The following is a 72,089-nucleotide window of genomic DNA, read 5'->3' on the forward strand; positions in this document are numbered from 1 at the left end:
TCCTTTTTCATTTTTATTTTCTCCATAACCTAAGCCCTCTTTCCAGTTTCCACTGCTCAGCAAATTTTGAGTTGTTTTGCCAGAGTTAGTCCAAGTCCTAATAATCTCTCTCTCCTTTTCTAACTCAATTTTTAGAGATTCATTCATTTTTAGCACTTCATCCCTAACATAAAAAGCATCATCTCTATCCTTCTGAGTTTGATGGAACATGACTAACTCTTTTTCTAAGAAATCATTTCTTTTCCTAAAAGCAAGATTTTCAGAAGTTAATCTTTCACATGTTAAAGTTTGATCTCTATAACTAACAAACATGGTTTTAAGATATCTTCTCAACTCATTAATATCATCAGTATGAAAAGCATAAGTAGTTTGAGGTACCTTTGTTTCAGCAGCTTCAGAACTGCTCTCAGAACTTGATTTATCAGCATTTGCCATCAATGCATAGTTCTCCTCACTTTCAGAGTCTGAGGTGTCTGTCCAGCTTTTCTGCTTTGTGACAAGAGCTTTGCCTTTGTCACTCTTGGTCTTCTTGCAATCAGGAGATATGTGGCCTTTCTCACCACAATTATAACATTTAACATTGGTGTAATCTCCTCTGTCAGTCTTTCCTCCTCTTCCTTCAGATCTTCTGAAATTCTTCTTATCAGAACTTATGCCTTTCCTGGAAAACTTCTTTCCCTTCCTGAACTTCCTGTATGCAATCTTTGTGATTCCTTTCACCATAAGAGCACACAGCTTCATCATCTCCTTATCAGCATCAGTCTCAGGCAAGCTTTCAGAATCTGAGTCATCATCACTCTCAGAACTTGATGACTCAGTATCAGACTTTATGAAAAGAGCTTTACCCTTGTCTTTCTTTGAGGAAGGTGCTTTGGGGGATTCCTCTTCAGCCTTGAGAGCAACTGTCCTTGACTTTCCTCCTTTCCTCTTGCTTCTTTGTTCCATCTCAAGTTCATGAGTCTTGAGCATTCCATAGATTTCATCAAGAGTTGTTTCATCAAGATTGTAGTTGTCTCTTATTGTTGTTGCCTTCAAATCCCAGCATTCAGGAAGAGCTAACAGGAATTTTAGGTTGGTATCTTCAAGATCATACTCTTTATCAACCAATGACAAATCATTCAAAAGTTTGACAAATCTATCATATAAATCATTCAATGACTCATTAGATTTTGAGTCAAAATGTTCATACTCTTGAGTGAGTATTGTCTTCCTGTTCTTCTTAACTGTTTCAGTTCCTTGACACCTTGTCTCCAGTGCATCCCATATCTCCTTGGCAGTCTTGCAGTTGATTACCCTGTTTGACATTACATTATCAATGGCACTATGCAGTAAGTGTCGTACCTTGGCATCCTTAGCAATAGATGCTATATCTTCAGCAGTGTAATCACTCTTTTCCTTTGGTACAGTCATTGCTGCTTCACCTGCAACTACAACAGCGAGCTTGGTAGGTTTGTGAGGCCCTTCCTTGATTCTATCAAGATATTCTGGATCTGTTGCTTCCAGAAACATGGTCATCCTTACCTTCCATATGGGATATTCAGATGGTCTCAATATGGGAACTCTAATAGTCTCATATCGACTCTGAATTGATGTCTTTGATGATTCCTCAGTTTTGGTAGGCTTAGTTGGAGTTTCTGTGTCAGACATGATTGTGTTTGGATCTTTAACTGTATGTGTGTTTACAGAAAGCTCTGATACCACTTGTTAGGTCACACTATCACTGTAGAGGGGGTGAATACAATGTTTATTACAATCAAATCGAACTTCAAGAACTTAAGTAACAGAAAACAAACTTTATTGAAACAATAAACTCTGTTACAATCTGGAACTGTTATCTCTCAGTGATGAACAAAATATCACGAGAGCTGCTAGGGTTAAGTAAATAATATTCTCGATTATGATAACACTTATAGTGTAAACCCTATGTCTGTGTTTATATATTACACAGTTACAAGATAATCGCTAATTGATATGGAATATAATTCTGCTTCCTAATATATATCAATCAGATATCTTTTCTTCCAAGTATTCCATTCTTTATGGAATTCCTTCTTCATGCATATCTCTTCTTATGTTTATCTTGATCTTCTTAACTTTAATCAGCTGCTGTCCTTATCTGATCGTCCTTCAGCACTTAAGTTCTGATATCTATCTCCTGATGTTTATCTCCTGATAACATAAGTACTGATATCCCTTAAGTCCTGACGTCCAGTATAAGTACTGATCAGTTAAGTACTGATTTGTCCTGTTCAAATAAGATCTGAAATCTAAACATAAAACATATTAGCCATGACATTATCAAATATATCTAACAAGTACAATTACCTAACAATTTTGAGGGAAAAGTAGGATTTGGTGAGTTTAATTGGAATTACCTTTTCAACTTTTTTTCACCTTTGACACTCGAGGTGTATCGTCGAACTCGCATTTAACCAAGATCTTGTTCTTGCGGCCTCTCATTCTATTTGACGACTTACCTGTTGGTGGACTCGTCAAATTGACTACAACTTGTGGTGAATCCTGATACTGTAATATTAATTCTTTTAGAAAACCAATATTTCAAGTGAACATATGTGGATTAGGTTATTATAAGGGGGACATCCATTACCTCGTTTCTTGTGTTGCTGGACAGTTCCTGAACTTGTGGACTTGCAGCATCATCTGGGTTATGACTACGTGTAACGGATGACTGATTAATTTGGCAACATAAACATTGGATTGCTCTTTAATATTATCTTCTGTTGGGCATAAAGTTATGAAGTATTCTTTACCCTGCAAGTCTCTAAGAATTTGTGGAAACTTCTTCTCATCACCAGACTGTGTCATGCAGCAAATGCAGAAAGCTAAGCGCAAATGGATTATATTTCATTGATACGAAACTTATTGTAGGGTGTTATTTTATTTTGTAGGAAGCCTGTATTAAAAAGTCGATAATATTATTAATCATGCCACCTAAAATTCCAGTGTTATTTTTTGACAATGAAAGTAAAGATATGAAAATTTTAATTAGCAATTGCGTGTACTAAATGTACCTCTCTCATCTGATTTTCCAACTCGTATACATCATTTCCTGTGATTTTCTGTACTTCTTCATCAGGGAGAATAATTGTGATAAAACCTGTATCGTCAGCACATATTGTACAAATCTTGTACATGATAGGAATGAAAAGCCAGATAACATTTTATTAATTTTCATTTACCACTTGAAATGTTTAGTTGTGTTATAGTTAGTAATTCAATATAACATATATGAAAAGGTAATTGCCTCTTATCTGGATATGGTAAGGTTCCTGGGCATTCAGTATATTTCCATCTCCCATCTCTTAACACAACTTCTTTGTCACATTTGACATGATAATTCTCATACCAACTACATTGGTCATCGACTTTTTTAATAGTTACACGACAGAGAACGTGCTTCTGCATAGTAGATTGACGAATGAGGAAAATATAACATTTCAGTAGTAATAAAAATTAGTGAGTTCGAAGAATAAGAAATTCAACCTGAAGAAAATCATCACTGAAACATTTAATTTGCTTAACCGTGTAAATAGTAGGGTCAATTTCCTCTTTGCTGGTAATAACCTTGAAACTTTATCATAGAGAAACAATATAAGGAAAAAATGTGATGTCAAACTATATAATAATTATATATTAGTCATACTTATAATTAACGCGATTTAAATTTACCTTTTCTGCAACATCTCAGTAACGTAATGTGTTGGATTAATGTAAAATCTGGTTGTCGGGTAATTAGTAAGGTAAATCTCTTTCGTTGCTATAATAGTATGAGTTCAACTGGGTTAGTTTGACAGTGCATTAATTTAAATTATGAACTTTGAGTAGATTTACCTTCATATTTATTCACTTTAGCACTTGCTAAAATGACGACAACATGTTCCTCTTCATAATTCTTTATTTGCGCTTCAAAATCTTTTCCAAATTTGTTAAAAAGAGTTACATTAACTTCGTCCCTGCTCCAAACAATATTTGATACATCTATAACAACATCAAAAAAAAATAAAAAGGGAAAATATTAATTCCTTTAGCAGATTACATTTCAAACCTGCCATCACACATAATAACTTTACATGGGATTTGGTGTTGTCATCCTTAGAAGATACACATCTGGGTGATGAAGTCTGTACAGTACCAGCAATATCTACGAAAACATTCATAACCTTCATTAACATTATCTAATTTTTATGCAATAAAAGGCAGGGGCATAAAGCAATATTTACATTAAATATACCTATGAGAAAGCTGTTTTCATCATTTATAAAACTTGGAACATCCTTCAGACTAAACAAATCAAAGGCATATGGTTTAAGCAGGGAAACATCATCACTTAAGGGTTTCATTTCAGTATGCGAGTCAAAAAAAATGTGTTTTCCATTCCTTACACATCTATTTTTTTCATCACCCTTGTAATTTAATACTTTAAAATTGGAAACGCAGTACACTTTTCCTTTTTCAAGAACAGAGGCAAAGTGGGCAACTATCTTCTCACTAATAAATGCATGAATTCGGCAACCCTGAAATGAAACTATGCTAATTATTAGAGAAATGTGGTTGAGGCCATTAATGATAAAACAGGTTTCATTATAATTTACCTACCTGGTCATCAATAAAGAGAATGTTGAATCCTCAAAACTCATTTGTTGACCTGTTTATTCCCTTCCATACAGCTTGTGCACGAACCTAGATTGACCAAACAATTTTCTCGGTAGTTAGCTCATACAAAGTATGGTAGGAAGGAGACATGACTTTGGAGCTTTCTTCCATCAGAGTTTGTTGTAGAAAAGTAGATAATAGTGGATATGATTTGTGGAAATTGAATAGTAAAAAATATCGCTCGGTGACTTAGTAGGCCTAATTGGTGATGTTATAAACAAGTCTCATTTTGTATTATTTATTTTAAATTAAAATTCTTAAATCCAAGTAAGTAATATATAAAAAGGCAACATCAAGTTTTAATCCGTGTAATGTGTTCACATGCTGCTGCCTTATAGCTCATAAAAAACCTAATAGCAGTAGGTGTCCTCAGTACTCCGGTTAGATCTACTGTCCACATATATTTTGCAGTTGAAGCCTATCATGTGTAAAACCCAACTAATGTTGTTTCTTTGGTTTATATTTTATTTAAAGTAACAGCAGTAAAGATAGGATAAGCAAGCTTCCTGAGCATGAAACAGTTGGGTTGTTGCTTTTGCAGGAAAGAGTTAGAAAAGGTGCGACTTTTGAGGGTTATGTATGGTTCCTTGTCAATCACTAAATAGTAACGTGTAAACATTGATGAGAGTACATCGGCACGCGGACCCTGGTTAAACATGCGATCTATGTCATAAAACCATATTTAAATTGGCCATTTTATAAAAAAACGCAACAAAATCTCTATATCGCTATATCGTCTATTATCTACTTTAGAAAATAAAAAATCTCGTCTCTTTCATCCAGAATAATCGCTATATCGCTTGGTGCACAAAATAATTTATAAAAAAACAAAAATAATTAACTCTTTAGAGTAAGTAGTGTTTTGTTATAATATTTTATATTATACAATTTATGCTTTAACTTATACGATTTGTACATGGATTTAATGGTCAATTACTTTATATCGGTTGCTACAACAAAACTACTTCAATTCAATCTCCTGATAGTGAAGGTCTTGGAATTGTATAAGTCAAAATTATAATGTTGATTTTATACTTTACAATCAGCTTTATACAATAAATTGTCCATTTTATAAAAAAATGACAATAATTAACTCTTTAGAAAATAAAAAATCTCGTCTCTTTCATCCAGAATAATCGCTAAATTGCTTGGTGCACAAAATAATTAATACAAAATTTGTCCAATAAACTGTAAATCGGCAACTCATAATAATAATAAAGTCATTCCAAAATTTGCCACAACTACAACCTAGCGAACCCTGATTAAACTTGTGATCTATGTCATAAAGCCATGTTTAAAAACCATAATTTTGAACACTTCAAATTTTTATTAAATGTTCTTGTTTTAGGATTAAAACATTTTTTTTTTAACTTTGTGTTTTTTGGGTTGTGGGAAGTAGTGTTTTGTTATAATAACTCAAAAAAAAGTACATTTTCGTCTCTTTCATCCAAAATACTCAATACATCGTTTGGTGGACAACATATTTATAAAAAAAATGTCCAATAAATTGTAAATCGGCAACTCGTAAGAATTATAAAGTCATTCAAAATTTTGAAACAACTAAAATCTATTCATTGTGGCTGAGACTACAACTGCACGCGAACCCCGGTGAAACATGTGTTCAATGTCATAATGCTATTTTTAAATACCTTAATTTACAATAATCAATTTTTTTATTAAATGTTCTTGTTTTAGTAACCATGAACATTGTATGATTATAGCAAGGAAAAGTAATTAAAAATTATGTAACTACAATAATAAAAATAATAATACTAAAAATTTAAGAAAACAACATTAGTTACACCAAAGTCCTTGGTTCTGAATTACAATACTAATTTGTGGAGCAAAACAACATTCAAATGTTAAGGAAACAACAACGTTCATTAAAAAGCAAGTCAAATATCATTTCAACTACAAAAAAATAACAAAAATAATAATAACTTGCTGCTTCACCATCAACCACAAATTGCTCTTCATTACCGAGATATCTGAAATGTCTAATTTAGGATTTAGTAAGGGTTATTTTCATGATAAATAAATATTAACCGAAGACAGTAGTTATAATGACCTTTCACGAAGCTCTTGAACTCTGGGTATGTCGTGATTGAAATATAATTTAGTGAAAGATGTGTCTGAAAGTATAATGACACCGCTGTAAATGTCTTGAACCATCCTGCAAGAATTAATTATAATGATGAATGGGTGAATATGTATGAATGCAGCATCGTTCAATGCCACGTTAGTGGAGATATCATGTTCATCCCATAAACAGACCTTTATATCATAGCTGCAGTTAAAAAAAGTTAAAAACCATAATTAAACATGTAATAATACTTGAAAAATCAAAACGCCAATAAAATAAATCTTTCATCATTCACTTACATACAGTCCGTTATCACCAGATCGAGGAGGCTATGAGTATCATTATGTTTGTCAGTTATGGAATGAAGGTGGTTGTTTTCCTTAATAACACCTACCACATCTACACATGGAATGCTTAATATGAGTGAAGATGACACAACTAAAATGCATACAATAATAAATATAGTCAATTCTAATATGTAATTGTTACCAATACAATGGCTCTGTTGATAGAGGTAAGAATTAATATTCCCGAAATAAAAAAAGTCGAAAACTTCTCCACGGGGAACAAATTCAGGTGTCGTGAGTTGCTTGACGGTAGTGTGCTGGTTAAAGTAGATGTGATACTCAGAAGCAAAGTATTTGTACTTCTTACTGTACGGAGTAACCGTGAATTTCGTTAGTTCATACATCTGTCCATCTTGAAGGTTATTACAGAACCTAGACATCAACAATGGCAGAATCCATATATGCATACGTTTTTCCTACATCAATTCACAGAAAACAAAGTCAGGTGGTAGTTATATTTGTACTTAGCTTAATTTTACATAGGAAAAAAATTAGGAAACTTACATTCTCATCAACGACGATAACATTAAGACCTGGTTCATGACCCTCATGAAGAACATAGTCTTTCCATTTTCTAAAGATCTGGATTTTGACTTTGCATTCCTGTAACCCAGTTGCCTTAAGGTCATCAAATGTTTGATAGTTTGGTAATGTCATGGTTTACTTAACTAGAGGTTAAAAGAAGATATTGGAAATGTGATGTACCACTTCCAACACTATATAGGCAACTGTGTCTCAAATGTATCTCATTTTTAATTTATTTTTTCTATCGAGTTTAAAATGTTATATCCTAAAGTGAAAATTACCATTCGATGACATTTCCATTATTAGCTATGGACTATAATTTTCAAAAAGACTAAATTTTGTAGTTAGAAGTATAAAATAAAATTTCTGAATGATGCAATACAAATTTAATGGATATGGAAAACAATCTGTAAAATATATTACAGAAATTTATACTTGTTTGACTACAATGGAAAATTTTAATAGATAACAAATGTTTCTGAAATAAGGCTATTAAATGTAGAACTACACCGGTATGTTGTAAAATATCTCTTTGTAGACCACATTCTTCGTGACGTTCGTTGACTCACCATTCTTAGAATAAATAAAAACTTGAAGACCGTTAGGGGATGTAACTCGACTAATGGCTACGTAGAATTGGCCATGTGTGAAAACATGATTAGGCAAATACAAACCAACTCGCTCAAGGGACTGGCCTTGTGACTTGTTGATAGTCATTGAATAACAAATTTGTAAAGGCATCTGTTTTCGAATCAACTTGAATGGAAGCTTCGTATCAGTTGGACAAAGTTCCATTCGGGGAATGAAGTGTTTCGTCCCAACAAATGCTCCACATATTACCTCACATTCAACACATTGGGGAAGACATTTGGTGATCATCATCCGTGTGCCGTTGCATAGTCCAATGGTTTGATTTAAATTACGCATTAGCATCACATCAGTACCTTCTTTTAACTTAAGCTCGTGAGGTGGAAAACCTGGAACGTTGATCGAATTTAGATATTCAGGAGGGAAAGCAAAGCTCAACTCAGTAGCAGTTCCACCAAAATCTTCTGCTTTGTCTACACTGTAGTCTCTGTTATAGAAATCGGCCGATTTTTTAAAAATTGCCGATAAATCGCTCAAAAATCGGTCAAAAATATTTGTCTGATTTCCGATAAATCACCGATTAATCATTCGATTTTTTAAAAATCGTCCGATAAATCGTAAATCGGTACCTCAACCGAATAGTTTCGATTTCCGAAAACTGTAACACTGACTGTAGTAAGTAAATTCAGCACCTGGGATTGTATCAACAATCAAAAAGTTAAGATGGCTGACAATTTGATTTGTTGGAGTGAGAATAGCCCTCTCGCTTATATATTTGGGGGTCTTGTACTGTTCCAAAAAATCAGGGTAAGTCCACTTTATCATATTTTCCACTGTGTTTTTCAACTCAGGATCACAAAATTGTCTGGGAACAACAATATCATCCTCTGCATATTCAATGTTTACATCATTTGCTTGTGGTATTTGACCATTACCTATTTGAAGAACCCATTCTATAAATAATTTCAATTCTTCAACTTCCGCGACAGTTTGTGCTTGGTTAAGCCTCATGTTCCTATACAAAAGCATAATCTTTGAATTACGCCATAAATGAGATCTCGTTATTGTGGCTGAGACTACATCACCACGCGAACCCTGGTTGATTACTGGCAAAATCTGACGGAAATCACCACCAAGAACTATTGTAATACCATCAAACGACATATTATATCTTTTAGGGTCAACAGCTTTCATAACATCTCGTAGGGAACGGTCTAAACATTCGAATGCGTATTGATGCTGCATAGGAGCTTCATCCCATATTATCAAATTGGTATGCTTGATAAGTGAAGCTCCGAAAAACAATCATCAAGCACGATAGAATTCCACACGAAGAACAATCATCAAGCACGATAGGAATTCGAAAACGTGAATGTGCTGTTCCGCCACCTGGCATTAGTGTTGCAGCAATACCAGAGGAGGCGACTGGAAGTACTATTAAACCCATGGAGCGTAACTTATAAATTATAGTTTTCCAAACAAACGTTTTTCCGCAACCACCGCTACCATACACAAAAAAACACCTCCAGAATTGGACTCAACAGACTGTAAAACCTTGTGGTAGATATCAAGTTGTTCAAGATTGCAATGTGCAAACAACTTATCAAACTCAGCTTTCATGTCTTCGAGATTATAACTTGTTTCTTCAACTACCAAATTATTTAAACCAATTTGAAGATACGTTGATGGAGGTTGTGGTAACTGTTTAAATTGTGCTAATGATCTTCCAATTGACTTCAGTAATTTATCAATTTATATAATAAAATGAATAAAAAATAGTGCATATTAAGACATAAAAATATTGGCATAAGGACTAATATAAATTAAAATATAAAATAAAGAATTAAGAATTGCAGGTAAATAGTGTTACCTGCAAGGGCAAAATACTGTAGTTGCAAATCAGAGAATACAGTGGCAGGAGATGTAATCAGTGTCTGCCTTTTACGCAAAATGTCGTTAACCATATGTTTCCAGTGCTACTGCCATAACCTCTTCAGATATGTAACTTGACAATTAACAATTATATGCACAAAAAGCTGCCTAATTTGTTCAGGAAAACCACCAACTGAACAATCTCTAAGGACTGAATGCCACTCATTATCATCAAGTAAACCTAATATTTTACAAGCATCTTTGAAAGTTCTGCAACAGACACCATTGATGGTCTTTAAAGACTGGAACGATGTGGGACCGCGAACGTTTGAAAACAACAAACGTAGGTACCATAACTCTCCTGCAGTGTGGTGCGTATACAACATTCTACCAATTTGCTTTCCTTTTTTTCGCATCGTCCAAATTCTATCAGTCTCATTCCATACATAATACTGTGGAATTTCATCGTATGTATAACGTCTTGAATTAGGATCTGTTTGATTAAGAAGAAAAAAGGCCTCCAACTGACTGTGTTTATACTGCTCTCTTCTTACAACTCTCTCCAAGTTATCACTCTCGGTAAAGGTACAACTCTTCTCCCCAAGTAGGTGAAAAGATAGGCGAAGAACGGAAATAGAGCGATAATGTATAGGAAAGCTTAAAATCCGGTAAGCGGCTTCAGAAGCACATATATACCTACCATCAAAATAAGCTTTTATCTCATCAACTACTTGTTCTTCATTTACAGACTGCGTTCTCTGACTGGATATCTCAACTGTAGCACGATTATGGCCCTTCAAGCAATATTTAAATAAGTACTTCAAGCTTCTTGCATGACAACATATCTCTACATTCATGTGACAATTATATTTGATCAATAAATCTCTATTATACGGTACAACCCACCGATTGTCAAGTTCACATCTACCTTTCATGACACTTATTCCAGTATTGCGACATTTATAAATTGGAAATCCAGACTGGTCAAAATATGTCTCTCTACAATATCTGGAATTTAATTCTGATCATTAGTAATAGTGTACAAAATCTATAAAAAAAATGTAGTATTGAGCCAAAACTACTTACTTCTTCGGAAAGTGCTTGATACACTTGAAATCCTTCATGCAAGGTGATTTCGGGTTCTGAAGGCCGCAAGGGACATGAATCATCAAACTTCTTACCGCATCGTAAGCAACTGGATCATTAATGGGATCAGGAATTTCAGCACTCACATACTTATCCACATTTGCAGTGAGGTTTCTTTTGGACTCAGCATCCAGCCATATTAACATATGAACATGCGGGAGACCACGTTTCTGAAACTCCACTTCGTACATCATTGTAGAGGAATAGAATAATCAAGAAAAGAATAAAATCTATATGAGGAGGAGTTATACTAACATGAGGCTATTCAAATTTAAATAGGTTTTATTACCTCCAATGCAGTTACCAAAATACCTTTTATTCTTTATGTCATCTATTAATTGCTCAAGTTTCAGATGGAAAACGCGAGCAATTATGTCAGGAGAATCATGAGCGGAGCAGCCGGGTAGAGATTTCATCATTTCATTTATCTCGTTCCATTGAGAATTAAATGTCATAGTAAGGAAAACATCTGGATGGCCAACAACTCGACAAACAGCAAGAGTGTCTTGAAAGTTCTGTTGCATATAGCGCTTAGAACCTAGGAAATTGGTGGGTAGTACAAATCCTTTACCGACATTTGCTGCATCAACTCCACCATTAACAACTTTCTTTGCAAGTGTGGTGTACAAATCACTTCTTAGATTAGTCTTGTGAGTACGCAACCACCACAATCTTGCTTGTTCTATACAGGAATATGCATCAACTACGTACTGTTGGTACAATCGGCCACCTAGACGAACGTGGAGTCCTGTCAAAAACATAAAAATAACTGTTAATATTAACACTTCATACATGAAAATGAATAAAAGTTTCAGAACCATTAATTCAAAGACAACACTTGATATGTTTATACCTTCGTTCTTACGGACTTGTAACCGATAGGAGTAGTATTCTTTCATGGTGATTCTCTTGCGTTTTTTTCGTCTCGGAATCAACATAGGGTATTTCATCATGGTAGCCATCCTCACCAAAAGGAAATAATATTGGATATTGAAGTGCCATGAGCGACGGATGAACATATGAGATCCTTTCAAGGTTTTTGTTAGATTTCTCCATAACAATATCCCTATCATTCTCATCAGCCTTCTTCTCAGCAATTATGTCCCGCTCTCCCATAGTGGTATCAATATCACCAACCATTACGCAAGCAACTTCATCCGAAGGCCCAATTATATTCTCCCGACCACTCTCCGAACGTGAAACTTTTAACTTAATTTTTAAATCTCTTATGGGTTGTTCTTTGAAACGATCACGGACATAATGAAATTTTTTGACCAACTGGTTAGTATCATCTAACATTAAAACTAACCCTTCAACAATTTCAGTATCAATAGCCTCACCATCATCTACTTTAACCCATTTCATCTGATTCTCAACTTCATGTTCAGTATCATAAATGTAAAGCTGACAAAACTTGAGATCATCTCCTTCATCTGGAATTAGTGTGCCAAAAACATGATGGTTCTGACCATTAAGCCGGTAGACATACGGAGCTCTCCCAACATTAATGGAATGATCTACCTTGCCACCCATTGACGTAAAAGCAAACATAGCGTTATATAAACGTATATTTCTCATAAAAGCATTCCTCTTTTTGGGATCATCATACAAATGCTTCAAGTAAGCGGGTGTCGACGGGGTAGGGTCTAGCTTTATCTTCCCTTGACAACAGCATAGAGTGAACTTTGGAGTTCACTTCTTAACATTTTTATTGGCCCTCTCCCCCTTCCACATTATGGCATCACATTTCCTACAATATTCAGTAAGAGGTCCCAAAGAGGCATAGCCCTTGCTTCCTGAACAGAAATAATTATTAGACCAAAGTTGTAGGTTAATAATCACAAATATAAAACAAATGGTTTAGAAAAAAAACACCACTTTCAATATTTGGTACCGGTCTTTCTTCAATTATGCAATCTGTATCTTCAATTTCATAGTCTGTTAAAAGAAAAGTGTATTTAGGGTCATACTTAATGTGATATAAGTATATATGAAAACATAATTAGGAGTGAAATCATACCATCATCCCAAAAAAATTCTGAGTCCTCGGATTGCAGTTCAGGTATAGTTGACATCTCTAAAAACATATATAACATAATGTTACTCAATAAGAATTTGAGGTAGCCATGCTAACTAATGTATTATGTTTGTCTACCTGGAGAATCATAGTCCACATGTCCATTGTTATCATCAAATAAGCGCGTAGAGGGGATATATGACGAATTTGTATGAGATCTAATCCTTGGTTCTTTATGATTTAATGGAATAGATGACCTTGAAAAAGTTAATGCATATATGGATTATAAATTTCATATTTCTATGTAATTTGGTTAGTAAACCATAACTATATAAACTTGCATAACGAAATCATATTGCTAGTGCAGAAGTTTTGTTTTTTTGCAGGGTGGATATTTCAGATAAAGGCAATGGAATAGGACTTGGTGTTGAAGAAGCCCTATTACTTTGTCGGTAATGTGATATAGTAGATTGTTGAGTATGTAAAGAACTTGTGGTTGTAGAATTAAGAGATGAAATGGGCACACCTGTGCAAAACAGAAATAAAAAATTACACAAATTCCATGCTATTATATATATAGATGAGGCAAATGTAAAATACTTGTTTAAGCACGTATCATACCAATTATAGGACTTGGTGTAAAAAATAACTTCTCCGCTTGTGCCATATGTGATGTATTAGAATTTGGAATATTATTTGAACTTGCTCGATTTTTAGGAGTTGAAAAGGGCAACCCTGTGCAAAGATTAACAAATTTAGTAAAATAAATTAAGAATAGATGAACCTGAAAAAGTTAATGCATATATGGATTTTTAATTACATATTTTTTTTAATTTGGTTAGTAAACCACAACTATATAAACTTGCATAAGGAAATCATATACCCTGGGCAGGAGTTTTGTTTTTTTGCAGGGTGGATAATTCAGATAAAGGCAATGAACTTGTGGTTGCAGAATTAAGAGATGAAATGGACACACCTGTGCAAATTAAGAATAGATGAACCTGAAAAAGTTAATGCATCTATGGATTTTTAATTACATTTTTTTTTAAATTGGTTAGTAAACCACAACTATATAAACTTGCATAAGGAAATCATATACCCTGGGCAGGAGTTTTGTTTTTTTGCAGGGTGGATAATTCAAATAAAGGCAATGAACTTGTGGTTGCAGAATTAAGAGATGAAATGGGCACACCTGTGCAAAACAGAAATAAAATATTACAAAAATTCCCTGCTATTATATATATAGATGAGGCAAATGTAAATTACTTGTTTAAGCACGTATCATACCAATTGTAGGACTTGGTGTAAAAAATAACTTCTCCGCTTGTGCCATATGTGATGTATTAGAATTTGGAATCTTATTTGAACTTGCTCGATTTTTAGGAGTTGAAAAGGGCAATCCTGTGCAAAGATTAACAAATTTAGTAAAATAAAGTAAGAATAGATGAGCCTGAAAAAGTTAATGCATATATGGATTATAAATTTCATATTTCTATATAATTAGGTTAGTAAACCACAACTATATAAACTTGCATAAGGAAATCATATACCCTGGGCAGGAGTTTTGTTTTTTTGCAGGGTGGATAATTCAGATAAAGGCAATGAACTTGTGGTTGCAGAATTAAGAGATGAAATGGGCACACCTGTGCAAAACAGAAATAAAATATTACACAAATTCCCTGCTATTATATATATAGATGAGGCAAATATAAAATACTTGTTTAAGCACATATCATACCAATTGTAGGACTTGGTGTAAAAGATGACCTCTTCGCTTGTGCCATATGTGATGTATTAGAATTTGGAATATTATTTGAACTTGCTGGATTATTTGTAGTTGAAAAAGGCAACCCTGCGCGAAGATTAAAAAATTTACAATATGTTGTGCTCATACGATTGGAGAATAACTGATGATACAACTGATGAACATAAAAAATAAAAAGTTCAGATTGTAGTATTACCCAAGTTTGAGATATCTGAGAATGGAATTCTAATAGGACTCAGAGTTAAATTGGAATTGTATAATAGTGGACTCATTTCTTCACCGGATTCCTGACAGCTATTCGAATATGTTGTGCTCATACGATTGGAGGATAACTCACCTATTAAACAACATTAAATAGTTGTAACATACACATTATTATTTGAACAATTGTGAAAGGCCTTGCCATTTTAGAGACTTAAAGACGTTTGAACCTGAGGTGGTACCCTTTCTAATACAGGGTTATGTCCTGATATATTAAGAGACAATGTCATATCACCTCAAGCTTTATAATTAAACAAAAAAAAATTATACTGACATTGACACGATATTTGGAACAATTGTGAAAGGCCTTACGAAGACAGTGACTTAAAGGTTCCATAACTTGATGTTGTGCCATTTCTGAAACAGGTTTATGTCCTCCATTTGGAATATTACTATCCAAAATTGTAAGAGGAGATTCTGCAAGGTCAAATACAACACAATTGTTAACAAATAATTATTCGTAAAAGATTATGAAAAATTAAGAAACAATGAATGATTACCTCGAACATTAAGATTAAACAACTTAGCTGATGGTAGACGGTTACAGTTCTCTTTGTTGCCTAAACTATTCTTCCGAAATTTTCGCGTGTGGGAAACTAATTCATGAAACATTCTTAACCAATCAGTGCTATACATAAAATTTAACATCTATATTACATACACATAGATATGAGCAATACCTCCTTCAGATTGAAGAGTAGGAAAATTCTTTAGCGACAAATGGTCGTACCTTGCCTTAAAATTGAAAAAGATATCAGGAAAAGATGATTAATGATCTTAAAGGTAAAACAAACAGAAATAAATTATACAAAAATAAATTAAACCTCTTTCATTTTCGGAGAGAGGCGGCATAAGAAGATGGAGAAGAAGACGGAGGAAAAGATGAAGATGTTCTTGCAGATTTGAATTGGGGATGAAAATTATGGTGTCCGAACAATTCTTATCAGAACTAACTTTAATTCAAATTTGACAATTGGTAAAGAATGGAAAAACTAAGACGCAGCAGAGCAGTTGGTATACAATGTCCTCTTGGACCAGCTTCTAAATAAGAGAGTGTAACACAATTGCTTAGGTGAAGAGTGGTATGATTGCTTTTTTTGGTGTGAAGTAGCAGAATATCACGTGGGAAGTAGATAAAAGTATTAGGTTTTGATGGCATTAGTAGTAAATATGTCTGAAGTCTTAGGTTATGGGGTGTAAAAAGCCATGAATATTGTGGATTCAGAATTTATTATATATATAGATTTGGGCCCAAAGCTCTTTGCAAAATAGAATGTTTTTTTTGGAGTCCGCATACGCCAGGGATCCTCTCTAAAGTGATAACATCTCTAAATTAATAAAATATCTCGGTCCCGATTCGGGATCGGTATTAAAAATTAATAACCCCTCTATCGTGATAATTAATATTTTTTTAAAAAAAATTAGTGTTAAATATCGGTCACAAATTTAGCATAAAGTGATAATTTCAATTAAATATATATATTTCATGTCCCCTATTAATCAAAAAAAATATTTCATGATAATAGCTTGCTTTAGATTTGATTATCCAATAACTTTTACATTATCTAATATCTTCCGAATTGTCTTCACCTCATCTTTGTGGTCGCCCTCTTGTTACAATAAAAATATCTCTATTGATTGTAACATTTGAATAACGCTAGATGTCGGAATTTTAGGTATCTCGTGACTAACATCTTCTTCTTCATCCGCCTCTCATTCATTTTTATTTAATTGACTTAGTAATGTCTCAACAATATCTTGTTCCGTTGGAGTGTAGCAAATCTCTTGCTCGGCCGGAAAATCAAGTAATTGATTAACATCCATTGGATTCTTATACTGCATGTTCAGTATTAGGTCTTTTAGCTCTTGAGTATAGAAACTACTAGTCTCTGATTAGTTGAATATAGAAATGTATTGAATAATCATTTTTTTTATAATTCTAGTTAGTTGAATAAGGACATATAAGAGGTACAATGTATATTAGTCATTAAAATTAAAATTAATTTTTTTTACAGTAGAAAATACAAACCTCTCTTATTGTATCGATATACAATAGACGTATTCAGATATTTCTATATTTTGAGAAAATTTATTATCTAACCGAAGGATATAAAAATATTTTCGGATATTTAAATAATAAAATTTTAATGACCAAAGAGGAAAAATCCATAAACCGAATTAACTCTTCTTCTCGTCTAATTCATGTTGTTTCTCGTAGTTCTCAACTTGAAAATAACAATGCGGTGAACATTTGATTAATCTTGATATTTCTCATAATGACTAACTATACATTGTTACTAATTTTTAAAGATTACCAAATTTATATCCAATTTTATAAAAAATATTTTTAATATAGAGATAGAATTACATAAATTATATGTAAAGAAGATTGAAATCTTCATTTAAAGGTAATTGGGCATGTTTGTCTTATAAGTCCTCTATCGATGGGTGTTTGTCCATTCAATTTATAAGTTAAATTTATAATTTATTAGCTGATAAGTTAAATGTTGGTAACGACCTATTATTCTCAAATTATTTTGATTTTTTGCTTTTTTATTAATTTTAATTTCAAAATATATGTTTTTAATGTTAATATAATTTGAAATTCATGACTTGAGATAATTATATTTAAAGATTATTTATTTTGGTTCATTTTAGTAAAAGAAAAATTATAACTCATAAGCAAAATGATCCAAACACTTATATAGTACGTATTTGACATTTCCTTTAAGTTAACTTAAATGGGCTTAAGCCCATAATCACTTATACTAGACTGTTTGGAAGACAACTCACTAGTAACTAGTTGATATGTGATAAGCCCATAAGTAAAAAATACGTGACCCGATACTTTTCTTTCTTCACTTATCCATTCTCTAACCCTAAGCGCCTATTTCTCACTTATCTCCCATATCTCCTCTCTGTTTATTTGGCGCTCAAATCCCATCTGATTTCTCTACACTTTCTACTTCGAATCTCGTCAAGGTACCTCTCTCATTTAGTTATGTATGTATGTGTGATTTTTAGTTTTTTAAATTTAGCAAATCTGATTGTTTTAGTCTTGTATTTATAATGTCAATGGTTTGTGTAGATGTCAAGGGCACAATCGAAGACACGACGACGGGAGCAACCACTAGGTGCGGGTCTTCCTATATGTGCGACTCCTTCTATATCATTTGCTGCTAAGTGGGGAGATAAAGAACACCGAACACGATTTATTTGTGAGGCTATGTTATGGTGAGGTTGTTAAAGATAACAGGCCTAACACCACTTTGAATAAAGAAGGTTGGAACGCTGTGTACCGGCAATTTGCTTTTCTTTCAGGAAAGGATCCCGTTTGGTATTTAAGAAAACTAAAAAATCATTGGGATGCGATGAAAGAAGATTACAAAAATGTTAGGAAATTGAAGTTTGGGCAAACTGGATTGGAATGGAATGAGTTGACAAAACAATTTGAAGCGTCCGATGAATGGTGGAAGGAGAAAATTAAGGTAAAGTGTGTAACTACTATTGCTGATAAAAAGTGTATAACTACCATTTCACTTGATCTTATGTGATTTACTGATTGCTGATATCTGTTTCTGAAAACTGTAGTTGTAATCCAGGGAAGGTTATATGTCAACAAAGACATATATACATGAAGGCATGAAAATAAGGTTATTAATATTGATTTTAATAACACAACACAACTTAGAATGTTGAAGTATACAATGTTGTCGGCGATTCCGCCCTTGGACTTGTTCCTTATGTATCTTGTTTTTACATAAACTTTGTAACAACCTCGAAAAATAGTGTCTCATTACAAAGGTCTAATATATTGTCTAACAATAATCATATAGGTAAGAGAATCATTCCTTTTTTTGCATTAACAAAAGGCCATCGTCCATATTGTAAAAACTTTTAATCCAGTCTATTTGTGAAGGCGCATCATTAGTAGTATACACGACCATACAACAATGAGGGGCTTGGGATTTTCCTATGATTTGACACAACTAACTCTAGTTTGGTTCATCCTCACAGCCGAGAAAAACCAAAATTAAGCAAGATAGTGAAGCAGGGCCTTTCCAATAGTCGCCATATGTATTACGCAGACTATGTCAACAACTCTTACGGTTTTCCCATCATAGTCGACAACTTTGCTTGTATATGACTGTTGATCTAATTACACTGACCAACTTTTTTTTACTTCTTTTTTCCCCTTTATTTTGTGTGGTTCATTTGATATGTGATAAGTGAATTTACATCAGCATAAGTAAAACTATTTGTTATAAATTGTCACTTCCTTGTAATAAACTGATAATGGCTACAATGACCACCCTTTTTAATTAAAATATTAACAGTTCATTGCTCTAACCTTGCTGACCCTACTTCTGAGTGAGCCCTGAAAACTTGGTTACCTACATATCTGTACATTTAAGACTTTAATTGCTAAGATTGTTTTTCTACTTTCCTGGGAAAAAATTGAACCCGTGTTCTTACTTTTTTAATACAATGATATCACATAAAAAAATTGAATCCATGTTGATTTATTCATACATTTTTTACAAATTCAGCAATTACTTGTTTTTGTAATTGCTTACTTGTTAATTCTCGCAGGAGAAATAAAAAATTTAACAAATTCATAATAAAAATATGACGTATTCATGAACTACTATGATACCTTGTTTGGTGATGTCATTGCAACTGGTGAACGGGCAAAAGTAGCGAATAATTACTCTGCAGTGAATTTAGAAGAGGGTGAAGATGTTCCATATTTCAGAGAAGACGATGGAATGAAGGCAGTGGTGACAACGATGATAATGACCATGAAACACCACAACCACCATCGCAAAATCTATTTCCAATAAATTCTTTTAAATCTGGTTCGAACAGTGGCAAAAAAAGAAATAAATTTGGATCATATTTCGTTCGGGAAGGGCTTGATGGTTTAATAGCGGCCATGTCTTGCAAGAGTACTGTTGGAACAGGTAATGAAAACCGCACCTTGAACGAAACAATCCTCGTACTTGACGTTATGCCAGAGGTTGATGCTGGTAGTGACTTGTATTTTTTTGCTCAGCAGTACATTCTCAACCCTGGAAACCAGACGCGTTTTTTAAAGTCGCGCAATAACAAACTCCAATATGGCCAATTACAGTATAACTTCAAGCACTTTAAAGGTCCAAGAGGTTCCTCTGATAGGCAGTGAAAGCTACTTTTACTGGTTATAATTTTATGTTGAATGATTTGTTTACTACAATATAGTGCTTGTGTCAAGTTGAGTGTATTATTGTAACATGTGTCTATAAAATAGTAGTCGACTGTTTTAGTGACTGACTTTTACAGGATAAGGATTTTCAAATCTACTCTTTTAAAAGTAGTGTGATTTATCCTGTTTGTACTGTATTCAAATGCGATTATTGTCTACTTTGTAACTATCAATCTGTACCGCAAAATGTTCAACTTGTATGTCTAATTATTTCCTCTTGTGTTCCTGTATGTTTATATATACCACCTTCATTTTCTTCATCTTCACATTCAGCATAAGCCATAAACGTACAAGCAAGTGTAACATCTCAAATGGATCCATATGGTTAAAACCCTTTTGGTTATAATAATTCTAAAGGCCAGTCTTCTAATACATTTGATCCTTTTGTTTATAATACTGAAGGTGCGTCTTCTTTCCAGACAAATGTAGAGTATTCTTATATATTTAATCCTTTCCCTCAATATTCCTAGAAAATAATTTTTCTATTGAGTCAAACAATGCATGTCAATACGATTTTGAAATTCTAAATGAAACTGATGAAGATAAGTCTAATTTGTTGAATTGGCAAATTGTTTGTAATGTTGTTGCTTACACATTGGTGTATTATTATGAAATTTTTGTGCACAAAGAGCTGTGTCATGATTCAATTAGAACGGGAGGTAAATTAATTGACAAAATAATGAAAGGGAATGAAATTCGTTGTTATCAAGATTTTTTGTATGTCTAAAGATATTTTTGTAAGTTTTTGTCGCACATTAGTAGATCGTTATGGATTGGTTCCCACATAAGGCATGTCTGAATATGAGGAAGTAGGTATATTAATTGCATGATGTTGGTACTCATATTAAATGTCGAGTAAAAGAAACAGAGCGTACACCCTATTTTGGTCGAAAGGGATACGTAACTCAAAATATTAGAGCAATCTGTGATTTTAACTTGTGTTTTACTTTTGTTTGGGCGGGGTGAGAATGTGGAGCACGCGATAGTCGTATTTTAAATATGGCTGTAACTCAAGGAAATTTGAATTTTCCACATCCAAATGAAAAAAATTATATCTTGTAGATGCAGGTTATGCACACAAAAAAGGCTACATGGCTCCGTACAAAGGATCAAGCATTAAATATCATTTTGTAGATTTTTGCCGGGGTGATGGCAGCGAACGTGTACCGCGAAATTCTAAAGAAAAAGTTAATCATCTTCATTCTTCTTGTACAATAGTTATTGAATGAACATTCAGTGTGTGGAAAGCTAGATTTGTTATTTTAGCAAATATGTCGATGTATAAGATAGATACACAAACTAATATCATTTTTTCTATAATGGCAATTCATAACTACATTAGAAAATAAAATTGTAGTGACAACGTATTTAGCAAAGCTTAAAGAGGAAGTTTCATTCCGCCGGATTCTACTACAACTAATGAGAGTCGAGATACCGAGATAGATGAAACTGACAATGACGGTAGGTGGATTGCGCTGCGTGATAGTATTGCTAGTAGTATTCATAATAGAGCATAAATGTTGTAATCTCTCGATCTATTTGTTTCGACATTGTAATAGTTAAATAAAAAAAATCATTTTAACTGAAGTATATATTTCTATACTCAATAAATTAGTATTAATTTTTTTTAAAAAAATTATAACTTATAAGCTATTTTACCAAACACCCCACTTTACTTATAAATGAAACATCCAAACACCAAAAAATAACTTATTTGTTAAAAACTACTTATTACATATATGTCACTTATTGCACTTAAGTCATAAATTACTTATTTTAAGATTTCACAAACGGGCTCTAATTTATAGATATTCATCTACTTATCACTTATAAGTCACTTATTCATTTTGAGTCAAAAGTTACTTATTTTAGTATTTTTCAAACGGGCACATTATTTTAAATTAATATAACTCGTTACTATAATGCTATTTTTTTTAAAAAGAAATTGTTGAATCTGTGATAAATTATTTAAACAAAATATTAAGTATCAGGGTTACTCATTTCGAAACTCAAAAAGATTTCAATCATGGATGATTTTCATTGGTAACCACGTACCTACGTAATTAAAGTTCAACATATTTATCACAAATCATGAACATTGCACATATTTCAATATCTCATAATTTTAAAATTTATACAGAAACATGATCAGTGTCTCGTACGGGTTTTAATGCTAGTTCTTACAAATGAGGAAATGTAACTTAAAAAGTAAGTAGTGAAGGGAAACTATTAGTTTTCATGAAAAGGTTTACAATTTATTTTATTTATGTTGTTTGTCTAAGATCTCATATCAAGTATATTCAACAAATTTTGAAATAGAATTTTAACGATAAGTTTTGATGTGTTCTCTTTTTTCCGACTTGCATTTTAAGTACTATTTATTATCTTATTTTAAGATTTAGCATATATTTGTTTTTGAATAACTCCCAAAATACCTAATACATATGAGTGATATTATTTGTTTTAGGCCGAATCGTCATGCAAATTTTGTACTCAATTTTTTATATGTAACACTATTTTATTCTAAAAACTCTTTATATAAGATGTGATGTCATAACAAACTTGTAAAACTAAAAAATTAAGTAGTTATTGTTATATAGATTAAATCCCATACGATTTACAGGTTCTTTTCAATATATAAATAATTTTAAAACTTTATTTGTCTAATCATTTAATAATTTTAACTTTAATATATTTACGTAAACAAACATATATAATTTTTATAAGTACATAAAAAAAGTAATAAAATTATTAGGAATAAGCTATGTAGTTTAGCGAGATAAGGTTAGCCGTAGTTAAAGAAAATAAGGCTAGTCGTGATTTAGGAAAATAAAGATACCGTATGTGCAGTAGTTTAGCAATTTGACCAACAAAAGAATCAAATACATCAATAATTTGAATTTAAAATTAGACTGGTATTATGTAAATGGGTTTGATAAGAGTTAATATTTTATAAACCCTGACCCAACCCAACATATCCGGGTTAATATAAAACGAACCCAACTATATTTTCGATTTCAGACGGCTCGGTTTATTTCGCAGGTTGATCAATTTTTTGTCCCTCTACAAAGGATGGTTTAAAAATTATATTTTCTAAAACATTTAATTCTATATTTATTTAACTATTATTTTTTGTTTTCCTTCCTCCATTGAATGATATGTTATGTGTTTTATTGGTTTCTTCTTTTTAAATTTCTGTTTTAGCCGAATGACAAAATTACTATTTTAGCCCTAACGATCAAATCATTTCTTTACATCAAGATATAATGTCAATATGAACAGTAAATTAATGTTAAAAATATTTTTTCCGTCCCTTTTTAGATTTCACATTTTAATTTTGTTTTTGTCAAATTGATGAAAATTTAGTAGTGTATGACACTACTTTTTTTTTAAATAACCCAAATAAGCGATTGAACCAAATTATATCTCATTTATATTATTGTAATTTAGTATATGAATTATTGTTATTATAGTTTAATACATATACTACACTTAAAATTATGAAACTTGTTCAAAATTTAAAAAGTTTAGTTGAAATCAGAGGCACAAAACTGAAACTGCAAATTATATTCAAAAAAAATTATTAATTGTATCATTGAATTTCTACTTGGGAAGGAATCATTGGAAAGCTTTAGTGGAAGCCAAAACAGCATAGACGCCTAAGATTGGGTTTTTGTTAGGCTACAAATGATCTGTTATTTAGTCCCACATCGCATAAAATAGAGAGAAGTGCAATAACAGAAGGGTATAAGTGAAGAGGAGGCTGCAGCGCTCAAATCACTTACCTGGACGGGGTCGATGGCTGATCAGAAAGGGCCATGGCCTAGGCTTGTGACTTCCATTGCACTCTGGAAGGGCGCCGGCCTAAGGTCTACCCAAGTGGTGGAGCCTACGTCATAATTTGTGTCAGGTGGAGCTTGCGTTCGCGCAGCTCCACGCCAATTCTCAGTTCAATTTTCTCAAGCTCTGCAGTTTAAAGATCAATCGTCCTTGATACTACTTGGCCTTTGACGTGAAGAGACATTTCTTTCCAAGTTAGATTATGCACAAAATTGGTATCTAGATGGTTGAAGACCGACCGTAGAACAAACTGAAAAATAAAGAGTGTGACTGACCAACCTAGTCTGATTCTCACCAGGCCAAGAACGATCATCTGCTACACGAGTTAAGACCGTAAAAAATGAGAGACAATATCTAACCACTCGAGCAAAATAAGGTATGCTTATTTGCAATTGCAAGTAAAGCTAATTTTACTAATATTGACTACTTCAAGTCTCAGTTGCATTCACAATGCCATATCAAAACAATAACGGGAAACGGTCTGATCTATTAAAGAATTATCTTTCTAAGCTCCCACATTGATTAAAACAACATATTAGTTGTTTTTTAATTTTATTGACAAAGAAACAGGAAAAAATTTCCCAAAGTACAGCTGAATCACAATATCCAAGTACGAGCTTGCACATTCTTACAGGTGGGCTACCTTTTTTGCACATACCAAAACTAATTTGTCACTTTGGTTTAAAGCACAAAAATAGAGCCTGTTTACTGCATTACATTTACAAATACTGCATTGGTGTTGTATTACACATCTGATTCAGTGCGCAAGCAAAAGAGCTGTTCAACACATTCGGATTCGGATTCTGCCAAGTAACTAGTTGGTACATATTTATTTAAAGAGGTGTTTACCAAATGTCCAACTTGATATACCAGTGCACAGATTGTTTACTTCCGACAAGTTGTCACAAAAAATCGGCGCGTCTACCTTAAATCCTGACGGCTCCAGTGGAAAGGTAGCAACCATCTGAACATTAAACTGTACGCGATACTTGTGTATCTATTACCCAGAGGATGTAACCATAAAGGCGATCCACATTATCTTAAATTTACAACTCGTTTGTCATTGTCAGGCTTACATAGTGAACTGAACTGAACTGTTAATCACCCCCTTCATATCATAACAACACGCCTACTACTTTGTTTACGATTAACACATAGTGCGCTTGTAAAAAAACTAAGCAACAAGACCAAATAACTCCCTTGAAAAAGACAAAGCACTCAAAAAACAATGCCCAATTTAAACTACAATGACGATCGTCAAGCAGTACTACAGGCAGTCGAAGGAAACTGTAAAATGAAACTGTTAAATATATGATTCTATTAGGGCCTTTCTCTAACACCTTAAGGTTTTAGATGATGAGCTGGTTACTCAACAGAAACGAAACTGTCAAATAAAAGGTTGAGACCATTAATAACAGCCCCATTCTACTTTAGTGACATTTCGATTCAAATACTGGAGAGAAGGCGGATTAACAACAACATTTGGAAAGTTGGGACCATCCAACTCCTCATCAGATGAAATTTCACAACTAAAATTGATAATTTCACTATCAGTAACGCTTCGTATCAACCTGTCAATATCTTCTTCTTCTCTCCGTTATTTCTTGCCTAAACTACCTCTACCTGGTTTCGTTTTGCCCATTACAGCCTGTAAACAAGGATCAAGTAATGGGACAGCAATAAAAACAAACTCTCCATTTCATTTATATGAAAATAATATAAATATGTGATATATAAGAATCATATAAAATTATAAGTCGTATAAGAATAAAAAATAATAATAATAATTATATATTTAGAGCTATAGTAAGATTTAAAAATGGGTGAAATTAAAAATCGTGAAATAAAAGAGGAGTGAAACCAAAATAAACCTTAAAAATGATGGATTCCCTTATTAATAACTATCTTAATATCCGTGTGCAGGGATCACATAAATTTTTTTAATATTATATACATTTATTTTTGAATTGAATTCTTGAATTTGTTCATTTTAAATTTTAAATTATATGATTTCATAATAATTATATTAATACACTATATGTTCATAATTCTTTAAGTACAGTCAAACTTATTTAAAGTTTGACTTATGGGATGATTTAAGGCTCCACAAACAAACCCGAAATACAATTGATGGGATGATTTTGTCTAGTATGAATTGAACAAATTGATGTAATTGATGAGATATATGAATTGCATTAATGATAAATAAATATGTGACGGTGATTTGTTCGAATAAAATGATTTAGTTTGATGAACACCGTCCAAAAATCGGTGAACCGTGAACTTGTTGGTCCCAATTGATGATGCATGTGTACTGTACATAATTGTTTGATTTGATAATAGTGTCTTAATATTATGTTTTTTTATAAAATATAATCCTCTCACTAATAATTAGTTATTTTATAAATTAATATAAATATAATTTATAAGTAAGGATATTTCGGTAAATATAGAATGTACCAAAAAACAGGTACTATACCAAAACTTTTAATGTTTCATCTTTTATATAATAGTAAAAAAATTATAAAGGATCTATTTTATTATTTTAATAAAAAAAAATCTACGAAAAATAGAAATATCGTAATTATAATATGATTGTAACAGTCTATATTTTTTTAAAAATCAACATATAACTCTACATGAAATATAAATTATGGGCGAAACTAAAATACAACGTAACCGACAAAACCAAGTACTCTATCAAAAAATAATTTAGAGTTATATGGAAATAGAATTATAATCATAATACAGTTTAAACAATTTTATTATTTTTTAGGGATAAAACCAAAATACAGTGTTTATAATATTCATATCATTTTATTAAAATGGAATTACAATAACAAATTAAAATATTCTAAATTAAAATATTCCAAATTTAAACACATGACATATTTATTTGACAGTGGTTTATTTTTTTCGGAACCTATCTAGTTGGCCTATTATATTAACCTATTTATTTTGGAACATAATTAAAAATATGATTCAAACCTATAAAATTAATAGAAAAAGCGTGGCTTATAAAATTCAAAAAACCGGGTAAAATAATACATATAAAATTATAAGTCATATGAAAATAAAAAAGGGATAAAAATAGAGTTGTAACACAAATCATAAAAGGTTAAACCAAAATGGGGTGGAACAAAAAATAAGTTAAACCTTATAGAAATAAAAAAAGGATAAAAATAGAGTTATAACATGAATCGGGTGGTGGAACCAAAAAATAAATGAAATAAAAGTACCGCTTAAAAAGAGGTTTCGCTTGAACATGACCTATTTACTTGATAGTATTTTATATTTTTCGGAATCTATTTCGTTGAGCCAAAATATAAAACTATTTATTTCAATACATAATTAAAAATATGATTCAAACCTATAAAAATAATAAAAAAACTTAACTTATAAAATTTAAAAAATGGGTAAAAATAAAACTTATAAAATTATAAGTCATATAGAAATAAAAAAGGGGTAAAAATAGAGTTATAACACCAATCATAAAAGGTGAAACCAAAATGGGGTGGAACAAAAAATAAGTTAAACCTTATAGAAATAAAAAAAAGGATAAAAATAGAGTTATAACATGAATTAGGTAGTGGAACGGAAAAATAAGTGAAATAAAAGTACCCGGGGTTTGCTTGAACATGACCTATTTACTTGGTAGTGTTTTATATTTTTAGGAATTTATTTCGTTGAGCCAAAATATGATACTATTTATTTCAATACATAATTAAAAATATGATTCAAACCTATACAAATAAAAAAAACATAACTTATAAAATTCAAAAAATGAGTAAAAATAGTATATATAGAATTAAATTATAAGTCTACAATAAAATGAAAAAAATAATACAAAATAATACACTTGGAGTTATAAAATATATAAAAGGTGAAACAAAAAAGGTGGAGGTGTCAAAAAACAAGGGAAATCAAAGTTTCACTTAAAAACTTAAAAAGAGGTTTCGATTATTAATTTGATCGTAGATGAAAAATATACACATTCAAATTAATATTCTCATAATAAGTTTATAATTATATGTTATTAATTTAATTTACAATGCCTATATTAAATTTTAAAATTAAAAATAATATAAATAAAAATTTATTTATCAAGACCCATGCATAGTAGAGATGGTAAAATTAGTATTATTAATTATAGTTTTAAGGCTACAGAAAATGTTAATACCTTTTCTAAAGATAAAAAAAATTGAGTATATGCTATATTTTCTGGTTTAATTTTTTAATCCCAGTCATCATTAGAAAACTTATTCCAAGTTATTCTTGATAAAAAAGAAAAGGGTGACAAACACTGTACATATTCGTGTTTTTGTTTGAAAATCATAAATTTCAATCAATGTAAATTAATGAGTGAGCTTGCTAGCAAATACGTAGAAAACATGGGTCCAATAACACTGGAGCCAATGGCCCAGTCTTCTGTTCTTGCTTTCTCTTCATTTTCATGTCTTAAACTAAAATCATCTAAACCACATTTTTCAACTGTATTCAAGTTGTCATAGCATAACTTACCATTAATTCATCATTAACAAAGATTGAGAGATGGTCACGACAATCGATTGGTGTGAGTATATGGTATCATATAAACATTCACTGGTACGTGTAAAGAGAGATGCTCACGATAATCGATTGACGTGGGTATATGGTATCATATAAATTTTCAGTGGTATGTGTAAAGGTGGTTAAGGAACGAGTAGAGGAAGATCATTTTGAGCAATATAAATTGTGAGTTTTATTTGGGATGACAGGGATTCCTGAGATCTTTGCCAGCCTCGAATCTGATATCATACCATATTAAAGAAACAATCACTATAAAATCTCAAGGTGTTGGTGTTAGAGGCAGGTTTTTTCAAGATCTTATATTATTCTAATAAAGATGACCCTCATGTATTTATACCAATAATCTAACAAATCGTTCGATATTAATCTTTTCCCTTTATAAATTCGAAATGTAGGAGTATAAAAATTATGAACTCGTCATTTTAATTAGTCTTCTACTAGAATTGAACTTTCACCAACTGAATGATTAAGAGAAATGGGTATTAGTTTATTTGGCATCTAGCTCATTATTTTTGTGCAGATAGGAAATTGAAGTATTGACCCAAGAGCATATTTCATAAGAGTTTGTAATAGCATATCTCATCAAACTGAGTTTGCTTCTGCGTAAATTATGCAGGTTAAGATATTAAGATAAGATATCTAATAAAAAAATTATAATATTATCTAGTAAGTTAACAATTGTCATGCTCTTTGACTAGAAGGAAGGTCCCTCAATAAAGTTATTAAAATCTTTAATACTATGATAAGTGATTATGGCAGAGACTGGAGATGAAAAATGCCAAAAATCCAATTATAAAATATTTGCAAGTAGCTCAATTTTACATGGGCCAATGTTTGGATGCTTGGTCTAGCCAATTTTCATGTATGTCATGTACATTGTACACTCCTACACTGTATTATTAATATCAAAGACAGCCAGCCTGGTTTTGGTATGGTCCCTTTCCTCAATTTCATTGTCAATGTCTGCTAGTAACCTTTTTGCCCATGAATTCTTTATTCATTACTCCATTATATAAATTATTTCTGGGCTCTGTTTGATTTTCTTAATTCCGAACCGAGTGGAAAATCGTAACACAACAAAATAACGCAGGGATACGAACCTCTATATTCAACTCGTTTTGAGTTGTACCACCACAACTTTAAGAATCTAGAGTAGCCGGTTATTTTGACGTGATATCATGGTATCAAACTCGACTAAGATATATGTATGTTGTCATCAGGGATGGACCTGGTGTAAGGCCGTGGGTGGCTATGGTTCCCTCCATTTTCTCAGCCCCTTTGCAGGGTTAGTATACATTTTATGTATAATTGTCTTGCAAAACATAAAAATGGCCCCTCCCGCTCAATACAAGACCAATTTAACTAGTAAAAAGCCAAAAAAAAAAAAAACAAATCAATAAGTAAAAGAAATTACCATTGAAACAGTTATCCTCTCTCTGTCTCTCACTATATGTGATATATCAAAATTGAACTCTTTTCTTTGCTTTTTCTTTGCTTCTGTTCTCCAACTCTGAGCACTAAAGCCAAGTTCTCAACTTTTTTAAAAATTATTTTCTAATATTTTATCCTGAAAAGAAATTGATCGTACTATTGTCGTTGATTAAATTATAGAAGATTTTCGTGATTTGAAAGAGCAAACATCTCTATTTTGAAGTAGTAAAATGATACTCCCTCAGTCCCACCGGATTGTTTACGTTACTTTTCGGCACGTTTTAAAGTATACTTTCATAATATATTTTCTTTAAAAAAAAATTCTGAAAAAAAGTTTCATGTTTAAACTTTTATTCAGAATTTTTTTTTTTTAAAAAAACATTAAGAAACTATACTTTATTGAAGTCTCGAAATACGTGCAAACAGTGTACGTAAACAAATCACCGGAACCGAGGGAGTAATATATTATTTTTTACTCTTTTTTGTAAAAAAAAATTGGTCCCCCCATGAATTTTAGAATGACGGATTACTTGAAAGTAATAAACTTCGATACGATTTAGCAAAACAAATTTTAAATTTAGCAAAAAAAAAAAAAAAAAAAACTTCGATACGAGCAATAAAAAACAATTTTACATGCATTTAGAAAGAGCATAAAGTTCATGACTTAAAAAGATAAATTTTTATGCTCTTTCTCTACCTTTATTCCCTTTGATTTTAAGGCTCGGAGCAACAGTGTAGTACTAGACTAAAGAAAATTGTGTGTGTGTGTGTGTTAAAATCAGCTCCCAACTGTTTCTGCAGGACGACCCACCACATTAATGAATAATTTATATTTCAATCCTCAAGAAAAAACACCATGTGCTAGCACTCCAGCAGCAATACAGCAGTAAGATTCAGTGGGAACGAGAGCTATTTTTTTTAATACTTGCTATCAACTTGCCTTTTTATTTATTGAGAAGCTCTTATTTTATTTATGACTCGAAGATCTTAGCTAGATCACTGAAGAAATGTCTGTCTAGTACTACTATGCTTTTCTTTTAATGATCTTTCTATCAGTCAAAGTTGCTCAGATTATCTAAACCTTCCCATTTATTAGCTTACCTCATATGTTTTCATCTTAGTGAGTAAAGCTTCTTTTTTCAGCACTGCTTCATTTCCTTCTGTGGTTTTTTGAGTTGCATTGATCTTTATGCTTCACTTTTCGAAACATTTATAAGTGAAGTATGATCACATTGATGAAGCTATGCAGATTGCTTGTTCTGCTGTGTTTTACTTGTACTTTCTATGTTTTGGGAACACATCAACAGCTGCTATCTTCACAAAAGCAAGTGCTTCTTCAGCTAAGGAAGCAGCTTGAGTATCCAAAACAACTGGATATTTGGGTCAACAGTAGCACAGATATTTGTTACTCATCATCAACTCAAGTAAATGTCACTTGCCAGAACAATTTTGTGACTGAAATCAGAATAATGGGTGATAAGTCAAACAAGGTAAGTCATTTTAATGGATTTGCAATACAAGATCAAACTTTATCTGGAAATTTTTCTATGGATTCTTTGGTAGCAACTTTGGCTAGACTAAATAGTTTGAAAGTTCTAAGTCTGGTTTCTTTAGGCATTTGGGGTCCACTTCCTGATAAAATTCATAGATTTTATGCACTTGAGTATTTGGATTTGAGTTTGAATTTCCTCTTTGGTACCATTCCTTCTACTGTTCCCAGGCTTGTGAATCTCCAAACAATTACACTAGATGGGAATTACTTCAATGGAACTTTTCCTGATTGGTCTGGTTCACATTTAACCAATCTAAGCATAATTGACAATGACATTTCTGGTAGATTGCCCGATTTGAGTACCTTGGTGAATCTTCAAGTGATGAATTTGAGTAATAACAAGTTGGATTCTGAACTTCCAAGGTTGCCTAAAAGTTTGATTATGGTTTCACTCAGCAACAATTCTCTCTCTGGTGAGATTCCTAAGCAGTATAGCCAACTCCTTCAACTTCAGAAATTTGATGTGTCGCGAAATTATATCCAAGGACTACCTGCTGCTGCACTTTTTTCTCTACGGAACATCACTTACTTAAATTTTGCATCAAACATGTTAAGTGGATCACTGCCAAGTCATTTGAGTTGCGGTAATGAGCTTAATTTTGTTGACATTTCTAACAACAAATTAACAGGTCAGCTGCCTTCCTGTTTAGTCTCTGAACCGAACAAAAAAGTTGTTAAATATGATGGAAATTGCCTATCGGATAATTCATTGCATCAACATCCACAATCTTACTGCAAAGCCATCATAAATGTTCACTCTGAGAAAAAAGAATCTGGAAGAAAGAATGTCGGAATACTAGTTGGTGCAATCGGAGGGATTTGTGCTGTTCTTGTTGTTCTAGCTTGTGGTTGCATATTTCTCTGTAGAAGGTCTAGAGAAACATCAGAGCAACATTTATTGCAAAAAAGAGAGGACTCTGTGACGAAGTTCCCTGCAGCAATCGTAACAAGTGGAAGTATGTCATTTTAGCCAATGAATTTCACTCTATATATGTTCCTTGATGAAGCATCATGTAATTAACTACATTTATGCTTATAGGGTTCCTTTGTCTTTCATCTTTTATTCAGGGTTCATATATGAGGCAACAAAACTAGGCACTCAAGGGACGCCAGTGCACAGATTGTTTACTTGTGAAGAATTAAAGAACGCCACAAGCAACTTTGATGTGTCTACATTGATCGGTGAAGGTTCCAATGGAAAGGTGTACCATCTCAACACCAAAATGTGCTTAGTTATAGTAGTGTAAATATAATGGGTTAAATTCTTATAAACAAGTAAAAAACAACTCATTGTTTTAGCTATTGTTGTCAGCTTTACATAGGAAGATTGGAGAGCGGTACTCAAGTAGCAATAAGGTGTATGTCTGTGTCAAAGAAATATACAGTTCGAAATCTTAAACTCAGATTGGATCTGCTTGCAAAGCTTCGTCACCAACACCTGGCTTGCCTTTTAGGGCACTGCATCGACGATGAAGTTGGACATGGCTCTGGTGCAAACAAAGTTTATCTTGTCTATGAATTCGTACCCTGTGGCAATTACCACAGACGTCTCTCTGGTAAGTTAAAAGATGTAAAAGGTTGGATGGTAGTACTCGCGTGATCAAAAAAATACTGATTAGTTAAAATATCATCATGGTTGTTTAACCATTTGCTGGTTGAAAACAAATAGGTCGTCCCAACTCCCAACCTCGAGATTTTTGGAGGAAGGCTTAATGAGATTATATATCATTAACACAATGGTTATTCATTCATGCAAATAGGCTGTCAATATTTTCTACCTGACATGCAACTCTATATGTTTCACCTGGCAGAAAAGATACTCAAATGGTCAGACAGATTGGCAATTCTAATTGGTGTTGCCAAGGCTGTCCACTTTCTACATACCGGACTCATCCCTGGGTTTTTCAGCAATCGACTGAAAACACATAATGTACTGTTGAACGAACACCAAATGGCGAAGTTGAGTGATTATGGGCTTTCCATAGTAGCAGATGAGAATGACAAACCTGAGGTAAATTCTGGAAAAGATGAATTAGATAGTTTATGTGGAAAGAGGCTAATACATATTCGAATTTTTGACTTGTTTTCTTGTTTGTAGGTAAAAGAGGACCCTCAATCACGGTAAGCATATCCTTAAACATAAACATTTTTGTTAATGTAATATCATATATCTTTGCTAAGGAGTTGACAATGATAGCTAAGTTTTCACATATATTATTTGATTATGTGTGTTTGCAGAAAGATGAAGAACCTAGATGATGATGTTTACAGCTTTGGATATATAATACTGGAGTCAATTGTTGGAGCTTCAGTTTCTGCAAAAAAGGAGTCATTTATGTTAAATGACATGGTAATTTCTAGTAACACCCTCCAGAGTCTAGACAACAATAAAATTATTTGCAATGTAAAGGCATGTGTTTTCAGGCCTTAGTGAAGGCATCTGTGACTGTGAGTGAAAAACCTCAGGGCATTAGAGGAATGATTTTATATTATTATTCTGACATTGTCATTGACCATACCCAGAAAAACAATGAAATTTCACGAAAAGTTGCCTCAATCTAGCAGGTATCAAGTAGTTACGAGGCCAGACATATCGGGTATATTTAGTTTGGTTTAAGTAGCTACGACACTATTTGTTACGAGTACTTAACTTAAAGATGAATATGGAAAATATGAGCACAAAACTTGTAAATTTGAACTTACCCTGTTCCTCTAACAATAATTATTCTATATCCTTTCCAATTTGCTGTTGTTTCTCGACCAATTATCTTCATGTATCATTTGAGAAAATATTTATAACTCAAATAAAGTGTGTTTTACAGGTGTCTCTGGAGAGCCATGAAGGGCAGAGACAGGTAGTGGATCCAAATGTTTTAGCAACTTGCTCACAAGAATCGTTATCAGTCGCGATTTCAATTACCAGCAAATGCATTTCTCTGAACTCCGCAAACCGTCCATCTTTCGAAGATATCCTCTGGAATTTACAGTATGCAGCTCAAATTCAGGCTAATACTGATGGTGACCAAAGAACTGAACAACCATGACATGTAATAACAGTCAATGCCATCTCATACATTTACTGATATTTTCATGTTACTGTATTATTCACACAGGTTTTACTACAGTGCTACAGAATTAGTAGGATCTTGCTTTTTGTAAGTTAAACCCGAACTGTTCCGCGTTTGTACACATAAACCTTCAAACTTTAAAAAACATACCTCGTCTCCTTATATCTTACGGAACTGAGAAAGCTTGTTGGACAGCATAAGAGGTATCAACTCCAGTTAAGCTGAGATGAGGCTCCACCGCTTTGGTATGACATTGTTTTTGATATGGCATTGTGAATGCAACTGAGACTTGAAGTAGTCAATATTAGTAAAATTAGCTTTACTTGCAATTGCAAATAAGCATACCTTATTTTGCTCGAGTGGTTAGATATTGTCTCTCATTTTTTACGGTCTTAACTCGTGTAGCAGATGATCGTTCTTGGCCTGGTGAGAATCAGACTAGGTTGGTCAGTCACACTCTTTATTTTTCAGTTTGTTCTACGGTCGGTCTTCAACCATCTAGATACCAATTTTGTGCATAATCTAACTTGGAAAGAAATGTCTCTTCACGTCAAAGGCCAAGTAGTATCAAGGACGATTGATCTTTAAACTGCAGAGCTTGAGAAAATTGAACTGAGAATTGGCGTGGAGCTGCGCGAACGCAAGCTCCACCTGACACAAATTATGACGTAGGCTCCACCACTTGGGTAGACCTTAGGCCGGCGCCCTTCCAGAGTGCAATGGAAGTCACAAGCCTAGGCCATGGCCCTTTCTGATCAGCCATCGACCCCGTCCAGGTAAGTGATTTGAGCGCTGCAGCCTCCTCTTCACTTATACCCTTCTGTTATTGCACTTCTCTCTATTTTATGCGATGTGGGACTAAATAACAGATCATTTGTAGCCTAACAAAAACCCAATCTTAGGCGTCTATGCTGTTTTGGCTTCCACTAAAGCTTTCCAATGATTCCTTCCCAAGTAGAAATTCAATGATACAATTAATAATTTTTTTTGAATATAATTTGCAGTTTCAGTTTTGTGCCTCTGATTTCAACTAAACTTTTTAAATTTTGAACAAGTTTCATAATTTTAAGTGTAGTATATGTATTAAACTATAATAACAATAATTCATATACTAAATTACAATAATATAAATGAGATATAATTTGGTTCAATCGCTTATTTGGGTTATTTAAAAAAAAAGTAGTGTCATACACTACTAAATTTTCATCAATTTGACAAAAACAAAATTAAAATGTGAAATCTAAAAAGGGACGGAAAAAATATTTTTAACATTAATTTACTGTTCATATTGACATTATATCTTGATGTAAAGAAATGATTTGATCGTTAGGGCTAAAATAGTAATTTTGTCATTCGGCTAAAACAGAAATTTAAAAAGAAGAAACCAATAAAACACATAACATATCATTCAATGGAGGAAGGAAAACAAAAAATAATAGTTAAATAAATATAGAATTAAATGTTTTAGAAAATATAATTTTTAAACCATCCTTTGTAGAGGGACAAAAAATTGATCAACCTGCGAAATAAACCGAGCCGTCTGAAATCGAAAACCCAATCTTGGATGGTTTTTGTTACATGCTATGCTACTTTTTTTCATCTTGGGGTATCATGGTTAGCGGGTGCAACAAGTACACATTCAATGATAAATTAATACAATTTTAGAATTTTAATTTGTAATTGACAATTTCAATTGTGTGCCCCGATTTCAAAAAGCCGGTTAGCAATATATGGTTTCAAATTTTTGAAGCCTGATATGACAATACTCTGTATATTTTGTTTTATTTATTATTTTTTATACACACTGAAGTTCTTTAATCTCGTAGTTAAAATAATAATATATATATAAATGTGAATAAAAGTATGCACCTAAAATTTTAATTTACAAAAATAAAATTTTAAAAATTATTATTTTAACAATGCGGTCAAAAACTTAGAAGTGTGTACAAAAAATTAAAGAGACGGATAAAAAGAAAAATAGAGAGAGCAATGTTCTTTTATATATATTAAACTCCAACATTCCTTACAAGCCTAACTCCCCAGCAAATTTATTAGCTATCGAACCTCAACTACTAAACCAATTTATTAGAAATCTTACGAATATGTTTCTGAACCTAATTAGTGAGTCTTTCATAAAAAAATGTTAACGGGATGTGAACCATTTGCCACAAGTAACTTAACTCAAGTTCGTAACCAACTAAGTTATGAGAACATTGAGGCTTATGTTTTAATTCATTAACTAGGTAAAATAGACAATGTTCACACCGGCTGGCGAGGTCACCCTTGACACCACAACATAGAGCTTCCCATGGCAAAATACTGGTTTGGGCAAATAAAGACCTATATTTTTAACTGTTTGTCCTTGATTTTTATTGATAGTCATGGTGTAATAGATGAAAATTGGAAAAAAAATCTTTTTAGGAGAAAGGGCATTGTTTTGTCGGCCGATGACATGCATATCTTCAGTATATAAGTCTTTTCACCTATTTTGTTGCTGGTTATAATTAAAGCTTCTATGATAAATGGGTAGCATTGAGTAATAATTAGCCGGGTGCCGTTCTACAATCCTTTCTTCGGGTTGAGATTGCGTAGAAGCATTATGGGGGCCCCTGCTTTTACCTCAAGCTCATGATTGGGAACACCGTTGAATTTTGGAGAGTTTAGGTATTCTGGGGGATATATGACCCCATCACTAGCGTTAGTGGAAGAGCCCTTGCAGATTGTATCAGGGCTTTTATACACCCTAGACTGTCCTGGCAACCTATCAAACACCTCTCAATTGATTTTGTCCACATACTCATTCAGAGGTGTCATAATGGCTCTGTCACGTAGGTACTCAAGGGAGTCATGTTTGTGGTTGAGGGCTGCATAGATCTCATCAACAATTGCTTTCACCGGGTCGCCAAAATAGGTAACCTGCAACTGGACGCCAGGTATAGTCTTAGCGAGCAGTTGCATCTTGGCTAGCCTACTATAATGTTGCCAACATGTTGGTCGTGTCTACAATTATAATAAACGATGGGGTTTGTTGCTAGATAATTTGGCAACCGAATAAGGAAGCATAGTTTTAGTTGTATAAGCATATTTTGAAGCCTTAGTTAAAAAGGCCTAAAATCTCAGGGATTGTCAAAACATCATAACTATTGTAGAAAAATGAGGCATGCATAAATATATTGCCTTGAACTTGTGTAAAATACCAGGGCCCGTCAATATTAGACAACTTGCTAACATGAGTTGATAGTTAGCTTAACAACCGTAAGAATTATCAATTGAGAACCTCAGATTTGTGGGCTTTATATATTTTAAACTAAACTGCAGAGATACATTTGTAAAACATCTCCTAACCAAGTATGTGTAAGTAACATATTATATAATTGTGACAAGACATGAGGGTCAAAATACAAAATGTGGTAATTAAACAAGTGAAGTATATATGCATAATAATTACATTTTGCATTTAGCATGTGGTATTTACAATCATTTCAACTTATGAAACAGTTTTGCTTGAATTATCAAATTTGATGTATTAATTATGTAATTGGATCATATAATAAAAGAAAACTCCACTTCCAGAGATAATTTTTAATAATCTGTACTTATAATCCTTTAACCAGTAGAACCCAAGAACAAAATTGATTGTATATAATCATTATAAACAGGAACAACTTGTAAGTTACATTAAGGTAATAGAAACTGGTCCTAGATATATCAGGTTTGTAAACCATTTATCAATTCCTCGTTGTAACTGAAACAGTACAGAGGTTGAAAAAATAGCGTAGAAGTGAATGTCACAAATATTCAGCAACCAGGTGTACAAGCATAGTTTAGTTCTGCATATATGGTAGCCTAAGGAATAAAGGCCTAAAATCTCATGACTTTTCACAACACTAAAGCTGCAAGCTGTTGAAGACAAATGAGTTGTACATAAATATTAAGCTACAATTGGTTTGCTGGATTCCATCAACAATTTAACATCTATTCTGAAATTATATTATCAGATCCAACAAGTTTTTGGTAAAAAATATGAAAATTGTAGATGAATATTATTTAACAAACCAAAAACACTATTTTTAAATATGTTACCAAAGCCACATCTAATTTTCCATTTTCTATTTTAGACATGGCATGGAGACAAAAAAGGAATTGACATGAAGCAAATAACCCGTTAAATTAAAAATATCTGCATATAGTTGTAGTATATGAAAGCTATCTTGTAATATATAGGGAGTTGTCATACCTCCTTTGGGATATTGATCCATGAAGAGTCATCGCCATCATCACCGAGTTCGTAGGTTTGTTGCACACCATTACCCAATTTTAATATCCAGTCTTTGAAGTTAACAACATCGCCATTAACAGTGATGGGGGGCACATCTTTTTCCACACGCATATTCTCCACCCAAGAGTGAACACTTTGCCCTTTTTCCATATATATGATCTGCTTATATTGGCCGAGACAATACCTTCATGCCCCTGTTTTGGCACGACATGAAGGGTTTGCCTAAAATCTCCACCTAGCACCACGGTGACTCCGCTAAAGGGTATAGAGTCAGCATTAGGATTGACAGTGCATCGGTTGTCACGAAAGCTTCGGTCCACAACCTCAAACACAAAGCGGTGGGTCATAGGGGCCTCGTCCCAAATGATTAGGTTGGCTTTGCATATTAGTTCAGCTAGATGCGTTTTTTTTAATTTCATAAGTATTTGTCTCATTTACGTCTATGGGTATTCTAAAGCGGGAGTATGCTGTTCTTCCACCTTCTATTAGTGGAGAAGCAATCCCTGATGATGCCACTGCCAATACTATGATGCCTTCATTTCTAAGTCTGCAGATGATTGTCGACCATAAGAACGTTTTTCGTGTGCCCATAGGCGAAATAAAAACTGCCCCTTCCAAGAGTAACAGAGTGGATCACTTTGTTAAATATCAAGCATTGCATATCATTTAACAGCTTCAATTCCAAGCGCGTGACGATCGTACAACATTTCCTCCAACATGAGCTGATTTCTAAACTTAGATGTAGATGTTATATTTAGTTATGATAGTCTGGGATAGTCTTATAATGATTTACCATGTTGTTTGAGTAAGGCATTAATTGCTCCAAGGGAAATTATTTGTTTATCACAATCAGCCATTACAAGTGAGGGGAAGTTTAACATTTTTCTGTGTGTATATTCCACATTATCTGGTAGAGTAATCCAGTGTTTATCCCATAACGTGAATGCATTGCTAACTTCACAATAAAGCATCATAGTCTCAAAAAAATTCCTTAGTTTTGCTGATGTCGCAAAATTTGAAGTATCATCTTAAGCAACGTGCCATTCCTTATCAGATTCTAATATTGCAAGAAATTAGAGTTTTACCTACGCATAATTCAGCTACCAATATCTATTGGTACCTAAAACCCACTTTTATCTACAAATTTATAATCCTAGAATATAATTGTGGGTAAAAGTCAAATGGTAAACTCACTTACACATAAAATGGTGTAGAACAGAAATAAATGCCAGAACCACTGATCTGGACATTACGTGTCATTCCTTTGGAGTAAATGCTTTTCTTTAATATGTACTATATTTTTTAATTTTGATGTTCTTATTTTTCCAATGTTGCAAAATGGTGGATAATGTCCTCTCTAAAAAACAAATTTATTAAATTTAGTACATTCCATTTATTAATATAATATTTACTTTTATTTGAAACACAACTACATTGACATAATTTTGTTTTGTTCTAGTATTTATGGAATTCTACCTTAATACTTTTTGTCCCATTTACATGTAATATTATTAATTATGTTTATAATTTATTAGTCACATCATGAATTCACAAGTTCACTTATTCTATGTACCTAAAATTTAAAAATATTGATAAAGAAAATTATTTTACAAAAGAAAGTATTCAAAAATTAGTTTTATAAATTTGTATTCTATACTAATATATATATGAATATAAACATGACAAGCAAAATAGTCTTAGTAGTGATTAATTGAAAGGTAATATCTAAAAAAGTTATTGCTGAATTAAAATGATGATTCTCAAAATTGAACATATGTACCACAGTTTAATATAATTTAAGAATATTCTATACAACACATATTAATATATATATATATGACAGGACAAATTAATATATTTTAACAAATATTAAAATAGCTTGACTTTTTTAAAGGAACGAAATGTATACTTACGCAATAAAATTATTAGGATTTGTTTAAAAATTAGTTATATATAATTTTTTTAGTTAAGAAAATTCTTCTAAATTTATTTGATTTCAAGGTAAATTAGCTATTTTTTAAAGAGATATTTATTTACACGCAAAAAGGAGTAAATGACTAAAGATAACTGTTAGTGCACGTTATGAGTGGCATAAAATCCGCTAACAAACGTGGGTTGTTTTCATCAGTAAGAGGGCATATTTGTCTAGACTAATATGATGAGCGTAATAGTCTCTATTTCCTGCCAAAATGGATCTCATGCCTTTTCCAGGTCTGTCACACATTCTTGATTCTTGATTCTTTCTCTTGTATATTTTATATGTTCATATGGATAAAAAGAGATTTATATGTATGCAATTAGCATGTGCATCTAACCTAACCTATAATACTTGTTAACTCTCACTTTATAAATTACAATGGTATCTTATTCATGCGGCAGTGAGTACTGATTTTGTTCATCTAGAAACAAAGGCTATATTTGGAGTAACAAATGCACGAAGAATTTATGTTATTTCGAAGATAAAAGAAGTCACTCTCATACATCAAATGGTAAAAGCGTGCGGGTAAATTTTTCATTATAGACTATGATTGATTAACTTGGAGGCGTCCTCTCAATTGTGCTTTGATGATGACGTTTATTTGCCTCTTTTTCTTTATAAATTTACAATGCAGGAAGTATGAGTAATGATATTTAATTTTGATATCCTTGCAGGAGTCATGATGGAAAATCCTCTTGATGTATAGGATGCTCAAAGTTATCTTAAATATCGAGGATGACTTACAGGTCCGGTTCACGAAGAGGGTGACCAAAGAGAATTTAAGGATTGATTTGTAGAAATTTTGTTATGAATCTGTAAATTTTATTCGGTGCACTTGTATGCTTCACGTATCAATAAATATTTTCGTGTTACATATCAATAAAACAATTTATGTGTATGTTTATTTTGTCAATATATAACTTTAAGGTTAATTGAAACAAAATAATTAGTCACCATAGCCTAATTCCTGGCAATCGCATTGATTTTTTCTAGGCCACTCTTGTCGTGCCAGATGGATCATTGGTGAGGTGCCACATGGCTCACTTTTGTGGGTGCCAGGTGTACCACTCTTTTGTTTCCATGTGGAAATATCCCGGTCAAGTTCACTAGTGACATGTCACTGATGACTCATCCATAATGATTTGGAAAAGTGGGGTCCACATTGTAATTTACCTACCAATATGTACAAGTGTAGCTAAAAACTCTTTCTCCACCAATTTTTACCTACCAATCGCTACCAATGTTGTATTAGTAGGTAAAACTCTTCAACTACTAATAAAATATTTTTACCTACCTTTACAATGGGTAGGTAAAAGCCAAATTTCTTGTAGTGAAGAGACCCCTGTGAAAGCAAGCCTCTTTGTATGTGGGTAAACTATTCCATTAACCGTTCGGATTTCCTCAAAAGATTTTGCATCAACAACATGATTGAGTAAGAGACGCATATAAAACCGTTCACCATTCGCACAATGAGCATACACCATACGTTACGTCCAACAACATCAATCTTTTGTATTCGAGCAACCCAGAACTTTCCAGCATTGTCCCAACGATGCCTTATTGGATATCGTACATAGGTAAGGTCTCTACCCGTCACATCTCGTTGATTATTTAGTAACCACTGGACAAACATGCTTGAATCTGGTCGGAACCTACCAATTATTTGAGGCAGAGCCTCATTATCTCGAAATATTACCTCATGCTCATCCTCTAGATGAAAAATAACCGATGCACATATGGTTCCCTATGGTGTATTGGAAATACAAATATCCGCCAAGATGCTTCGACTGATGACATATATCTACATGAAAGGTAGTTTTTTACCTCGTCCATCTCAATCTTTCTAGGGGTAAGGGATGTCATGTTTTGAATGGTTGAATTTGTGTCTACACGCTCCAAAACCACACTAACTTTATCTGGGCCTTTTCCAATATATATGAACAAGTATTTAATTGACTACACTCGATTGCAGCGTTCCACGTTGATGTGTGCTTGATACTTGACAAGTAAACCACCATTATACGGCACGACATGTCTGCATAACGAACATATATCGAAGATTATTACACTTGGCTGAATAGAAATTTACAGATTAAGAAAATTGTAATTTTGTGTTATATATAAGAAAAATACACGTTGTCCAAATGAATTTTGTTACATTCCACCGTTTGCCCTGTATCTCTCCGACGTTAAGTAGCATATCCATTTGAATCTATTCTGGTACTACTTGTATAAGGTCTTGGATAATATTTTGTGCACTTCCCATTGACCATACACGAACACCTAGGATTTGCTGCTCCACATGGTACATGCATCATGAATTGAGCAACGACCTGGTATGCAACATTGTCAGTCTCATTATCAGGGAGCTTCGCACTAATAATGAAATCAATCTCATTTGTAGACATTATCTTGTCACCATCAGCTAGCCAGAGCACAATATGTGCACGTGGCAACCCACGTTTTTGGAATTCAATTGTGTACATAGTTGCACATATGCTGGAACATTGTCATACATGATGTGTAAACATATAAATATAATATATATGCATGTATTAATAATGACTTGAATTCATATGTAAGATTTCACTTTGTTATTATACTTTAGTTCAATTGTACAAGAGACCTGCAAAGGCCAGTGTGGAGTCTATAATAGGTATTATATAATACATCTTACTTTAAAGTCATGCAAAACCTAATTCTGGTCATTACTTACGCAGGTTAATAACAAGTTCCATGGCCTAACATACAAGCATAACATTTAGCCAAATAAATAACTTTAACACGTTTATTAAAAATTGGATGATATCATAGACTTGAAATTTAAAAGTCTACAATTCTTTTATATAGTAGAGGATTTATTCACATGTATTATTTTAAGAGGTTGATAATATGGACAAAACCAAAAATTTGGACAGGTGCACCCAAATCCTGGCCTAACTTAACAATTTTTTCAACGCTGCCTAATGTCATTAACTTTGACAAAGGTGCATACTGCCATACATTCATTATTTTGTAATGTTAGTTATTTATTATTATAATTAAAGTGCCGATAAAATTTTATATAAACATAATAAAACATGTACAAGAAAATATATATTTATAAGTAATTATTTTTTTAAAAAAAATATACCATATTTAGTAGAATTATATCACATGCTAAGTAAAATATATAACGCATATGAGAAATATTTTATTTTAAATAAATGTTATTATATATATATATTCCTTATATTTTAGTACAAAAGCACATATATGTTGAAGATATGTAATTAGTTATACTATAGCATTGATAACATGATTTGCATGTCAGTTGCTGCTTAACTTGTGTAAGAACAATTTATTTTTGTTACTGGACAAAGCCCTGGAGTCTATCATTATTCCAGAGACAGTTTCCTCTTGCATCACTGATAGAGTTTATGCTAGAGCTCCATGATTTGATTAATATTACATATCTTTAAGTAAAGCAAATTAAAGTACAATTAAGATGTTGGCCTTACTGTGGCTCCGCCAGTCCAACATATTGCCACAAACCGTAGCAGTGTAAAATGAATAGAGGGTTTATAAGCATAGTGTGTTTAAGTTTTTGAGGAGTACCTGCAAGGACACGGCCCAATACATCTTTTTTTATAAAATTTGCCATCATGGCATCAAGCTTTAACTTGAAGACTCGGGCAACAATGTCTGGGCGCGCAGATGCATCTCTGTTGCCTGTAGATACAAGTGCACGTCGTATCTCTATCCATTGAGGGTTACAAGTGAATGTCACAAATAAATCAAGATGACCGTATTCCTTGCACACGACCAATGAGTCTTGGCAGTTTGGCTGCATGTACCTGTTGCCACGTACAAAGCTAGATGGTAGAAAAATACGCTTTCCCACGTCAGCGGCAGAGACATCCCAGCAACTATAGTTGTCCACAATATTGTTATATAGCTCCGATCGAATTACTGATTGATGCAGCTCTACCCACTTTAATCTCCCGCGGTCAATGCAACACCAAGAATCCACTATGTATTGTAAAAATAATCTACCACCTAATAGTAAAGTGTGGCCTTCAGAAGGGCGATATTGCAAACTCAATATTTGGAATTCTCTCATGCTTATTGTATTATCATTGTCCTGGTCGGCATTAGAGGCACCACGATATTTAATCCCCAATCGAAACTCATCCTCTCTGCAAGGGAACAACAAAGGGTATTGGAGGGACATAAAGCATGGGTGGAGTTCAGTTATTGGTTGCAAGCCCCTTTTTCTATAGTGCACAAATATATTTCTTCGATTTGTAAGGTCTTCATCAACTGCAAGGCTGAAAAACTCATAATCATTCATACCAAGAAGGTTGACAAAGCGTCCATCATTGGCCTTCCGTTCCAGTAGCCTTAGTCAAACATGTATTTGTTGTGTTACATGATACCTCTCCCTTATTTGCTTAAATATCCCTACCATAACGTTATCTTGATAAAGCATCTATAATAGAAAATTGACAATATTTGGATCAAGTATATCCCCACTACGGGGGCAGTTTAAGCATTAGTCGATTGCTTCCTGGCCATATTACATGTAAAATTGAGCAAATTTGGGTATGAGGCCATACGGTGGCAGTAAAGAACCAATACTATGATATAAATCATTATTGACACGAAACACATAGGGCCCTGAACCATTATTTATAGTCTCATCAACATTTCCACCAAAAGAGCAAAACGCAAAAATAATGTTGTACATCCGACTATTTTTCTGAAACTTCAATTCTCTTCAACCTGTTCCAATCAGCAATTGTGCTAACTTTGGGGGGTTTCTTCTAACAGTGGCAGATGAACTTTCCCCTTTACATAACAAATGGAGTATGCCTTGGGGCCAGGGCCAACATGTCGGCCAGTAAACTCCGCTACCCAAACAAGAGCCCCACAGTATCCACATACCAGGCCCTTGGAGCTTGCTTCAGTCCATAGAGTGCTTTATGCAGTAAGTAGACATGATCTGGATACCTTGAATTAATGAACCCTAAAGGTTGTTCAACATAAACTTCCTCTTTGAGTTCTCTATTTAAGAATGCACTCTTCACATCCATTTGGAACACCTTAAACTTCTTGTGAGCAGCATATGCAAGAAAGATCCTTATTGCCTCTAGCCTTACAACTGGAGCAAATGTCTCATCATAATCAGTGCCTTATCGTTGTGAGTAACCCTTTGCAACCAGTCTTGCTTTGTTCCTTGTAACAATGCCCTCACTGTTAGTTTTGTTTCTGAACACCCACTTTGTGCCAACTACATATCTGTTATTTGGTCTTGGCACAAGAGTCCAGACTTTGTTCCTTTCAAATTCATTGAGCTCTTCTTGCATTGTTGTGACCCAGTCAACATCTTGTAGAGCTTCTTCAATCTTCTTAGGTTCAGTTTGAGATAGAAAAGAATGGTAGAGACATTCATTCTTAGTGGATTTTCTTATTCTTACACCACTGTCAGGGTTTCCAATGATCAAGTCAGGTGTGTGTGACTTAGACCATTTTCTTGTTGATGGAAGTTGACTCGTAGAAGAAGAACCTCCCCTTTGATCCATGAATTCTCTGTTATTTCTTTGAGTAGTACCACTGTTGTTTCCTGATGCTCCCCCTGAATCAGTGTTCTCATGGTTATTATTATTTAACTCATCAGAATTTAAGGAAGATGAGTCTGATGATCTTTCTACAGATGTCTCTTGAGTTGAATCACTTGTTGTAGTCTCCAGATTTAAGTTATGTTGCTCCCCCTCAACATATGCTTCAGTGTCCGAAGAATTTCCACCATTCTGTGGAATCTTAGAGCTTTGAGTGATATCAAGACTTACTGTATCAGAGTCAGGATTTAAAAGTTCAGCATAAGGTACTTCATTTTCAAATGTCAACTTGTCATGGTCATCTACATCTTCTAGACATGTTATCTTCTTGTAATCAAAAGATACATGTATAGATTCCATGACTGTTCTTGTTCTCAGATTGTAAACTCCGAAGGCTTTTGTAGTCAACGGATAACCTGCAAATATTCTTTCATCAACTTTCAGATCAAACTTGGTCAGCTGCTCCGGATGAGTTTTGAGAAGAAAACATTTACAACCAAAAATATGAAAGAACTTCAAATTTAGCTTCGTTCCTTTCACCATCTCAAATGGTGTTTTTCCATGCTTGTTGATTAGTGTTGCATTTTGTGTAAAGCAAACAGCTTGCACAGCCTCCACCCAGAAGTAGGTAGGCAATATTGCTTGTTCTAGCATGGTTCTTGCAGCTTCTATCAGAGTTCTATTCTTTCTTTCAACAACTCCATTTTTTTGTGGAGTTCGAGGAGGAGAAAACTCTTGTTTTATCCCCTTGAGTCTGCAGAACTCTTACATAGAGCTATTCTTAAATTCAGCTCCATTATCACTTCTAATGATCTTTACTTTGTATGTTGATCCTTTCTCCAGCTCCCTCACATGATAAGAAGAATGTATGGAGATTCATCATTGGTGTGCAGAAAATACACTCACGTGTATTTTATTTATTCATCAACAGTTACGCGTGCATACCTCTTCTTGGCAATGGATATAACATTCACTGAACCAAAGAGATCAACATGAAGTAAATGATATTGTTCAAGAATGGAGGATTCAATTTTACTCTTGAAAGATGTCTTCGTTTGCTTGGCTTTCTGGCATGAATCACATAAGCCATCAGGAGTAAACACTGCATTGGGTAACCCTCTTACAAGATCTTTCATCACAAGTTCATTGATATTGTTGAAGTTCAGGTGAGAAAGTCTTTTATGCCAGTTCCAGCTATCTTCCACAGATGCTTTACTCAGTAGACAAACTTTTGAATTATCAAAATTTGTGGAGACCCTGGCTTCATACAAACTACCATGTCTCACACCAGTCAATGTGATCTTGCCATCAGACTTACTGACAATTTCACAATGCTCCTTGTAAAAGTTGGCATGGTAACCTCTGTCACAGATTTGACTCACACTTATCAGATTATGCTTGAGTCCTGCAACTAAAGCTACATTTTCGATAATGACATTTCCAATTTTGATTTTGCCATATCCCAAGATTTTTTCTAAGTTGCCATCTTCATAAGAAACGCTTGGGTCAGCCATCTCCTCAAATTCTGATAGCAGGGATTTATAACCAGTCATATGTTCTGAACATCCACTGTCCAAGACTAGAGCATTCTGTCACCCTAAATTAGCAATTTGAATCAATTAGTGTTTTAAGGACCCAGACTTGCTTGGATCTTTTGGCATTTTTAAGTTTGTTAAACATATGCAGCAGAAGAATTCATATCATAACTTATGTTAACATTCTTACTATCAGTATTTATACATACAAAATCAAATTTTGCTTTAACTAAATAGGGTTTCAGTTTATAAAAAGCATAATACAAACTGTGATGCTCTTTATATGTATAAATAGAGTGCCAAACACTGCCACAATGAAAACAAGGATTCTGTGGTTTATATTTAGCTGTTTTATTCCTAAACTCTGATTTAGAAGGAACAACTTTTATCTCTTTATTCTTCCTGCAAGAATTAACAAGATGATTAATGCTACCACAGTTTGAACATGTATTTCTAGGTGCATTAGGAGGAGTCACGTAATTTTCATTCTTATTAAAACCTACCTTGCCATTCCTATTTTTCCTAGACCTTTTCCTCTTGTCTTTCATGTGTAAGTCCTTCAGCTTTTGATTAAGTTGTTTCTGAGTCATTGAACCAATATTTACTGAGTTTGTGTGAACTTGTTCACTCTTTTCAATAGTTAAGTTTGATCTAGGTGCTGAGGTAGTACATTCCTCATTGATTGATTTAACATTATTAGCACTTGGATTAAACTTAATGATTTTTATTTGAACCTTGTTCAATTTGACCTTATTATCAGTTTTTATTGGTTCTGTTTTCTCAGTTTTTTCTCCACTTTTCTTATCAGAATTAGATCTAGCTGAATATCCTAATCCTGATCCCCAACAACCATTCTCTAAGATTTCCTGGGTTATTTTTCCTTAGTTAGTCCAAAGTTTAGTGACTTCTCTTTCTTTAGCTAGCTCCTTTTCTAGATAAGCATGTTTTTCTAACAATTTTTCTTTAACATAAACAATATTATCTCATTCTTTTTGAATTTCTAGCATGAAAAGCAACTCAGTTTCTAGGAAATCATTCATTTTCTTTAACACAGAGTTTTCACTCTTAATTCTATTGTTCTCTAAGGTTTGATCCCTAAAACCAACATGCAGAGACTTATGAAATTATCTTAATTAATAGATATCATCAGTATCAAATGCAAGATTAGACCGAGGTACCTTTAATTCAACATTGTCGGTCTCAGCTTTAGCATTTGCCATGAGAGCATAGTTGATACCATCATCTGAGTCTGATGAATCATCCCAGTTTCTCTTCTTTGAGATCAAAGCTTGTTTGTACTCAGCTCTGGGTTTTCTGCAGTCAGCTGTAAAGTGTCCAATTCCATCACAGTTGTAATATATCTCTTTTGACTTGTCAAGTTTTCCAGATCCTGATTTCTTATTTCTTCTATTGTTCCTCTTATCAGGGTTTGAGGAACTTGAACCTTTTCTGGAAAATTTTCTCCCTTTAATGAAGTTCTTGTAGACCATCTTTTTGAAGCTTTTAACCAGTAGGGCAACCATTTGTTCCATATCTTTATTTTTGTTATGATCACTGTCAGTATCTGATTCAGTATCAGAATTTGAGTTATCATCAGAATTTGATGATTCGGTATCTGACTTAGCAATCATGGTTTTCCCTTTGGAGTAGCTTTTCATCCTAGCTTTCTCCCATGGCTTCTCTTCAACTTTGAGTGCAATTGGTCTAGATTTTATTCCTTTCCTCTTGCTTTTTTGCTCCATGTCTAGTTCACGAGTTTTCAAAATTCCGTAGATCTCATCTAGATGAGTTTCATCAAGTTCATAGTTATCCCTTATTGATGTGACCTTATAGTCCCACTTTTCAGGGAGAGCAAGTAGGAACTTCAGGTTTGAGTCCTCCAAATCATATTCTTTGTCGACAAGGGATAAGTTATTGAACAACTTCTGAAATATATCATAGATATCAGTTAAGGACTCATTGTCCCCTGACTCAAAGTGCTCATATGCTTGAGTAAGTACTATCCTCTTATTTTTCTTGATAGCAGTTGTATCTTGACACTTTACTTCTAAAGCATCCCATATATCTTTTGTTGTCTTATATCCAATGACTCTATTGGACATAACACTATCAATACTGCTGTGCAGAATGTGTCCGATCTTAGCATCCTTCATGATAGATGAGATATCTTCAGGAGAGTAGTTCTTCCTGTCTTTGTCTATCATCTTCTCTGGTTCTCCTGCAACCGAAACAGCTACCTTCATTGGTTTGTGAGGACCATCATAAATCCTGTTCAGGTATTCAGGATATGTGGCTTCCAAGCACATGGCCATCCTGACTTTTCAGCTTGGATATTCATACACTTTCAGGATGGACACCTTGATTGCTTCATACCTACTTATGTTGCTGCTTATCTGTGATGTGGTTGGGGGTTGTGGCTTCGGATCCAGATTTTATGTTTCTTCTTCTCCTTTGTCTGACATGGTTGATTAATCTTCAGATTTTAAACTGTTTGTATGTTAACAACAAGCTCCGATACCAATTGTTAGGCCCTTAATCAACTGTAAAAGGGGTAAATACAGTTATTATAATCAATTCGACAAAGCTTCAATAGAACCAACAATTTTTATATTATTTGATAAAAACTTATTACACATGTACTCTCTCGAAAGGATGAACAAATATCCTTGAGAGTTGCTAGGTTATGCGAAAGATATAACAATGTCACAATGTTTATAGCATGAACCTAATATGTGCTTTATATAGAGCACAACTACCAATGTATAAGGAAACATATTCTATTAACAACAAGGAAACCTATACAATTGCTTCTGAGATAAAGTCTTTCACCGACTTGAGTTCTTGTATCCTTTTCCTCCTCAAATATCAAATGATGTGACAAATACTGATTTCATCATACGTTGACATCATCATCTATTGATATTGTTATCCGTCGAATATCAATATCCATCAATGTCATCATCATCCGTCGATGCTTGTAATCATTTATCGATGCTTATAACTATCATCCATTGATGTTAGTAACTATCATCCGTCGATGCTTCTGATAGTTTATGTTTGATATCATCAATTGCTCCTAACATGCTATTTGAATTTGTTATTCATCGAGACCCTATAGATTATCCGTTGAGTCTCTATTGGATCATCCATTGATAATACCTTGAGTCATCCGTCGAAGCCTTGTAGAATCATTCGTTGAAAGTATTTCCATAGCAGTTGACACAATTTCATTTATGCAAAATTACAAGGCATCTAATATTTACAATTAGCCAACCTATTTTGCATATCATTCTAGTAGTCAACATGACTTAAATAATCCTACAACTTGTAATCCTCTAAGACATTACAGTTGGTAGTCCCTAACAATGCAACAAGAATTACAGAAGGGGGGTTGAATGGAATTCTTGAACCTTTGTCTTGGTTTAAAAATGTTCTAACTTAATAATATATATAAGTGTTTGATTTACAAAGTGCGGAATAAGAAGTTAGTAAAATCAAAACACAAGTAATTAAAAACACAAGTCTTTAAAAACTTTCTGGTGGATTTGAATGTATCCACCAGAGATATATATTATATCAAGAGAACTCTGTGTAGCAAGATTAGCTCACATCTGCTTACAAATATGAACAACTAAGTTTACAGAGAAATGCTAAGGATGCAGCTTACAATTGTTTCTCTAAGATAATGTTCTTAGTCTTGTTCTTATTGTTCTATTTGCTACTCCTTGGTTTATATATCACCAAGATTACAAAGTAATAAGACAAGATAATAAAACAAAACCTATCAAGTCTAATACTATGCTGCTTCATTACTCTATTCCAGCATATTTGAATATCTTTATAATAGCACATAAATGGCAATGCTTCTTTGTTCTCTAAAAACCAGTTGAATAGGCTTCCACATTCCTTTTGCATACACTCGACGCATGTGACTGTGTTGTCATTGTCAACAGATGTTTGAATTGATTATTCGTCGGGTACATATCATCCGTCGGGTTGCCTTGTTGCTTATCCGTCGAGTGGCATTGTTGTTTATCCGTCGGGTAGCTGTCTAGCACTTGATTTCATTTCATTCATGCAGAATTACAAGACATCATCTATGTACAATTAATCAACCTATTCTGCATATCTAATTAAAGTCAACATGACTTGAGTGCTACTATAGAACCTAAATAAGGTGTATGCAGAAATGTGCTACAGACTCATTATTACACAAGCTACTCACTCGATGAATAATTAATTATCATCTGTCGGGACTATATTGAGTCATCCGTCAGGACTATATTCCTTATCCATCGAGTGCTACATTTTTCACTAAGTAAAATCTACTAAGGTGTTTTGTTAATGAAATCATCAAGTTTACAACATATTCATAACAATATCCCCCAATTTATGTCTACTGGAATTGTAGCCATAAATTAAGAGAAACTTGATGATAACAAAACACCCTAAAAATACAACTTTAAAAGTAAGTAGATAAAACTGTAAAGTGCTTCAAATAACAAAATGCACAAAGATTAGCTCACAATCATTTTCATGGTGCTCCTCTAGCCTGAGCAGATTAATCTAATTCCTTGAAGGTCTGGATCTCTTTCCAAGCTTTCTGTTGTTTTCTTCTATCTGATTTTGGAGCTGTCTGTGGAATTCCTGTTCATCAGATTCTGAGAGATTTAGTTTTTCTTGCATTTCCAAAAGAGTCTCATTGCTAGAGATGCTCAATTGATCTTCTAATCTGAAAAATCTTCTAACCCTTTTGTCATCCATGAACTCCATCAGTCAGTAGGGCCTTAGATGCACTCTACTCCCTGTGTAAGGAATGGATAGAGTCTTTGGGAGTGCATCTTTATCTCTAATACTCCTCGGTTCTTCAATCTTCTTTAGAACAAGTCTTCTTGCAGTTACATTGAATCCAAAGTTCTTCTTGAATGATGAATAAACCTTTATCAGCACATATTAGCTTTCTTGAAGGACCCTGTGAAGTGGCCATTGAATCTCCTTTCCTCCCTTGTACTTGAAAACTAACATTTCAGGTAGATTCCTGTAGGCATCAATCCCTCTGACTTCTTCCAGTTCATCTAGATAGAGATTTAGATCAGAGAATTCCTTGATGTCACATAAGTACATGTAATCTCCCTTGTTGACTTTGGATTGAGCTTTGATTAGAGATTTGGATTTGAGAGGGGACAACTTCACTTTCTTGACTGCTCTTGACTTTGTTCTCTTTGGCTTGTTAAGGATTGGCAAATTGAAGTCAGGAATTGGTAGACTTTCCCGGTCTATTGGTTCATCCTTAGGCACAATAGGTTCACCATGAATATTCCTGTAAGGATCCACCACCTTAATGTCTTCAAATACCACTGAGGGTTTTGATGCTTGAGTTGAAGTTGAAGTGAATTCCTTAGGAAACTGATCCTCCAATTCCTTACCGACAAAGTTCAATTTCCTTTTGGTTCTTTTGGCCAATTCCTTGTATCTGTGAGATTTCTTCTTTTGCGGTTCAACTTGCTTCTTTGGATCTTGATATTCAGTGAATTCAGATGGCTGAGTAGAAATTTGTTGTGTTGGTTTCACAACTTGTAGCTTGGCCAAGATAGCAGCTTGCTCTTTCTTTTGTTTAGCCTTTTTAGCATCTAGAGCAGCTTGCTTCTTTTCTTATTTCAATCTTACCTTTTCTTCTCTCTTTGCTTCAGCAAATTGAGGATGTTCAGCCACCACACAAATTTCTTTATCATTCCTGAAAACTTTAGCAATTCTCCTTTTCAAAGCTGAATCAGCTGGATCCTTGTAGAAGGCAATGGATCTTGACAACAGTTTCTTCTCATCAGGCTTTGGTGTCTCATACACTGTATCCAAAGGGTTCTTTAGTGATGATTTTGGATAGTTCACCCTTGGCTTCAAAAGTACTTCAGCCTTTGGAGATTTGATGCAGGATGACTGTCCTCTTTCCAGATAGTTCATGCTCATTTCATTCACAAAGATTTGCCTGACTTGAGAGTGATGAATGCTGACTTTTCTGGCTTCTTTGCTAGCCCAAACTTCTTTTAAATATCCTCATCAATTTTCTCCCAGTTGATTGGATTCAACTGCTCCTTTTCAGCTGCTCTTATATTGGCTGCTGCTTCATTTATCAGATCAATGGTGTCCTTAGCTGGTGGCTTTGAGATAGTAATTGTAGGCACAATTACTTTGCTAACTTGGATGTTTCTATCTCCCCCTTTTTGTTATCATCAAGCTGAGTAGAGGAGGAGGTTTGTGCAGCCACCAGTTTCTGAAGCAAGTCTGTTTGTTGAGCTTGGTGTAGATGAATTGCTGTAAGAGATGCTTCCATTGCTGTCATTCTTGTACTATCTTTATGGCAAGATCAGAATTTTTCCTGAGCTGTCTCTTAATGTCAAGCATTGTAGCTTTTGGAAGTTTAGAGTCCATCTTGTCAGAAATAGCCTTTTTTATCTCATCAATATCACCTTTGATAGTGTTGACATCTCGAGCATGTTGAGAACCTTCAATTTGTTGTAGTTGCAAAGAAGCAAGATGTGCTTGAAGGAGCTTTTTGGTGTTGGAATTTGTGGTGGTTTGAAGAGCAGAATTTGTCTGATTTATGAGTTGAATCAGGGTTGTCTTGAAGTAGTTCCATCACAGTGCTTAGAAAATGCCCAAGATGGCATGCCTGATCTTGAACTAGAACCTACTTCTCCCCTATGTCCAATGGCTCTTCTTCACTATCTCCACCTTTACCTCCAAAGAATTCTTCTGAACCACCGGTCTCATAATCAACATCACCAGCTGTAGAGGGCAAAACTGTGATGGCATCCTTAGCTCTGAGCATTGACTGTATGGTGTGCACCAAGTTGAGCATCCTTTCTGCATTGTCATTGCCCTGTTCAGCTAGAAGTTGATATGCTGGAACCGGGTGAGTAAATGTCTCAGCATCAAGGGAGGTAGAATCTATAACAGCTTGAGGTTGCTGAGATAGTCCCTCCCTGTCTGCATCCTGGACATTCATTAACTCACTTGGAATGACATCCACCCTTATATCTCCTGTACCTGCATTTCTCTCATTATCTCTCTTTGTTGCATCAAGGTCTCACCTTGGTTCCCCACCCTCACACCCTCACCTTCACCATCTAAGGTGGGACTCCTCACACTCTCTTTTGCCAATCCTGGAGAACTGGATTGCATATTTTCACACTTTTCCTCTCCTTTTTCCTGGGAGCAACCCAGACTCTCACTCATAACACCCTTTTCCCTCAATCCTAGAAGTGATTGTACTACCACTAAGTCTTCTGCACTTGAGATAATTGATGAAATTTGAAATTATGCAGAGACACTCGACAGATAATGAATATCCGTCGGGTTAGCAGTTTGACTATCCGACGGATAATTGCTGTTAAGCTTATCCGTCGGGATACAATCACTACTCGACGGATGAACAATATCCATCGAGTGAGTATAAATGAATGTGTTTGGAGTGGATACTATAGTGGACTCTCTGCAGATTGATGAGAATTTTGGCACAGATGTCTCAATAGTTCCTGAAAGAATTGGCAAGTGAGCCAACAAATCATCCAAAAGATGATGCTCACTTGCACTAGATTTTGGCTTCCCCAACAGAGTTAAAGAAGGGGAGTCAGGAATTAATGTGTTGATCATATTCACATCCAGAGATTTTGTGGGATAATTTGGTGTTTCGGGTGCTTCTATAACTAAAGATTTTGGTTGTGACTCCACATTTATTGGAGCCACATCAAACTGACTTTGAAAAGGTGAAGTGATTGTGTCATTAGCATCAGTTTGCACAGTGTGTGAACCCTGTGCATCCCCAAGGGTTTTTGGTTTCTTCTTTCTAGTATAGGTTTGGGGTGAGCTTGTGTCCCTTACCCTTTTGGCCCGTGCTTTTGGCTGAGAGCTTTGTTCAATAGTCACATCCTTTTGGGAGGATGCAACTAGCAATGAGCTTATTTCCTTATTAAGCACTGCAGTTTGTTGAGAAACTGCAGTGTGGCTAGGCTGGGAAACACTGACCTATCCAACCTTATCCTTAGGGTTTCTTTGATGTTCACCCCGTCCCTCACCTACCTTACCCACCTGCACACTCCCCTCTTTAGATTTGGTGGATTTTACAATTGACATCTTTTGAGAGATGCCAGAGGGGGCTTTCTTTAACTTGGATTTAGAAATTTTGGATTTGGTAGCTTGGGTAGGCAACTGTTGGGTCATTGACACGGTTGCCATAGCTACACTAGATTACAAAGAAATTTGTGAGGTTGGAAGAGTAGATACAGATGAGATTACCTCACTTACCTGAGGTGCTTCCATTATAGGGAAATAGAAGAGTGGCACCTCTTTGTGATGGTTTGCCCTGTTCAAATCTACAATAATTCTTCTTTCTTGAACCCAACAATCTAATTTGTTGGTTGGGTTCTCAAGCACAATTCCCTCAGAGAGGTGGTTAGCTAGCAACATGAAAAATCTAACATAGTAAACATTTTTACCTCTCTTATTTAACTCCCCTAACTTAAATCCCAACTCAAACAAAACAAGATCACTAAAGTTAAAGTACTTATCAATAACTAGCATGTAAAGCATGTTAAGCATAGAGATATTGACATAATCAAAATTACTGATTTTACCAGAGAATACCTTAGTAACTACATCACATAGATAACTTCATTCCTTCCTAATCTTGAAGCATGTTTTAACAACATCACTATTAATACAAAATTCCTTACCTTTAATAGTGAATGTGATGGTCTTATCAGTTGAGTTGTACACGGCAGTTGACCACATTTCTTCAACAACCACACAGAAGATGGTGGGTGATTCTAGCATGGCATAGTTGAGTTTGCAGTTATTCACAAAATCCATCATTTTGTGGTAGTCACCAGACTGTTGAATCCCCTTGTTTACTAGAGCCGTGAAGTTGTTCTTCTCATAGATGAATCCAGTTTGTGACATGATCTTGACGACTGGTGCCATTGTTAGAGAGAGGAAATTGCAGAGATAGAGATGATAATTGCTTTTGAGAAAGAGAGAATTTAGAGCAGATGATTTGAGAATGATAAAAGAAAGGCAATGAAAATGAATTAAGCTTTTATACTATCTCAAAAATAACTGTAAAAAATAATAAAGTAAAATAAAGTAACCAATAAGAATGGCCCAAAATAGCCGTTTAAAAATAAACTGTAAAAATTCCATCAATTATCCGTCGTGTTATGCTTACAAACTGTAAGTATACCCGATGGATAATGTTTAGAGAATCAACGGCTAAAAATAAGACAATTCGACGGATGAGAATAAATCAGTTATCCGTCGAGTCATAAAATATTCCAGAAAAGTAATTGATTTTATTAACAAATAGTATACCGACGGATGATCAAACTCGATGGATAGTGATCATCCGTCGAGATGTAAATTTTGACTTAGCCAAAATTTTATCCATGACTGAAAAATCAATTAAATTTCTGGCTGCATTATAACTTGCAAACAATCTATAAAGATTCACGAGTAATTTAGCATACTTAACTCACTTACCAACCTTAAAAAGGTGGATTCATCCAGTGGCTTGGTAAATATATCTACAAGCTGCTTTTCACTTGGAACAAAATGTAGTTCCACAGTACCATTCATTACATGTTCCCTTATGAAGTGGTACTTGATGTCTATGTGCTTTGTCCTTGAATGCTGTATTGGATTTTCAGTGATGGCAATTACACTTGTGTTATCACAGAAAATGGGAATCCTTTCAACTTGCAAACCATAGTCTAGCAATTGGTTTTTCATCCACAAAATTTGTGCACAGCAACTGCCAGCATTAATATATTCAGCTTCAGCTGTAGAAGTAGAGACTGAATTTTGTTTTTTATTGGACCAGGACACAAGCTTGTTTCCTAGAAATTGTCAAGTTCATGTAGTACTTTTTCTATCAATTCTACAACCTGCATAATCTGCATCTGAATAACCAGTTAGATCAAAACCATAATCTCTAGGGTACCAAATGCCAAGTTTTGGTGTTTCCTTGAGATATCTGAAAATTTTCGTAATAGCTACTAAGTGAGATTCTCTAGGGTCAGCTTGAAATCTAGCACATAAACATGTAGCAAATATTATATCTGGCCTACTAGCTGTTAAGTACAGAAGTGAGCCAACCATGCCCCTATAATATGAAATATCCACAGACTTTTCAGTAGTGTTTAATTCAAGCTTAGTTGCAGTGGCCATGGGAGTTTTTGCAGATGTTCCATTAGATCAAACTTCTTTAAAAGATCATAAATGTATTTAGTTTGGCTAATGAATATTCCATCACTAACTTGCTTAACTTGCAAACCAAGAAAGTAAGTTAGTTCTCCCATCATACTCATTTCATACTTACTTTGCATTAATTTGACAAACTTTTTGCAAAGTTTTTCATCTGTAGAGCAAAAAATAATGTCATCTACATAAATTTGAACAAGTATACTAGAGCCATTAACATTTCTAAAGAAAAGAGTTTTGTCTATAGTACCTCTAGTGAAGTGATTCTCTAAAAGAAACTTTGACAAAGTATCATACCAGGCTCTAGGAGCTTGCTTCAGTCCATAAAGTGCTTTCAAAAGATAGTAAACATATTCTGGAAAATTTGGATCTTCAAAACCAGGAGGCTGACTGACATAGACTTCCTCCTCCAAATCTCCATTCAGAAAGGCACTTTTGACATCCATTTGATAGACTTTGAAATTGGCATGGGCTGAATAGGCTAAGAAGATTCTAATGGCTTCAAGTCTTGCAACAAAAGCAAATGTTTCATCAAAATATATTCCTTCTTGTTGACAATAGCCCTTAGCAACCAATCTAGCTTTGTTCCTGACTACTATGCCATTTTCATCCATCTTGTTTCTGAATACCCATTTGGTGTCTATTGGATCCTTTCCTTTAGGCTTGGGCACCAGCTTCCATACCTTATTCCTCTCAAATTGGTTTAGCTCCTCCTGCATAGCTAAAATCCAATCAGGATCCAACAAAGCTTCTTCTACCTTCTTTTATTCTTCCTTGGAAAGAAAGCTGCTGTATAGACATTCTTCTTGAGTTGCTCTCCTTGTTTGAACTCTAGAAGACACATCACCAATGATGAACTCAAAGGGATGATCCTTTGTCCATTTTCTTTGTTGAGGTAGATTAGCTCTAGATGAAGAGGCCTCATTGTTGTCTTGATGTGTGATTGAGTTTTGATTATTAGAAACTCCCCCTGAGTTAATGGATCTTTGATCTGAGACAGGGGAACTTTCTGTAAGTGATCTATTCTGATTTCTGGCTTCTTTTGATGACCCGACGGATGGTGAATTTTGAGTACCGACGGATGAAGCTGGTTGTCTCCCGACGGATAAAGTAGATTGTCTCCCGACGGATGAAGCATTTTGCAACTCGACAGATGTTGAATTTTGTGCTTCATTGGTAGTGGATTTTTCTGCATTATCCTTTGATATTGTTCCTTGATCACTTTCATCATCACTTTCATCAATAACCATCTCCACATTGTCAAATTTGAGGCTCTCATGGTAATCTCCATCCTGCAGTCCTTCAATCTTTTTATCATCAAACACAACATGTATTGGTTCCACAACAATGTTGGTTCTTAGATTGTAGACTCTATATGCTTTACCAACAACATATCCAACAAAAATTCCTTCATCTGCTTTAGCATCAAACTTCCTATTCTGATCAGTTTGATTTCTCAATATATAACATTTGCAGCCAAAGACATGAAGAAAGTTTAGAGTTGGCTTCTTGTTCTTGAACAATTGATAGGGAGTCATGCATTTTGCTTTATTAACCAGAGAAATATTCTGAGTGTAGCATGCAGTATTTACAGCTTCAGCCCATAAATATGTTGGTAATCTAGATTCTTCAAGCATTATCCTTGTAGCTTCAATAAGTGATATGTTCTTCCTTTCTACTACTCCATTTTGTTGTGGAGTTCTTTCTGCTGAAAACTCATGCAAAATCCCATTTTTTTCACAATATGCTCTCATGACAGAATTCTTGAACTCAGTTCCATTGTCACTCCTGATTCTTCTAACTTTGAAATCAGGATAATTATTGACTTGCCTTATGTGATTGATGATGATTTCACTGGCCTCATCTTTAGACTTTAGGAAATATGTCCAAGAGAACTTTCAGAAATCATCTACAATTACTAGGCAAAATCTTTTTCTTGAGATGGACAACACATTGACTGGTCCAAATAAATCCATGTATAACAGTTGTAAAGGTTCTTCAATTGTTGAATCAAGCTTCTTTCTGAATGATGTTTTGATCTGCTTTCCTTCTTGGCAAGCATCACACAATCTATCCTTAGAAAACTCCACTTGAGGAATACCTCTAACCAGTTCTTTCTTTACAAGTTCATTCATGGTCTTGAAGTTTAGATGGGATAGCTTCTTGTGCCATAGCCAACTTTCATCTTGACTTGCTTTACTGAGAAGACAAGTGACAGATTCTGCATTTGATGAGTTGAAGTCAGCTAAGTACACATTCCCTTTTCTCACACCAGTGAGAACCACTTTGTTGCTCCTCTTGTTAGTCACAACACAGGCTTCTGAGGTGAAGGTTACTGAATTGCCTTTATCACAAAGCTGGCTGATACTCAACAAATTATGCTTGAGACCATCCACTAAGGCAACCTCCTCAATGATGACATTGTCTTTTGAAATCAAGCCATATCCCACAGTATAACCCTTGTTGTCATCTCCAAAAGTAATACTTGGGCCAACTCTCTCCTTGAACTCTGTGAGCAGGGTAGAATCACCAGTCATGTGTCTTGAACAACCACTATCCAAGTACCATAGATTCTTTCTGTTTCCCTGCACACATCAAAATCAAATCAAGTTGATTTTGGTACCCAAGTTTCCTTGGGTCCTGCCTTGTTAGCTTTCTTTTTCTATTTCTTAGGTTTGATCTCATTTGACTTGGGGATATCAGATTCATCCTTAGTTATTTGAGTTGGACCTTTGAAACCTTTTATTACAACAGAATTATCATGCATATTTTGATTAACAGAGAATGACATGCTATTAGTAAACATGTTATTCCAGTAAGGTACGCTAAATGGCATTTGTGGCATACTAAATGCAGCATAATAAGGATTAGGTGCAAATGGCATATTAGCAAACCGTGCATTCATATTATGTGTAGACTTAGCATTCATAGGCATAGAAGGCATGGCATTTATGTTGGAAAAATTAGGTGGCACGGATATGGAAGTAGGCAATGCAGTTTTGCAATTAACAGACAAATGATTTACACTACCACACTTGACACAGATTTTTCTAGGAGCATATTTATCAGGTGTGTAGTTGTTATGCTTGTTAATTCCTACTTTACCATTTCTATTATTTTTCTTTTTAGCCTCTGTTTTAACCTCTATCTTTTCCAATCTGTCACGCAATTGCTTGACAGTCATATGACCAACATTAGCATTTTTCTCCTTCTTCACTTGACTGGATTCTCCTGGAACAAAATTCTTGGAAACTGATCCATATTTCTCATTTAACTTAACAAGTTTGGCTTTACTCACAGGTTTGCTCACAGTCGACGGATGAGGATTTATATCACTCGACGGATAACCCTTTTTGTTATCTAACGGATGACCTTCATCATCCGTCGAGTCTACATCTGTTAGCAATCCTTCAACCAAATTGGATTCCAGCTTCTCCTTATTCTTCTTCCGGGCTGCATCACAAAAGGACTCAATACCTTGAACTTTGGTGATTTGAGCATGAATTTCTCTAGATGTTTTCCATGCCTTAATCACCTCATGTTCTCGTTCAAGCTGCTTCTTCAAGATCTCTTCTTTCTTTAAGGACTCAGTTAATTCATCCTTAGCAATTTTACACTCAATTCTCAATTTTTCAAATTCAATGAACTGAGACTCTAGCACATTATTCCTCTCACTTAAAAACAAATTGTTTTCTTTGATTTTAGCATTTTCCTTAGTAAAAGACTTAAACGCAAATGATATAATTCTGTAGACATGTCATTTATTGTATCATTACACTCAGCTTTAGATAAATGTGCAAGGTTAGTGGTGATTGTTAGATATATTTGATAATGTCATGTGTAATATGATTTGTGTTTAGTTTTCAGATCTTACCTGACAGGACAAATCAATACTTAACTGGAAATCAACACTTATACTGAAGACAGAACTTAAGATATCAGAACTTAAGTTATCAAAACTTAAGGTTCAGAAGATATTTATCAGGAGATAATATCAGGACTTAAGATGACTTTCGGATAAGGCAGGCGACTGATTGAAAGGAAAGAAGATCGAGACTAAGACAGAAAGAATTGTGCATGAAGAAGGAATTCTATGAAGAATATAATACTTGAAAGAAAAGATAACTAGTTGATATATTTTAGGAAGCAGAATTATATTCCATATCAATTAGAAGATTATCTTGTAACTGTGTAGTATATAAACACATGCATAGAGTTTACACTATAAGTGTTACGATTATCGAAGTTATTATTCTTTGTAACTCTAGCAGCTCTCGTGATAATTTGTTCATCATTGAGAGAAGACAGTTCCATATTATAACAGAGTTTATTGTGTTGAATAAAATCTGTTTTCTGTTACTTAAGTTCTTATATTCGATTTGATTGTGCTAAACACTGTATTCAACCCCCTTCTACAGTGTGTGTGACATAACAAGTGGTATCAGAGCCTTCTATTAACATACAAACAGTTTAAGATCCAAAATCAATCATATCTGAAGAAGAAACTCCAACCAAGCCCACCAAAACTGAAGAAACTCCAAAAATCGTAACTCATAGTCGATATGAGTCTATAAGAGTTCCCATGTTGAAACCTTCTGAGTATTCCATATGGAAAGTGAAGATGGCTATGTTTCTGGAAGCTACAGATCCAGAATATCTCGACAGGATTTATGAAGGACCACATATGCCAGCCAAACTCTCTATGGAAGTTGCAGGTCAGCCAACAAAGTCTGTATCAAAGGAGAAAAGTGATTACACTGCTGAAGATATCTCATCGATTGCAAAGGATGCAAAGGTAAGACACTTGCTGCATAGTGCCATTGATAATGTCATGTCAAACAGGGAATTAACTGCAAGACTGCAAAAGAGATATGGGATGCTTTGGAAACAAGGTGTCAGGGAACTGATTCAATCAAGAAGAATAGGAAGACGATACTCACTCAAGAGTATGAGCACTTTGACTCAAAGCCTGATGAATCATTAACTGATTTATATGACAAATTTGTCAAACTCTTGAATGATTTGTCACTAGTTGACAAAGAGTATGATATTGAAGATTCAAATCTTAAATTCCTGTTAGCTCTTCCTGAAAGATGGGATTTGAAGGCCACAATAATAAGAGACAACTATAATCTTGATGAAATTTATGGGATGCTCAAGACTCATGAACTTGAGATGGAACAAATAAGCAAGAGGAATGGAAGAACGTCAAGGACAGTTGCCTTTGTGGCTGAGGAGGAAAGTCCCAAAGAAGCTGCCTCAAGGAAAGGCAAGGGAAAGGCTCTCATCACAAAGTCTGATACTGAGTCATCAAGTTCTGATAGTGATGATGGCTCAGAAACTGAAAGTATACCTGAGATGGACCCTGATGAGGAGATAATGAAGCCGTGTGCTCTTATGGTGAAAGGGATCACAAAGATTGCATACAAGAAATTCAGGAGAGGAAAGAAGTTTTCCAGGAAAGGTGCAAATTCTGATAAGAAAGGTTTCAGAAAATCTGAAGGCAAAGGAGGAAAGTCTGACATAAGAGATTACTCAAATGTTAAATGCTACAACTGTGGTGAGAAAGGCCACATATCTCCAGATTGCAAAAAAGGGAAAAGTGATAAAGGCAAGGCTCTTGTCACAAAGAAGAAAAGCTGGTCAGATGCTTCGGATTCTGAGGATGAGGAAAACTATGCCTTGATGGCAAATGCTGATAGCAGTTCTGATACTGCTGACTTAAAGGTACCTCAAACTACTTATGCCTTTCATACTGATGATATTACTGAGTTGAGAAGATATCTTAAAACCATGTTCATTAGTTATAAAGATCAAACTTTAACATGTGAAAGATTAACTTCTGAAAATCTTGCTTATAAAAAGAGGAATGATTATTTAGAAAAAAGTTAGTCATGTTCCATCAAACTCAGAAAGATAGAGATGATGTCTTTTATGTTAGGGATGAAGTGTTAAAAATGAATGAATCTCTAAAAACTCAGTTAGAAAAGGAAAGAGAGATTATCAGGACTTGGACTAACTCTGGTAAAGCAACTCAGGATATTCTTTATAGTGGAAACTAGAAAGAGGGCTTAGGTTATGGAGATGATAAGAACAGTAAGGGAACTGTAGAAACTGAGCCTATAGTTGTTAAACAAAAACCAAAGGTAAATCCTGTTAAGTTTGTAACTGCAAAGTATGATATTGATAAAACAGAAGTTAAGGAGAAAGTAACTTCTGACAAACCTAAACAAGATAAGCCAACTGAAGTTAACATAGGCTTAATGACCAAAAAGCAGCTTAAGCATAAGCTGAAAGATGTTAAGAATGTAAACAAGGTAAAGCCGCCTAGGAAAAATAGGAATGAAAAGGAAGGTGTGAACAAAAGTAACAATTATAAGCCTATTCCTAATGCTCCTAAAAAAACATGTAATAACTGTGGAAATTCTAACCATCTGGCTTCTTTTTGCAGGAAAAATAAGAATATAAACTCCTTACCTTCAAAATCAGGAGTTAAGAGTCAGTCTGTTAGATATAAGCCATAAAATCCTTGTTTTTATTGTGGTGGTTTATGGCATTCCATTTATACTTGTAAGGAATATCATAGTCTGTACTATGATTATTATTAAATAAAACCTTCTGTAAAGAAAGTTAGCATTATTCCTTCTAGTATAAGTTCTGATGCAAAGTCTGATATTGCAAATTCTGATAATAAAACTGTTAACATAAACTCTGATGCTAAATCCGCTGCAAATGTTAACAAACTTAAAAAGGCCAAAGGATCCAAGCAAGTCTGGGTCCTTAAAACTAATCATTAGTGGTCTTTGTGATTGCAGGGCAACATGAAAAATATCCTAGTTCTGGACAGTGGATGTTCAGGACATATGACTGGAAATAAAGCCCTGCTATCAGACTTTGTGGAGAAAGCTGGCCCAGGTGTTTCTTATGGAGATGACAACATTGGAAAAACTCTGGGATATGGCAATATCGATCTTGGGAATGTCATCATTGGAAAAGTAGCTCTGGTCTCAGGACTTAAACACAATCTGCTGAGTGTGAGTCAAATATGTGACAGAGGTTATCATGTGGATTTCTTTGAAGAACACTGTGAAGTTGTAAGCAAATCTACAGGCAAAGTTGTTCTGGAAGGATACAAGCATGGTAACCTTTATGAAGCCAAGCTTTCAACAAGTACTGATGGTTCTGCAATATGTCTGTTGAGTTGAGCATCAATTGAAGAAAGCTGGGATTGGCACAAGAAACTCTCTCATTTAAATTTTAACAATATAAATGAACTTGTCAAGAAAGATCTTGTGAGAGGATTGCCAAAGTCAATATTTGCTCCTGATGGCCTTTGTGATTCATGTCAGAAGGCAAAACAAAGAAAATCTTCATTCAAGAGCAAGACTTAATTATCAATTCGTGAGCCTTATCACCTACTACATGTTGATCTATTTGGTCCAGTTAATGTCATGTCTATTGCAAAGAAGAAATATGCTATGGGCATAGTGGATGAGTTCACCAGATACACATGGGTGTATTTCTTGCACACAAAAAGTAAAATTACATCTATCTTGATTGATCATGTCAAGCAACTGGATAAATTGGCCAAACATTCTGTGAATATTATAAGAAGTGATAATGGCACTGAGTTCAAGAATTTGATCATGGAAGAGTTCTGCAAATACCATGTAATAAATACCATGTAAGCCAAATTTGAAGTACTTTCATGTATTTGGATGCAAGTGTTTTGTTCTTAAGACTCATTTTGAACAGCTATCCAAATTTGATCTAAAAGTTGATGAAGAAATTTTTGTTGGATATCCACTTTCCACAAAAGCGTTCAGAGTCAACAATTTAAGAACAAGGGTTGTCATGGAATCTATCAATGTCTCTTTTGATGATAAGAAGATTACTGGACTTGAAGATTTCAATGATCATGATCAGCTGAGATTCGAAAATGAAGTTTTAAATTCTGATTTTGTAAATCCTGATACTGCAAACTCTGATGGATTAAACTCTGATGTTATTGAAACTGTGGTGACTACGCCTAAGGAAAATGCACCTGTTGTAATATCTGAGATATATCATGTAATTATTTTTGCTAATAAATTATTATATGTGTCTAGTATCTATTCTGTGAATTATTTGTTAAGTATTAAATGTGTTTGGATGTTTACAAATATTATTAATTGAGTATTTTAATTTTTATATGTCTAAAATAAAATATAGATAATTGTCATATCTTCCTAATTATTTTTATGTTGATTTATGAATTTATAGAATCATATGAATTTTATAAAATCTTTTTCCGGGTATTTAAAATCTATTTTATAAAAACGGGAACCAACCGACGTCACCCGTTGTTACGTTTTTAGAACTCGAAACTCTTCTGAGAACTCCTTCCTAACCTAATTGTAATATTCCGAGCATTTTCCATGTTTCGACTTTTTCGATCCGGCGTACGGTTTGTCTTGTGCGGGTCCCGACGCAACATTTTCGATACAATATTCATCTCGGTAAATCAATAAAATCCGTATTTTCGATAAACGGGAGCTTTTTATTAAACTATCACAATTATCACCTCGTAATACGTGTAATCAGGCGCTAAGACCAAGACCGCAGTACAAATTGTACTGATTTGGATAATTTTCCATAATTATAAATAGCCTTTTACCGTATTTTATTTCGTATCAAAATCATTTGCAGTCAGCTAATATATATATAATTTTCCAGAGAAAAACCCTAAATTCATAAACCTTTCTGAGATTTAAACAGCAAAACGAAGGTGTTATTGATCTCTGTTTTCAAAGCTTGAGTAACCAAAACGAAGGATTTGAGGAGTACTATCAGATTCTGAGCTTCGTTTTACTGCAGAAACTAAGTTTATTTTTCTATATTTTTATTTATTTTCGAATTATTTTTATTAAAAATATGAATTTCTGTTCGGATGATTGTTTGTATGATTTGATGATTGCATGTTGTAGAGCTTATTTTCCTGATGATTTTCATATGTCATACGCCTGATTTTGAGTTCAATAACATGCTCAAAAGTGGGTTTAATTCTCGAATTTTAAAATTAGGGTTTATAACCCGTATGAATGTTTTCAATTGAAATTTGGGGCTTTTTGATTTAGGGGTTATTAGCTGTTGATTTATAGTGGGTTATGTTCCTTATGAAATTTGCAATCGATTTGTATATAGCTCGTTAACAGAGGATGTCTGAATCGAAGGGAGTTGTGTTTTGAAAATTTTCGAAGTTCGCCAGAAACCGGCAATGTTCTTGGCCAATTTCCGGCCAGGACATGGATGATTGATGTGTTTTGATTCATAAATAAGTTCCTGGTTGTTGGATTTTAATCGCAGCGGGGGCATGGTAAAACACTTTTACACACATAAAATCCAAATATAAGCATATAAATCGTGGTAAAAACGAGGGATCGATTACTAACCTTTAATATGCGATCCAAGAGCAACGATCGGAGATCCTTAGCAGCTGCTCCTCAAACGTGAAGCACTCCACCGGTATCCTCCAAGAAAACGACGTTAAGGAGGAGGATGAGGTGGAGAGAATTGGGTTTTATAAAACTTTTGGGTTTTTAGGGTTTCGAATAAAAATAGGGTTTATAATAGTATATTTATAGGCAAAATTTTCAGCTGAAATTTTCCCATAAATATTATTATTATTATCCCATTTATTATTCTCATTAATAATTAAAACACCTTTTAATTATTAATCCTTTTTCTAAACACTTTAGAAATAATTCTCTCTCTTGATTTAATTTCCAAAAATTAAATCCTTAATTAATAATATTAAGAACTTTCCTTAATTAATTTATAATCAATTAAATCTCATTTAATCAATTATTAAATTTGCCAATTAATTATTTATTTCATAAATAAATAATTATTAGCCATTATTAATTAATTCCTCCACCATTAAATCATTCTATTTTTATGGTGTGACCCTATAGGTTCAATATTAAGCCGGTAGTAGAAATAAATAATAATAAAACTATTTTATCATTATTTATATAAATTCTCTAATTTATTAAATATGATTAATTAATTAATCACATTTATTCTACATCGTGAGGGATACTTCTCAGCATATCGCGACTATCCGGATAATATGAATTCACTGCTTAGAATACCAAGAACCTATTCAGTGAATAGTTACCGTACAATAAACTCCTTATACCCTACAATGTCCCGATTAAATACAAGGCATGGATCTTGTGTCAAGCCTATCTAATTCAATCACTTGCTTACCATTTACTATGCTTAGTTCTATGCAAATTAGAAACTCCTTTATAATTTCATTCACTCTGGCCAGAGATTCCTGAACTAGCATAAGTGGATCAGGCTTGAACATTCGCTTCCTTCACTGGAAGGGGTAGATCCTTTATTGATCATACACTATCTTCGTGTACAAATTCCTATACCCAGTAGAGCCCTAATAATTGTCCCTGGAGACTAAGAACTAAACCAAAGCATAGTTCAGTGTACACAAGATGACTATGATGACCTCAAGTCTAAGGATACTTGTACAACTATCACTATGTGAACAACTGCTGACACGTGAGTGAACTCCATCAGTTGTTCAGCTGGGCGAGTCATGTTCAGTGAACTTATTCTATAATAAGCACCTACATACTAGCTATAGTGTCACCACACAAATGTCTATGAGAACAGATATCCTTCATAATGAAGCAAGCATAGTATGTACCGATCTTTGTGGATTATTAATTACCAGTTAGTAATCCTACGACCAAGAACTATTTAAGTTTAGAGTTATCATCTTTTAGGTCTCACTATTATGATCTCATCATAATCCATAAAAAGCTTTACTCTAAACTATGGTATATCTTATTTAAATACTTAAATAGATAAAGCCCGTAATAAAAACAAAACAAGTCTTTTATTAATATCAATGAAATCAAAACAGATTACATAAAAGTTATTCCTAAATCCTCATACATGATTGGACTTAGGACATATTCCTTTCACTGGAAATGTGTAGATTAATTCTGGACAGTTTGGTGGCCTGAGGTGGCCGGAATCGTGTTCTCCGGCCACACTCCGGCGAGTCGACGGCGGGGCTGGCAAAATTACAGACAGCCCCCTGAAATATTGAAGAAGAAACAGTTAGGTCCCTGAGGTTTCCAGAACTTGCAAATTTTGGATTCCTATTTTAAAAATATTCAAAAATCATATTTCCTATTTATTTTTATTATAAAAATTTGATTTTAATTTCTGAAAATTCCAAAAATTATTATTTTAATTCCAAAAATTATTTTTAATTCAAAAATAAATCTGAATTAATTAGTTAATTAATTTCAGTTAATTTTTAATCGATTAATTGATCAATTAATTCAAAAATTAATTGATTAATTGATTTAATTAATTATTAATTGATTTTAATTAATTATTTAATTAGATTTAATTATTTAAAAAAATGATTTAAAATTCCGAAAAATAGTTTCGAGCTTTAAAATATTATTCTAAATTATTTTCAAGGCTCGATAATTATTATAAAATTGTTTTAAAGCCAGAATTGGCCAATCGAACCCTATTTATTACTCCAAAATTGATCCAACGATCCGTTTTAATTCCGAAAAATGTTTAAAAATCATTTTAATATCCGAAACCCTGTTTATGACCCGAGACTTCTTTATAAACGTTATGTCATTGATTATGTGACGTGTGATGTGATGTATGTGACCTGTTGGTTAACTGTCGGTCTATATATTCGATGTTTACTTGTTGTTGCGTAACTTTCAATCCTTTAATCGGATTTGGGTGAAACGAAGGGTAAATAGAAGTATGTGTCGAATAGAATCGTATGAGTTGAATATTGATATATGCTTATGATATGTGAGCAAAAGAGGCAAGGCGTAAGAAAGAGAAACAAGTAGTCAAGGAGTAAGACAGTGGTGATTGAAGGCGAGTGCAGTGTAGTAAACTAGTACCAGGCAAGTGTTCTGAACTTTCTCGAGATATTGTAGTGATTGATAGTCCTGTTTGATATTGCAAGTGCTTTGAAGCACTGAACCCTAAACCATGGTCCCAGTTATTGATCTTGAGCCGTAAACCTGATTCTTTCTAGACCATTGATTGCTGTATACCCAAATACGAACTTCAAATATAGGATACTACTCCACAAATACATACAAACTAAATATCAAACACTGAACCGGACTGCTTACAGACTCAAACCATTGTATCTTATGCTTTGAAAGGCCAAACCCTTGAACCTTGAAACACGGATTCCTTTGTTACCCAATTCTTTCATTACCTAACATCCAAGCTTTGAAAATGCCATATTGATCCTTATAAAGATTGGAACCATTTCATTATTGACGATTCAATGTTGTTAATGATTATGTGTATTGTTTATTACTGTTTATTTCGTTATTATGTTAGAATTGGATTGTTTTTATAAAATTGTGGACCAGATTCGTGGTCAGACCATATAATGGTCAAGTTAGGCCAATGTGTGCCTTGGATCCAGTAGTTAGAGCAGTGATGTGTGCTTTGCTCGGGGTTAGTGCGTGACTGATCAGCAGCCTAACCTTGGTTTTTAAAATGAAAATATAATATCTAATTCTAAATCAGCATCCATTGTTCCCTTGATATCATAACCATATTCACATGATGATCATTATTCTCGGTCTGTCATTGTGACTTGCTGAGCTAGTTAGCTCATTTGTGCGATGTTGTTTATGTTCTTTTCCAGTTAAGAAGGAACCGGTTGGTAACGAGGATCCCCAGTCCAGCGCGAGAGCTAGGGGTTCAGGTTGATCGAGCTAAGCTAGTAGGCTTCTTTTGGGATAAATTGAGTTTGTAAAAGTTTGTAATAATGTTTAATACTCAGTGTTGAGTTGGAATAGTTGGGATTTGAACGATTTGTAATATAAGTGTGTGTTTGGCTTGTGTGCATACTTTAACCTGTTGCGGTCCGTGGTAGTTGGTAAGTAGGGTCACTGCATATCATTATTATTATCTTTATCATTGTTATAAGCAGGTTATAAATAAGGTGTGTGTGTGTGTGTGTGGACCCCAAACTTCTGACCCGGGTTTGGAGGGTGCCACAGGTTTGGTATCAGAGCTACAGGTTATAAGTCACTGACACAAGCCTAGATTGACGGGAATGGGTAGAGGGTTAGGATTAGAAGTAAGTAATAGAAAGATAGAACGTCGAGAGGTTGAGTGCCTCGGTATAACAGGTATTAGTATGATTCGCGTCGTGGTTCGAGATTCTTATATTGCGATATGATTTCAGATAACAGCGATGACCGACTCTTTCATCCCCGTATCAGCTTATCACTCAGAGCCTTCAGTTGGAGTACCATCTTCGGATCCACGTCCCGTTGTTCCACCAGTGTTGGCTATTTTACCTCCACCCGTGTTGCAGCCCGTACCACTGCAGGCTATTCCACCCCCAGGCATGAGGCCACCTATCAGAGGACCCCCACCAGCTG

The 72,089-nt window shown here is 34.0% G+C and overlaps 2 protein-coding genes, 2 long non-coding RNA genes and 2 other non-coding genes across 6 annotated transcripts; 3 read left to right on the plus strand and 3 right to left on the minus strand.

The window, feature by feature from the left end:
- Positions 1 to 10,193: 10,193 nt before the first annotated feature.
- Positions 10,194 to 12,768, minus strand: LOC141659946 (uncharacterized). Its single transcript, XM_074466888.1, has 4 exons — positions 12,105 to 12,768; positions 11,525 to 11,983; positions 11,271 to 11,416; positions 10,194 to 10,883 (listed from the first exon to the last, which is right to left on the minus strand). The coding sequence occupies exons 1-4, from the start codon at positions 12,766 to 12,768 to the stop codon at positions 10,194 to 10,196; spliced, it is 1,959 nt and encodes a 652-aa protein (XP_074322989.1).
- Positions 12,769 to 13,122: 354 nt separating this feature from the next.
- On the minus strand, positions 13,123 to 13,645 carry LOC141723773 (uncharacterized). The gene is made up of 3 exons (XR_012576361.1): positions 13,391 to 13,645; positions 13,256 to 13,312; positions 13,123 to 13,173 (listed from the first exon to the last, which is right to left on the minus strand). It is a non-coding gene; the product is annotated as an uncharacterized LOC141723773 (long non-coding RNA).
- Positions 13,646 to 24,300: 10,655 nt separating this feature from the next.
- On the plus strand, positions 24,301 to 24,461 carry LOC141663182 (U1 spliceosomal RNA). The gene has a single exon (XR_012551265.1). It is a non-coding gene; the product is annotated as a U1 spliceosomal RNA (small nuclear RNA).
- A 6,672-nt stretch (positions 24,462 to 31,133) lies between these two features.
- LOC141723772 (putative inactive leucine-rich repeat receptor-like protein kinase At3g03770) lies at positions 31,134 to 35,208 on the plus strand. The gene is made up of 7 exons (XM_074525663.1): positions 31,134 to 32,871; positions 32,984 to 33,117; positions 33,228 to 33,471; positions 33,727 to 33,926; positions 34,014 to 34,036; positions 34,154 to 34,265; positions 34,738 to 35,208. Exons 1-7 carry the CDS (start codon positions 31,587 to 31,589, stop codon positions 34,957 to 34,959), a joined length of 2,220 nt encoding a protein of 739 aa, XP_074381764.1. The 5' UTR covers positions 31,134 to 31,586; the 3' UTR covers positions 34,960 to 35,208.
- Positions 35,209 to 35,606: 398 nt separating this feature from the next.
- Positions 35,607 to 35,767, minus strand: LOC141663299 (U1 spliceosomal RNA). Its single transcript, XR_012551378.1, has one exon. It is a non-coding gene; the product is annotated as a U1 spliceosomal RNA (small nuclear RNA).
- Positions 35,768 to 41,410: 5,643 nt separating this feature from the next.
- LOC141724050 (uncharacterized) lies at positions 41,411 to 42,122 on the plus strand. Its single transcript, XR_012576460.1, has 3 exons — positions 41,411 to 41,473; positions 41,642 to 41,765; positions 41,915 to 42,122. It is a non-coding gene; the product is annotated as an uncharacterized LOC141724050 (long non-coding RNA).
- The last annotated feature ends 29,967 nt before the right edge of the window (positions 42,123 to 72,089 follow it).

Source organism: Apium graveolens, chromosome 5, assembly GCF_009905375.1.
Source record: "Apium graveolens cultivar Ventura chromosome 5, ASM990537v1, whole genome shotgun sequence".
Lineage (NCBI taxonomy): Eukaryota > Viridiplantae > Streptophyta > Magnoliopsida > Apiales > Apiaceae > Apium > Apium graveolens.

What these genes read in the sequence shown, in the direction of transcription:
- LOC141659946 (XM_074466888.1), bottom strand. Translation starts at nt 12,768, where the DNA reads ATGGGTGGCAAGGTAGATCATTCCATTAATGTTGGGAGAGCTCCGTAT. An exon ending in ACTACTCCTATCGGTTACAA is followed by an intron (nt 11,984 to 12,104) that starts GTCCGTAAGAAC and finishes TGTTTTTGACAG; the next exon opens with GACTCCACGTTCGTCTAGGT. An exon ending in TTTTGGTAACTGCATTGGAG is followed by an intron (nt 11,417 to 11,524) that starts GTAATAAAACCT and finishes TGATGTACGAAG; the next exon opens with TGGAGTTTCAGAAACGTGGT.
- LOC141723772 (XM_074525663.1), top strand. Translation starts at nt 31,587, where the DNA reads ATGATCACATTGATGAAGCTATGCAGATTGCTTGTTCTGCTGTGTTTT. An exon ending in TTACCACAGACGTCTCTCTG is followed by an intron (nt 33,472 to 33,726) that starts GTAAGTTAAAAG and finishes TTCACCTGGCAG; the next exon opens with AAAAGATACTCAAATGGTCA. An exon ending in ATGAGAATGACAAACCTGAG is followed by an intron (nt 33,927 to 34,013) that starts GTAAATTCTGGA and finishes TCTTGTTTGTAG; the next exon opens with GTAAAAGAGGACCCTCAATC.